This window comes from Coffea arabica, chromosome 8e (genome assembly GCF_036785885.1).
Source record: "Coffea arabica cultivar ET-39 chromosome 8e, Coffea Arabica ET-39 HiFi, whole genome shotgun sequence".
Taxonomy (NCBI): domain Eukaryota; kingdom Viridiplantae; phylum Streptophyta; class Magnoliopsida; order Gentianales; family Rubiaceae; genus Coffea; species Coffea arabica.
Window position 1 is genome coordinate 18,418,252 of NC_092324.1, and position 72,089 is coordinate 18,490,340.

Genomic DNA, 72,089 nt, shown 5'->3' on the forward strand with positions numbered 1-72,089 from the left:
TTCCACCCTTGTTCCCAAAAACAACCAAATCAGTTCCAATCTTGAACTTGACCTTAGAATTCATAGGAACTAGCAAATAGGAAGACTAATCCTTGTTTCCAAAGAATTAAGGAAGAAAAGTCAGCCTTGGGTTTCCAAAAAAAAAAAATCCCACCGCAACACAAATTCCTTTTCCATTCAGATTCCATCTTTGTAACCGTTGGGGAATTTCTAATTCTGGAAATTTTCGTGCATCATTAGGTCAGTTTTAAGTGTCTTTCTGAATCCTCTAAGTGTCCATTTACCTACCAAAACACTGACCAGAAATGTAGCAACCAGCAGCTCAAAATTCCAGTTTTGGGTAGAGTTTTGTCTAGGATTCTTAAAATTCAACTTTGAGTCATTCATTGAGTCGTAGTCAGTCCCTTCATCTTTTGTTTTTTTTTTTCGTTCAAAGTGCTACAATCTTGTGACCCTGGTTGGTAAGTCGATCCATACTAAAGGAGTTCTAACTTCTTCGAGGAGTTGACCGAGGAGCCTTGAAAACACCTTGGTAAGTTTATTAGAGTGTTTTAAACACTTGAGTGATACACGAGTGACGAGTGTAAACATGTGAGCTTGTGTGGTGAGGAAAAATATCTTTTGTTTCACTAAATTTTTGCAGGTTTCCTCATACATCATGGCGAATACGAGGCATTTAAAAGCTAGCTTACAACATCTTCTTCCTGATCCTAAGGGAGTCGAAGAAGTGGCATTACGTGGTGTAAATGAGCAGTTGGACATCGTCAAATCTCAGTTGCATTGTTGGTTTTATACTCGTTGTGGTGTCAAAGATAAAACATGCAGCTTGGCCATTGATAGGAGTTGTGAAGTCAATCTTGCAAGCGCTATCATGGTTCACAAATTAAATCTTCCAACCATTGATCATCTTCAACCGTATAAGTTGTCGAGTGCTCATGGTGATGTTTGGGTTACTAAACACACGCTTGTACCTATTCAAATTGGCAAATATGTGGATGAGGTGTTGTGTGATGTAGTCCCAATTCAAGTGACACATGTGTTGCTAGGTAAAGCGTGGATGTTGAGGCGAGAAGTTAAATATGATAGACATACTAATAAGTATTCCTTCTTATTTAATGGTCGTCGTTCTGCACTTGTACCACTTATTTATGACCAACTTTGTATTGATCTAGCATACATGAGAAGTGAACATGAGCGTTATAGTATGAAGAAAGAGCTAGATGAGGGAATTGTGACTGATGAGGTAAAATCTGAGGGAGTTGAAAAGGAGAAAGAGGCTAAGAATAATGAGAGGAAAAAGACAGCTATTGAGCATGAGAAAGAGATTGAAAAATCCAAAGTGTTGACTGAGGAAGCGAAAGAAAGAAGGGATAATGCACTGATTTTAAGTTTCAACAAAAATGAGAGTGAGGGGACTTATTGCCATTCTAACAACCTTAACATTGCTCTGTCTAGTGTTCCTTGTTTTGTGCAGGTTAAGCAAAGTGCAATCGTTTTGATCTTACAATGTTCCATCCCAAAGACGCTTGTGCAATTTGCGAGTTTCCATGGAGTTTGTCTTCTAGGAGTTAGATCAAATTGGTTCCCATTCATGGAATCAGATAATTTCAAAACTGTTCACGTCTTTGGAGGATCAAACTATGTGTACCCTCAAGACCTTAGAACCGACCATGTTCCACGAGTTTACACAAGGAGCGAGGTCTTCAATGGTCACTACAATACCTATGCTCATCTTGCACCTAGTCCACTTGAAGCTCCAACTTCACCAAGTCAGCTTCCATACTTTGCAAGCTTATTCAAGTTTGAGGAGTATGATTTCATAGGATCTACATCGCATCACTTTGAGGATCCTTACCTCATGATCACAAGCGATCAAGTTGGGCATACATTGAAACTGGTTCGTGAGATTCAAGGTTCAACAATGTTTACTTTCCAGCTTAGCAAGTGGTTTATGCATTGGATGAAAATTGTGGTAATCATAACAAAATTGACTCGACGGCATGTAACTCTTCTTATCATCATTCATGCTTCAATTTGTGGGCAAATTGCTTTCAAGAGAAGGGGAATGATACGAGTCAAGCTATGCCATCGGATAAGGTTCAAGTCCCACTAGGACTGGTTACACGAGCTCGAGCAGTTCATTCAGCTTCACCGCAGCAAAGACGTTATAAGGCACAGACACGCTTTATAAGGATACGTCTTCTGCCATTTAATCGATTCACCATAGCAAAGTCATTATAAGGTGTGGGCACGCTTTATATGCTCAAGTCGTCTGCCCATCTAGTCACATTTGCTATTTTAGTTAAGTCATTGTAATAAGGGCTTAATGGTCCATAGTCATGCTTTAATTACCTAAGCGATGACCTCATAAGGTTGTTTACCTAAGGGATGACCTCATAAGGTTGTTTACCTAAGGGATGACCTCATAAGGTTGTTTACCTAAGGGATGACCTCATAAGGTTTGGTCAAGCCTACAATTGTTAGTCTTAGTCAAGACCACAACTCTAGACTAGTTCCACATTTAGTTGTTCATCTCTATGTAAGGCTATAAATAGCCCACACTTCCAATGGTTTTAGGCATTCAATGAATAAATCAGATTTTGAGAGTTTTCTTGGTTTCTCCAAGGCTTCTTGAATACCTTAGAATTTCTCTAGGTGTTCGTGACTTATCAATCTAGAATCGCACTAGGTTGTGGCGTCTTCTACCATTATACCAAGGTTCGTTAACCACGTGATTAACGGGTTGAGGTCATCCGCTCCAAACTTGGTGTCCTCTTGTCGATCCTGAAGCTAATCTTTTACGGGTTTCGTCACAAGGTTGGCGACGTTCGTATCACACTCCGTCAACTTTCATGCAAGTAACTAATCCAGTAGAACACCACTTACGCTACTCTCCGTCCACCATTCAAACCCCCTACTGGGCCCAAAATCCTCAATAAACACGGGTGGTAATACTCGAGTATACCGATTAGTCGAGGAGATATCACTCCACTCGACAATCAAGAGACCCAGGGTTCGTTACCCAATCGACCAAGCCCTTGCCGGCTCGACTCGAGTAACTTGCCTCAGGGTTTCTGGAATTCCAGGAAGTGCGCACATCATAAACAAGTATATCAAATCAATTTCAACAATAAACAAGTATATCAAATAAGGGCAAGTGCGATAAAGTACACTCTTACCCGATCAAACCAATCATATATCATTTCATCATATTGATCAAGTATTGGAAACAAGTGTCCAGTTCAATCAGGTATTTGGAAGCACTCACCAAAATGAAGTGCCCCTAGTAATCACGTCTGGGTTATACTCCGGGTTCGGAGTCCAAATCTGCGATAAAACTTTGTTTCAGAACTTTAAAAATCGACTAAGGTTCGAGACGTAGATGTTTCGTTCAATAAGAATCAAGACATGGAAATTCACTTGGAGAATATTCGTGAAACACTCGCTCGCTTTTCAAACTATATAACTTTGTAACATTTATACTTGGAAATGCCATTTGAGTCGAAAGTACAAGGAAAACGTATTCCTAGTAGTCATGATTGTACTTCTCAAGGGTACAAGTTCGGCCGAATCTTCACTGATATACCTCGATAAAAGACGCAAATATTCTAGATGGTTCAAGTAGTAATCACTCTTAACCGTTACTCAAGTCGCAAGTATGTTTCTCTAGTCCTCGAGCGTAAATTTGGGCAGCATGCCCTTTGCATTTTCCTATTTTCCAGCCATTTACGCCTTCATTGTTTTCCTCAACCAATCCCAAAGTCATACACAATATAAATTCATCACAATAGCTGTTCAATAGGCTCAAGGTAATACAAGTACAAAATCAAGTTAGCAACATGTGCGGAAATGAGGTTTAGCAAAAGACAGATTTGACGTGTTTTTACGTAACGGACACAACTGAGGCTACGATTATTGGATTGAGGTACAACTTATACTGTTCCGAAGCTAAGACAAAGGGCTACAATTTTCATGAAGATCACTTAGTCCAAATTCCAGTGTAACCTAGTCAAATTCCCAATTCACAGGACCAAATTCCAACTAATAGACCAGTTAATCGCACTACCTTTAAATGGCCATATCTCAAGCTACCAATGTCCGATTAAGACGTTCTTGGAGGCGTTGAAAAGGTAAGAAAAAGTGATAAAACTTTTATGTTTTGACTAAAAGCTAGTTCAGTACGTATCAAGGTGAATAAATGCAACCAACTTAGTGTACTGTCAAAACTGTCCGCTGATTTTACTCCTAGGGCAGTCAGGGTATTTTCATCTTTTCATAGGTTACGTTGCTCGGATTGAGTTGAAATTTTGTAGGCAACCATAAAATGTCATTCTATACAACTTTTATGTTTTGTGGTAAGCCTAGTTCGGCCTCTAACATGATGAAATAGAACCGGACAGAACTGAAGCTACAATTTCCAGAAATCTGGAATTTTGCTATATTCAAGCTATAATTCTCATTTTTACCTTGAAACTACCACTACAAGATTATATACCATATATACACATCATACAACACCTAACCCACAAGAAACCCTAACTCAAAAGTCATCCATCTAATCAGCAAAATCACTTGGAACAAGCATCACAAGCACAATACTAACATTAATACCCAACTTAATCATGATTAATGGGGAAAGAAATGTTGATCAGCCATTATACTTCAAGACAAGAGCTTGCAAGAATGATCCTCCATCTCTCCTTGAAATTTTTGGTTCCTCAAGCTTCCCAAGCTTCCAAACTAGTGATTAATCGGTTTAGTTTTTCTTGTTTTCACTCAAATGATTCAAACTCAAGATGGATTGAAGGTGTTACTCTTGCTCTCTCTCTATCTCTCTCTCTCTCCCTTAAGCTCGGCCAAAACAGCAAAAAAATGAGGAAAGATGAACTCAAATGGAAGATAAGAAGGTGAGACAAAAGGTTGGTCAAGGAACCATAGGTGGTTGACACTTGTCATCACCAAAACCAACTAAAATTTTGTTTTCTTTTCCTTGCATTTTGGCCACATATTTCGGTTATATGGCTGAGGATGAGGGGGATATTTTGCAAAAATATCAAGGGTATGTGGTGGTAAGGAAGTGGTGGGTTCAATCGGTAGTGATCGATACCCGTCGGTTCGAGCCGTTTTTTCTTAAATCACGTATACTAGGGTTTTTAACTTCTAATCACCAAACTTATTATTATCACTTCAAATCATATAATATTTCCTCATCCAAAAGTCACTCTTACCTACCAAATTTGATCCTCACTCCGTACCAAATAATCATACTACGAAAAAAAACGTGAAAACCCTAAATCGCTCTAACTTGAAAACGAAAAGAGAAACCCTACTTTCTAGGTTCATTTGCACTTATTGTGGGGTGATTGAGTAGTAGGGCCATTATAAAGTAATAATTTCCAAATAAAAGGGCATTTTTAAGAAAAAATATAAAGAATTTTACGGGTTCTCACACTCTCTCCCTCTTAAAAGAATTTCATCCTCGAAATTCATCCATGCACTCCTAAATAACGTAGGGTATTTTCTTGTATATCCATTTCTAGCTCTCAGGTCTCACTGTAGCCAAAATTTAGCTTAACAATAGAAATCACGAATTGTACCTTCTACTATCTCCGATGGTTCAGGTAATGCCTGTTGGTCCAAGGCGTACACTCTAGCTGGCACTCTTGGCTTAGTCCCTCCTACATTTGCTTGTTCAGGGTTTAGGTGTGACCTACGGGGACAAGTTGCAAGCTGGTGCTCGGCACTACCACACCATAAACATTTTCCTGCCTTTCGCAAACAATCATTCTCCGTATGATTGGCCTTCCCACAGTACCCACAAGATACTCGAGTTTGACCTCCTTGTGAGGCACCTCTTGCTTGCTCCCTGCCACGCGAGGCTCCTCTTGGAGTAATTTCCTTAGATGTCTCTGAAATTTTCTCACCACCCTCTCTTCGACTCATCTTAGAGGGTGGCATATCTAAATCACCTTGTCCTTGCCTTTGACTTCCACCAGGCACACCTCTCCTTTTTGCATGAAAATCTCTCACTTGTGCCCTAGCAATTTCTATTCTTTAGGCCTTCTCCAAAACTTCTGTAAACGTATTAATCTGGGCCGCCGCCAAGGCCTCTTGTATCTCCACATTGAGCCCTTGCACAAACGTCCGGACTCTTCTTTGCTCCGTAGCTATCAGTTCAGGAGCAAATTTAGACAATTTCGTAAATTGGGTTTCATACTCAGCTATACTCAAAGTTCCCTGCCGGAACTTAATAAAATCGTCCTCTCTTTTCTCCTGGACGCTAGGTGGGAGGTATTTTTCGTTAAACTCTCGCACGAAATTCACCCACGTCCATGCGGTCCCCTCTCTCTCCTACTTAGCTTGAACCACATTCCACCAAGCCCTGGCCGGACCTTCAAATTAAAAAACAGCGAATTGTACTTGCCTATCCTCTGTATAGTTTAAAGCGGCAAATATGTTGATCATGGCCTCTAGCCATCTCTCGACTCCCTCCGGGTCTGGTACTCCCAAGAATTTAGGTGGAGAAAACTTCTGAAATCTCTCAAGAGCCCTATCTTGTCCCATATCGGGATCCCTAGGTTTATTTACAGGGACTTGACCCTGTTGTTCCACTTAACGGGCCAGAATATTAGTCATTTGTTGGATGGCAGTTGCCACTTGATCTCCCCCTACAGCCTGGGGTCCAGGTTGTGGCTCAATCGTTGCCTCTTCCTCTTCTCTCGGTTCTCGCACCGGTTCCTGTGCTTGTCTAGCCCCACGGCCATGACTAGGACCGCATCCTCGGTTAGTTCCCCTGGCTTGACTTCTTCTACCCTCCATGTTTTGGGTTTAACCAACTATAGACATGTAAACAAGGTAAGGTATGGCTCATGTAGCACGTTTCAAAAGAATAAACAGAGGCAATAAAATGCATAATAAGCAGGTTCTTTATATACATAGCAAACAAGTCACATAATGATACGTTCCTCGTTCAACTTGTTTCGAGGCACGTAGCACGTTTGCCCAAGGATCTAGCGAGGTTGTCCTACGCTTGGTTTGCGGGACTTTAAATCAACACGGGCGACACGAGTTGGTTTAAAGCGGTAGAACGACGACTCCGACGAAAGTGGTTACTCCAAGGGATAGGTCGGATGAACAATCATGGACAAGACGCAAGGTTGCTCAATAACCCTTGCCAAAGCAAGTTAAAGGCTCGAATTCTCTCTTGAAAGAAAACGAAGAATACGAAGAATTTTATTCATCAAACTTGTGTCTTTAACCTTACATAGCTATCCTATTTATAGGCTAAAGATAACACAAAAAAACCCTAAAGAAACCCTAAGAGGGAGTCGGCCATCTTGACTCCAAGATGGGCCGGCCCATGCCTTCTACTAAGCAACTAATCCAACTGAATAAGTAATAAGACTAAGGCCCTACTCGGTCGACGCACAAGGAGACCCACTCGATTCTTCGTGGGCTTGGATCAAGGTGTAGGTTACTTGATTGTCTCTTTCTAAGCCTTCAATATTTCTATGGCCTCCATGCTGGTCTTGGACAACTCGAACGAGGGCTTGGAGGGATTCTTTGAAAAGCTTGGCCCGTGCACGTGTGACTGGGCCCAATGGAACTCGGACTGGGTCATTGCGTGGGCCCTGATCTATGCACACATCACATAACCTATAGGACATTAACCCTAGGTATTGCTCAGACACTACACTTAATCAAAACTTGAAGCACGTGAATAATAAGGATCCCAAATCCCACGAATATCTTCAATATATTTCAAGTCCAGACTATTCGCATCTGTGGTACTCCAAACTTATCGTAATATTACGCGAGATCTCAACTTATCGTAAAGGTATCACTCTTTGGTACTCCGGGACAAGAATCCGAAAATATGATAATTCACCACTCAAGCTGGCCAGGCTCAAGAGCAAATCACCCGTATTAGAGATTCCTACCCAACATACTTATCTAAGGTCCTCAACAATAGACAATTGTTCCACACTTAACAAGTCAATCCCCACAGTCCGAGAACCCTCTCCCGGCACGAGCTCAATAGGAGCTCTGATACCATCTGTGACGGCCCCACCTCCCCCTGGGCGTACCCTAGGGTTTAGCGGACCGCTTGCCCAGCTCTCGCCAGGACTCACTCACTCGCATCAATTAAAATAAGGTGCAACCTCAATAATAAACGAAATAACGATTCCCAAGTTTGGAACATACAAATACATTCACTTCATCTCAACCATCCATACAGTCCCAAATACATCAAAAGATTAAGTTCTCAGTACATTCAACCCTAATCGAGCGACTAGTGCGAGTACAATTACAAAATTCAAAACAACTAGACTACGCTAGTCTGTACACGTCTCACGCCTCGCTCGTACCCCTGTAAGGAAAACAAATGGCGTGGAATGAGCTAAAAGTCCAGTGAGGTTCCAAATAACAAATTGACTATTATTTATAAGTACAAGTTTTCGATATAGCAAAGTAACGAGCATGAAGAGTTCATAAAAGTGAGCAATAACACGTCAAGTAGCAATCTCAAAATGAGCGAGTGTAAAGTTTTAAAAGAAATAATAACACTACAAGTAACAATCATCTCAAAGTATAAGGATACGAATGGCTCTCAGGAGCCAAATTCCCCAAGCATCACCAGGAGCTTGATCACGTAATAGTTGACACTCCGTCAACTTTCATGTAAGTAACCAATCCAGTAGAACACCACTTATGCTACTCTCCGTCCACCATTCAAACCCCCTACTGGGCCCAAAATCCTCAATAAACACGGGTGGTAATACTCGAGTATACCGATTAGTCGAGGAGATATCACTCCACTCGACAATCAAGAGACCCAGGGTTCGTTACCCAATCGACCAAGCCCTTGCCGGCTCGACTCGAGTAACTTGCCTCAGGGTTTCTGGAATTCCAGGAAGTGCGCACATCATAAACAAGTATATCAAATCAATTTCAACAATAAACAAGTATATCAAATAAGGGCAAGTGCGATAAAGTACACTTTTACCCGATCAAACCAATCATATATCATTTCATCATATTGATCAAGTATTGGAAACAAGTGTCCAGTTCAATCAGGTATTTGGAAGCACTCACCAAAATGAAGTGCCCCTAGTAATCACGTCTGGGTTATACTCCGGGTTCGGAGTCCAAATCTGCGATAAAACTTTGTTTCAGAACTTTAAAAATCGACTAAGGTTCGAGACGTAGATGTTTCGTTCAATAAGAATCAAGACATGGAAATTCACTTGGAGAATATTCGTGAAACACTCGCTCGCTTTTCAAACTATATAACTTTGTAACATTTATACTTGGAAATGCCATTTGAGTCGAAAGTACAAGGAAAACGTATTCCTAGTAGTCATGATTGTACTTCTCAAGGGTACAAGTTCGGCCGAATCTTCACTGATATACCTCGATAAAAGACGCAAATATTCTAGATGGTTCAAGTAGTAATCACTCTTAACCGTTACTCAAGTCGCAAGTATGTTTCTCTAGTCCTCGAGCGTAAATTTGGGCAGCATGCCCTTTGCATTTTCCTATTTTCCAGCCATTTACGCCTTCATTGTTTTCCTCAACCAATCCCAAAGTCATACACAATATAAATTCATCACAATAGCTGTTCAATAGGCTCAAGGTAATACAAGTACAAAATCAAGTTAGCAACATGTGCGGAAATGAGGTTTAGCAAAAGACAGATTTGACGTGTTTTTACGTAACGGACACAACTGAGGCTACGATTATTGGATTGAGGTACAACTTATACTGTTCCGAAGCTAAGACAAAGGGCTACAATTTTCATGAAGATCACTTAGTCCAAATTCCAGTGTAACCTAGTCAAATTCCCAATTCACAGGACCAAATTCCAACTAATAGACCAGTTAATCGCACTACCTTTAAATGGTCTCAAGCTACCAATGTCCGATTAAGACGTTCTTGGAGGCGTTGAAAAGGTAAGACAAAGTGATAAAACTTTTATGTTTTGACTAAAAGCTAGTTCAGTACGTATCAAGGTGAATAAATGCAACCAACTTAGTGTACTGTCAAAACTGTCCGCTGATTTTACTCCTAGGGCAGTCAGGGTATTTTCATCTTTTCATAGGTTACGTTGCTCGGATTGAGTTGAAATTTTGTAGGCAACCATAAAATGTCATTCTATACAACTTTTATGTTTTGTGGTAAGCCTAGTTCGGCCTCTAACATGATGAAATAGAACCGGACAGAACTGAAGCTACAATTTCCAGAAATCTGGAATTTTGCTATATTCAAGCTATAATTCTCATTTTTACCTTGAAACTACCACTACAAGATTATATACCATATATACACATCATACAACACCTAACCCACAAGAAACCCTAACTCAAAAGTCATCCATCTAATCAGCAAAATCACTTGGAACAAGCATCACAAGCACAATACTAACATTAATACCCAACTTAATCATGATTAATGGGGAAAGAAATGTTGATCAGCCATTATACTTCAAGACAAGAGCTTGCAAGAATGATCCTCCATCTCTCCTTGAAATTTTTGGTTCCTCAAGCTTCCCAAGCTTCCAAACTAGTGATTAATCGGTTTAGTTTTTCTTGTTTTCACTCAAATGATTCAAACTCAAGATGGATTGAAGGTGTTTCTCTTGCTCTCTCTCTATCTCTCTCTCTCTCCCTTAAGCTCGGCCAAAACAGAAAAAAAATGAGGAAAGATGAACTCAAATGGAAGATAAGAAGGTGAGACAAAAGGTTGGTCAAGGAACCATAGGTGGTTGACACTTGTCATCACCAAAACCAACTAAAATTTTGTTTTCTTTTCCTTGCATTTTGGCCACATATTTCGGTTATATGGCTGAGGATGAGGGGGATATTTTGCAAAAATATCAAGGGTATGTGGTGGTAAGGAAGTGGTGGGTTCAATCGGTAGTGATCGATACCCATCGGTTCGAGCCGTTTTTTCTTAAATCACGTATACTAGGGTTTTTAACTTCTAATCACCAAACTTATTATTATCACTTCAAATCATATAATATTTCCTCATCCAAAAGTCACTCTTACCTACCAAATTTGATCCTCACTCCGTACCAAATAATCATACTACGAAAAAAAACGTGAAAACCCTAAATCGCTCTAACTTGAAAACGAAAAGAGAAACCCTACTTTCTAGGTTCATTTGCACTTATTGTGGGGTGATTGAGTAGTAGGGCCATTATAAAGTAATAATTTCCAAATAAAAGGGCATTTTTAAGAAAAAATATAAAGAATTTTACGGGTTCTCACACTCTTTCCCTCTTAAAAGAATTTCATCCTCGAAATTCATCCATGCACTCCTAAATAACGTAGGGTATTTTCTTGTATATCCATTTCTAGCTCTCAGGTCTCACTGTAGCCAAAATTTAGCTTAACAATAGAAATCACGAATTGTACCTTCTACTATCTCCGATGGTTCAGGTAATGCCTGTTGGTCCAAGGCGTACACTCTAGCTGGCACTCTTGGCTTAGTCCCTCCTACATTTGCTTGTTCAGGGTTTAGGTGTGACCTACGGGGACAAGTTGCAAGCTGGTGCTCGGCACTACCACACCATAAACATTTTCCTGCCTTTCGCAAACAATCATTCTCCGTATGATTGGCCTTCCCACAGTACCCACAAGATACTCGAGTTTGACCTCCTTGTGAGGCACCTCTTGCTTGCTCCCTGCCACGCGAGGCTCCTCTTGGAGTAATTTCCTTAGATGTCTCTGAAATTTTCTCACCACCCTCTCTTCGACTCATCTTAGAGGGTGGCATATCTAAATCACCTTGGATCAAATTTGCTCGGACTCTCGAATGTCCCCATTGCATTCACAAACCCTATCAAATAAGAGGTCTGGCATGACCTTCTTTTAGAACCTACCCTCGTAGATAGGTTATTGCACGTTTAAAGATTTTGGTATATTGCATTCATAGATTTTGGTAATTGCATAGCATTTTAGGCCTACCCTGGCAAATAAAGGGTTCCTTAGGTCACGTTTCCATTTCAAATTGCATGTTTTATCGCTTTAATAAACTGGCATCATGCATAAACCCTAGAAGGGAATGCCATTTAGGGGATCCCGTGTTAGGGGATAAGCCACCTTGTGTCTCGGATACTTAATCCAACGAGACTTGCACGTTTACATTTTGTACCATCCAAAGGGGTAGTGCACAAGGTAAGGTAGGATCCAATCATTTTCACAGAGTGATTTTTGGAATATGAACGTCTAATAATCACTTTTTGGCCATTTTATCAAAAATTGGTAAAAATCCCTTGCGTGAAGGACATTAATTTGAAGAAATTCACAAATGATTCCTCTTGTTGAGACGATGAATAAAATTGAGGCCAAATCGTGATTTTAGAAGGCTCATAGACTAATTTTTTTGAAACCATTAATGGCCGGCCGATTCAATCGATCCATTTTGTCAATTCCTAATCAATTTTGAATAAATCAATTCATTTGACCAATTTACCCTTTTAGGGTGATTTAGTCGATTTTTGCATAAATCATCAATCTCCATTTTATTCATTGGATCAATTTACTCATTTCTTAGGTCAATTCAATCAATTTTGAATAAGTCATCCGATTTCATTTGACTAGTTTACCCTTTTTAGGGTGATCTAGTCAATTTTGAATCAATCATTCGATCCATTGGACCGATTTGCCTAGTTTTAGGGCGAGTTGGTCAAATCATCATTTCACTCAATCTGTTTGATCAATTGATTTCATTCAATTCATTTGATTAGTTTAATTCATTCTTAGGATTATCCATTCAATTTTGAATAAATGCATTTGACCATTTTACCCTTTTTGAAGGCGATTCGGTCGATTTTTGAATAAATCATCCATTTTATCCAATCCATTTTGTCAATTCATTCGTCATTTGACCAATCCATTCATTTTGACCAATTTACCCTTTTTAGGGTCATCTGGTCGATTTTGAATAAATTATCAATTCATTTGACCAATTTACCCTTTTTAGGGTCGTTTGACCAATTTACCCTTTTTAGGGTCATTCGGTCAATTTTTGAAAAATCAACCATTCATTTGACCAATTTACCCTTTTTAGGGTCATTCGGTCAATTTTTGAAAAATCAACCATTCATTTGACCAATTTACCCTTTTTAGGGCGATCCGGTCAATTTTGAATAAATTCTCGATTTCATTTGACCAAATCCCTTTTTTAGAATGATTCGGTCAATTTTGAGTAAGCTTTTAAATTTCACTCAATTCATTTGACCCGATTCCCTTTTTAGGGTAATGCGGTCGATTTTAAATAAAATTGTCAATTTCGTTCAACCCATTTGACCAAGTAGGGTTTCAATGACGAATTTCAATTTGGAAACCTAGTCGGTTTTGAGAAAACCATTCATTGCATCCAGACATTTGATCAGTTGGAATTTTGACCTGTGCTTCACTGAGAAAATTTTATCAAGGAATTCCAATCTCTTCGATAGGAAGTTCGTCAAGGTCAAACCCGTGCGTTTTTGCAAATATCGATCAAAGGTGATCAATCCCTTCGGACGAGGTCCTCTTTTCGACAAAGTGTCTTTCGTCTCTCCAATTGACCAAATTCTTCAAAATTATTTTTCACTCAATGAATTGATCAGATCCATCAGGTATTGTATAGTGCCTACTCTAGCGGATTGCATTTTCATGCTAGGCCTACCCTTGGCACAAAAAGGGTTCCCCCATAGGACATGCATACCGATTTTGCAGTTTTGCCTACTAACTCTGGGTATTTTTCTTTTGTTTTCCCCCTCCCCTGCATTCATAAAAATGTTTCAATAAGACGAAAATATTCTTCTATATCTGATGCTAATTTTAATCTCATAAAGTTTGAAGATTACAAGTATTATTTGATTTTTGGACAGATCCTACAATAAAAACATAAATGATCCATTTGGAAGCTCTACGCTAAAGCCTCTGAGAGAAGTTGTAATTATTTTCCAAAGGGAAATTCTGTTTTTTTGATTTGTTTATAAAATTTTGTTCCAAAAGAAAAGGAGACAATAAATTCTCTCCTCATTTGTATCATAATTGAACGAGAAATTTTGTTTCAAATTGTTTTTCAGCAATAAAATTTTTGGACAATTATTGTTTTGTGTATATTTATGTACATTTCATTCTTTATTCTTACTCATTGGAGATTTCATGATGAATTTTGGGAAATAAGACCAAATTGAGATATTTTTAATCTCTAGCCTGAAAATTCACAAGTGAATGCTTCCTAAGATCCTTACACTCGATTGGTGATCCGAGTTATACAATAAGAGTGCTCAGGGAAAAAGTAAGAGGTCACTCGAAAGGCCCAATGAGATACCTTTTCTCCTTCATTTAACCCCAAAATAAAATCAGTCACATTGATTGATAAATTGCAAATTGGGGCAATCCTTACTTGAAAAATGTCCATTGTGTCTAATTAGATTCAATCTACATCTCAGTGAAAGCAAAATGGTGCACTATCCTTATCTATTTTGGGAATTTGGGATGATATTTCAAGCGTTGGTTTCTCTATCCATATAGCTTTTATCATTTGATCTCCCATTTGAGCCTTTGAAAGAATAATTTCGTTTCAAATAAGAGCCTTAATGATCACTACCCTACACGGGAAAATTTTTCAAATATCAAAAAAGGGAATGAATTTTCAATGAGCAATTCGTTACTTTGGTTGTCATGAAGTGTGAGAATGATACTTTGGCCATCGTTTCTACAATCTAAACACAATTTACCCATTGTATCCTCATTTGAGCTAAAATCGGTGGTTCTTTTCAAAGCACTAATGATCGCCCCCCACATTGGGGAAGGAGATTGGAGAATTTTCCAAAAAGGAGAAAAAGCAAAAATGCTAAAATTAAAAAAGGAAAAGAGGGAATCATAAATCGGAGGAATTTGATTCTACGTGAGCTTCAATTTTGAAAAAAAAAGAAAAAGAAGAGTTTTGCCCGGCGGATCATGAACGTCTTCCTCAGTCAATTAATTCAGATACATGCAAAAAATTTCGCATTAACGAAAGTTTCCTTTCAGAGTTAATGTAAGGAACGGATTAAAAGTCAGGCTCTCTTCTTTTCCAATCGAACATTCTATCTCTAGTTGTCCCTTTTGAGCTTTCAGAATAAATTATTTCGTTTGGCGACCCCTGAGAATCGCAAACCCCACACTGGGGTAACTTTGAGATTGAAAAAGAAATAAAAGTCCCAAAGGGCGAAAAATGCTAAAGCAACAAAAGCAAAAGAAGAGAAAAGAAAAGAGAACCTCAGTTCAAAAATAAACTGGGGCAAATTTTGTGAAAAATGGCAGAATGCCGAAAAATCAAAAGAAGAAAGAAAACGGAAGAGGAAAAGCCTCAATTGAGCACAAGCTCTGGCAAATTCTGATTTAATCCTAAAAATGAGGTTGGAGCAACAATGCGATCTCAGATTTTTCAAACCGTTCTTGAAATTTGCCTTCAAGCCTTAACTTTTTTAAACACCCCACCAGACCCCATTACAAAAGCCGAAAGTCCTGACTTCTGTTCTTTGCAATGGCCTTGTCGAGAAAATTTCTAATGCTGAAAATTTTAGCTGTATTTCTGAATTACTCGGGTATGAGGAAACCCATCAGCTCGAGGAAAAAAAAAATCGACTCTGAAATCCCTGGTGAATGATGAGAAAAATGCAAGCAAAGTTTGAGATCTTTTGAGTTCAAAATAGGGGCAATTTTGGAAAAATGCGATCTTCGGTGCAATGTCCTTGAAAGTCTTATTCTTTAACTATCGTTTTCAAGCCACATTACCAGCTAACAAAGTCCATCGTTGACTTATTCCTTCATGACAATCCAAAGGGAGGATCATGCTCATAAGAAATTCATCAAATCATTTGTGATCATAAGGGTATAACCCGTTTCCACATGTTTAGCTATCACTTCTGCCCATACGTTGCATGCCTAGAAAACTTGTATGTTGACTAAGTTTTCTTGAAAATAAGGGTGACAAACTCTTTGCTTTCACTAAGATGTGGCATTGAAGGAATTACAAATTTGGGCACAAGAACCAAACAAATCTCGTCTTCTCATTTCCCCTAACCACCTCAAAAATCAGATCACTTGATTGGTCCTGACAGATGAACCAACAAGAAATGTGACCCATTACCTAAAGCATTGATGCTAAAGTGGGGAAGAAATCTTTCGTAATTTGGCATTATTTTAAGAAATTCATCATGGAATGTGTTATATCAGTTTAAGCAAGACATTCAATTTTCTTCATGTTAGGAAAAGCAATTGCTTACCCTATGCAAATAAATGGAGAAGCATCCAAACCAATTTTTGCAATCAAATGGGCCCACACTGGGGCAAAATTTTTATTTGCAAAGTTTCGCAAAACAAGCTCACACAGGGGCAAATATTTTTGTTAGTCCAATTGAGGATTTCGTCCAAGAATCAAATAATGCATCTTTCAAATCAATCACGCTGTTCTTTTCATGTAAATGTGAATGCATGTCATATTTTGGTAAGCCCCCTGTGCAGGTATTCATTGTTGAAATCGACGAAAGAGCATCTGGTGATGTGGAAGGCCGATGCCGAAAAAGAAGGGAAAAAGGCCCTACACTGGGGCAAATTATTTTTGAAAAAGATTCTTACAAAAAATCAGAAAAATTCAAAAATTTCAAAAATCAAAAATCAAGTTTAAATTCTTGTTTCTTGGAAAATCAAATTCAATTTCTTGACCGCTTTTATTTTCATTGGGCATGGGTTTTATCCCTCCAATTCTCTCGGCAGGCTCGGGTTTTATCCCACTGACCGCTTTTATTTTCATTGGGCATGGGTTTTATCCCTCCAATTCTCTCGGCAGGCTCGGGTTTTATCCCACTGACCGCTTTTATTTTCATTGGGCATGGGTTTTATCCCTCCGACCTCGGCAGGCTCGGGTTTTATCCCACTGACCGCTTTTATTTGCGTAGGGCACGGGTTTTATCCCTCCGACCTCTTAGGGCACGGGTTTTATCCCTCCGACCTCTTTGGGCATGGGTTTTATCCCTCCGACCTCGGTAGGCCTGGGTTCTATCCCGCTGACCGCTTTTATTTTCGTTAGGGCACGGGTTTTATCCCTCCGACCTCTTAGGGCATGGGTTTTATCCCTCCGACCTCGGTAGGCCTGGGTTCTATCCCGCTGACCGCTTTTATTTTCGTTAGGGCACGGGTTTTATCCCTCCGACCTCTTAGGGCACGGGTTTTTATCCCTCCGACCTCGGCAGGCCTGGGTTCTATCCCGCTGACCGCTTTTATTTGCGTAGGGCACGGGTTTTATCCCTCCGACCTCTTAGGGCACGGGTTTTTATCCCTCCGACCTCGGTAGGCCTGGGTTCTATCCCGCTGACCGCTTTTATTTGCGTTGGGCACGGGTTTTATCCCTCCGACCTCTTAGGGCACGGGTTTTTATCCCTCCGACCTCGGCAGGCCTGGGTTCTATCCCGCTGACCGCTTTTATTTTCGTTGGGCACGGGTTTTATCCCTCCGACCTCGGCAGGCTCGGGTTTTATCCCACTGACCGCTTTTATTTTCGTTGGGCACGGGTTTTATCCCTCCGACCTCGGCAGGCTCGGGTTTTATCCCACTGACCGCTTTTATTTTCGTTTGGGCACGGGTGTTATCCCTCCGACCTCGGCAGGCTCGGGTTTTATCCCACTGATCGCTACCCTCTGACCTCGGCAGGCTCGGGTTTTATCCCACTGACCGCTTTTATTTTCGTTAGGGCACGGGTTTTATCCCTCCGACCTCGGCAGGCTCGGGTTCTATCCCGCTGACCGCTTTTATTTGCGTTGGGCATGGGTTTTATCCCTCCGACCTCGGCAGGCCTGGGTTCTATCCCGCTGACCGCTTTTATTTTTGCGTTGGGCATGGGTTTTATCCCTCCAAACTCGGCAGGATCGGGTTTAATCCCACTGACCAATTCATCACAAAATCATGTTGGGCCTGGATGTTGTGCCGCCAACCTTCCAAAACTCACGTTGGGCCAGGATTTTATGCCGCCAACCTTCCAAAAATCAAGTTGGGCCTGGATTTCGTGCCGCCAGCCTCACAAAAATCACGTTGGGCCTGGACTTTGTGCCGCCAACATCCCATTGGGTCTGAAATTTGCGCCGCCAATGCAATCAAGGCAGGTTCGGGTATAATCCCGCTGATCAATTCATCATACTGGGGGCAAATTATTTTTGAAAAAGATTCTCTCGAAAAATCAAGCAAAAATCAAAAAAAGAAGCAAAAAATCAAAAAAAGAAGGAAAAAATCAAAAAAAAAAGACAAAAAAAAAGGAAAAAAGATCAAAGGAAAAAAGAAAAAATCAGTCAAAAATCAAACTCAAAATCAAATCAAGTTTCATCACGGCAGGCTTGGGTTTAATCCCACTGTCCGATTGTCAAAGCATGTTATTTTCATAGCCACTGGAACGTGGGTCAGTCCCGCCAGTGAACATTTCAGTTTCACAGCCACTGGAACGTGGCTCAGTCCCATTAACACTTCATTTCGCTTCTTTCATTTGCATCACCAATAAACATGGGTCAACCCCACCAATACTCCATCTCACTTCAATTCGTTCCATTTAAAATTCTGTCCGGGTCTATCCCATGGGTCTATCCCAATTTTAAATTTCTGTTCGGGTCAGTCCCGTTTTAAATTCTGTTCGGGTCAATCCCGTTTAAATTCTGTTCGGGTCAGTCCCGTTTAAATTCTTGTTCGGGTCAGTCCCGTTTTAATTTCAGTTCGGGTCAGTCCCGTTTAAATTCCTGTTCGGGTCAGTCCCGTTTTAAATTTCAGTTCGGGTCAGTCCCGTTTAAATTCCTGTCCGGGTCAATCCCGTTTTACATTTCTTGTCTGGGTCTATCCCATTTTGAAATTTTGTTAAAGAGGTCAGTCCTCATTTCAGAAGCGTCCATTGCAGCCGAATAACACAGGTAAGTATTTGGTGTCTACTTATTTGTCTCAAGTTTTTCCAAAACTAAGACAAAGAGGGGCAAACTGTAGACACCAAATTTTTGGTGTTTTATTATTTATTTATTTACTATTCGTTTTTTATTTGTTCTATTTTTATTTGTCACAATTAGTTTTATTTACTTTTAGTTTTAGTTATTTTAGCCATTTTAGCGTAGAATTTCTCAAAGGAAAAAGAAAAAGCATTCAAAAAAAAAAATATATATATATATGTTTTAATTTAAATTCAATGTTTTCTTGAAAAAAATGAAAAAATGAGGAAAATGAAAAATGGAAAATTGCAATTTTTGTTGTTTATCATTTTAGTTTAGTTTTTTAGCCAATGTTAATTAGTTTGTTGTTTTTTCTTCTTAATTTTATTATTATTATTATCATTTTTGTTAGATTATTTAAAAAAAAAAAAAAAAAAAAAAAGCCAAAAGCTGCGTTTTTGCCGCAGCTTGCAAATGGAAGTTGCGGGAGGTCCTGGGGGGGAATTTTCGGCTGAAGAGGCCAGGTGTCTAGGACACCTGGAGGGGGGATGAATCTAGAAGGAGGGGGGCTAGGTTTTTGAGCTAACAGAGAGAGTGCCGCAAACGAGGCTGAACGGCAAAAGAAAAAAAAAAACAAGAGGAGAAGAGAGGATAGGAACGGCTGAAAGCTAGAAAGAGAGGAGGAAGCCAAGAGAGGCGAAAGACATCCGAGGGAAGTTGGAAAAATCTAGGGGAGCAACGGCAAAAAGGAAAACAGCGCAGGGGGGATAACAACGGAGAGTCTTGGGAGATAGGGCCTTTGACTTCCACCAGGCACACCTCTCCTTTTTGCATGAAAATCTCTCACTTGTGCCCTAGCAATTTCTATTCTTTAGGCCTTCTCCAAAACTTCTGTAAACGTATTAATCTGGGCCGCCGCCAAGGCCTCTTGTATCTCCACATTGAGCCCTTGCACAAACGTCCGGACTCTTCTTTGCTCCGTAGCTATCAGTTCAGGAGCAAATTTAGACAATTTCGTAAATTGGGTTTCATACTCAGCTATACTCAAAGTTCCCTGCCGGAACTTAATAAAATCGTCCTCTCTTTTCTCCTGGACGCTAGGTGGGAGGTATTTTTCGTTAAACTCTCGCACGAAATTCACCTACGTCCATGCGGTCCCCTCTCTCTCCTACTTAGCTTGAACCACATTCCACCAAGCCCTGGCCGGACCTTCAAATTAAAAAACAGCGAATTGTACTTGCCTATCCTCTGTATAGTTTAAAGCGGCAAATATGTTGATCATGGCCTCTAGCCATCTCTCGACTCCCTCCGGGTCTGGTACTCCCAAGAATTTAGGTGGAGAAAACTTCTGAAATCTCTCAAGAGCCCTATCTTGTCCCATATCGGGATCCCTAGGTTTATTTACAGGGACTTGACCCTGTTGTTCCACTTAACGGGCCAGAATATTAGTCATTTGTTGGATGGCAGTTGCCACTTGATCTCCCCCTACAGCCTGGGGTCCAGGTTGTGGCTCAATCGTTGCCTCTTCCTCTTCTCTCGGTTCTCGCACCGGTTCCTGTGCTTGTCTAGCCCCACGGCCATGACTAGGACCGCATCCTCGGTTAGTTCCCCTGGCTTGACTTCTTCTACCCTCCATGTTTTGGGTTTAACCAACTATAGACATGTAAACAAGGTAAGGTATGGCTCATGTAGCACGTTTCAAAAGAATAAACAGAGGCAATAAAATGCATAATAAGCAGGTTCTTTATATACATAGCAAACAAGTCACATAATGATACGTTCCTCGTTCAACTTGTTTCGAGGCACGTAGCACGTTTGCCCAAGGATCTAGCGAGGTTGTCCTACGCTTGGTTTGCGGGACTTTAAATCAACACGGGCGACACGAGTTGGTTTAAAGCGGTAGAACGACGACTCCGACGAAAGTGGTTACTCCAAGGGATAGGTCGGATGAACAATCATGGACAAGACGCAAGGTTGCTCAATAACCCTTGCCAAAGCAAGTTAAAGGCTCGAATTCTCTCTTGAAAGAAAACGAAGAATACGAAGAATTTTATTCATCAAACTTGTGTCTTTAACCTTACATAGCTAGCCTATTTTATAGGCTAAAGATAACACAAAAAAACCCTAAAGAAACCCTAAGAGGGAGTCGGCCATCTTGACTCCAAGATGGGCCGGCCCATGCCTTCTACTAAGCAACTAATCCAACTGAATAAGTAATAAGACTAAGGCCCTACTCGGTCGACGCACAAGGAGACCCACTCGATTCTTCGTGGGCTTGGATCAAGGTGTAGGTTACTTGATTGTCTCTTTCTAAGCCTTCAATATTTCTATGGCCTCCATGCTGGTCTTGGACAACTCGAACGAGGGCTTGGAGGGATTCTTTGAAGAGCTTGGCTCGTGCACGTGTGACTGGGCCCAATGGAACTCGGACTGGGTCATTACGTGGGCCCTAATCTATGTACACATCTATCCCCTCCTCTTGAGAAGGATTTGCCCACAAATCTGGATCCTCCTCATCAAGAAATGGGCTCAGGTCCACGACATTGAAGGTCGCACTCACATTGTATTCCCCGGGTAACTCCAATTTGTAAGCGTTATCATTAACTCGTTGGAGCACTCGAAAGGGTCCATCACCTCTTGGAGACAACTTGCTTTGTCGCTGTTTGGGAAATCGCTCCTTTCGCAAGTGTAACCAAACCCAATCTCCAGGCTCAAAAACCATCTTGCGACGGTGCCTGTTAGGTTGTTGGAGGTATTGTTGAGTACGCCTAAAAACACAAGCTCGTTAGTACAAAAGGTGCACTTCTTGAGGTTAGCGTATAGACGCGCCTGTCGAAGTGTCTCAAGAACTAATCTCACATGCTCTAAGTGCTCATGCTCACTACGACTATAGATCAGGATGTCATCAAAGTAAACAATGACAAACTTGCCAATAAAACGTCTCAAAACATGGTTCATTAGTCGCATGAAGGTGCTAGGGGCATTAGTCAAGCCAAAAGGCATGACTAGCCACTCGTAGAGAACATGTTTGGTTTTGAAGGCTGTTTTCCACTCATCGCCTTCTTTCATCCTAATTTGATGATAGCCACTCCTTAAGTCAATTTTGGTGAAAATAATAGCACCATCGAGTTCATCAAACATATCATCAAGTCTAGGAATGGGATGACGATATTTGACAGTGATAGCGTTTACAGCCCGACAGTCAGTGCACATTTGCCAAGTACCATCCTTTTTGGGGACAAGTATCATAGGCACAGCGCAAGGACTTAGACTCTCTTTCACCCAACCCTTACCTAAGAGGCCATCAACTTGCCTTTGAAGCTCCTTGGTCTCCTCAGGGCCCATGCGGTAAGCAGGTTTGTTGGGTAGTGGTGCTCCAGGAATGAGGTCGATTTGGTGTTCAATCTCTCGAATGGGTGGTAAGCCATCAGGGACCTCGTCAGGGAAAACATCCTCAAATTCCTGCAAGAGAGCTACCATACTCGCTGGCAATGCCTTATCGAGCTCAGCAACATCTAAGAGCACGTGTTTGCAAATCATGAGAAGTACAGGCTGGTCAGAATTCACAACTTTTCTAACGTCCTTAACCTTAATAATCATGTTTTGCTTCTTAGTGGTATGTGTCGTGGGTGATTTGTCACGTGTAACCCTAGGTGTGCTTACTTGACCCTTGGTCGATGGCTCACTTGCAGAAGTGGAGCCGTTGCCAGGGTCGACCGCCTTTTGTTTCCTGACTTAGGTAGCCTAACTTATGATGATTTAACTAGAATACGGTTTATTAACCTGTTTATGCGGTTCTGGTTTGGTATATTGATCTTTTGACCTAGTTGCACTACAAACTGGACTAAGTGGCCTTCTTCAACATTGTAGCCCTATCTTTTAGCTTTGAAACGGTGTATAGTGTACATCCATCCGATACTCGTAGTGCCAGTTGTGTCCAATACGCTTAATGGCGTCAAAACTATTTTTAGGTCTTAGAGCTTAACTTGCATTTCCGGATTTTCCCTAACCTACTCTAGTACCTATACGTTTAATTGGAGCCTTATTTTGGTAGTATGTGGAAATTGGTTTATAACTTGTAATCGAGTCTTATTGTGCCTATTTGAATATTTTAGGGCGTGACGGTGATTAAAGACGCTCGTGGGGCGGAAGTTTATGAAATTTCACTTGCTTACTTGGTGAGTATACTACTCACTTGTTTGTTTACAATGTGGCTTTGTTATATTTGAACTTGATGCCTTGAAGGCTTATTTGCACCGGTGAAACTGATTAAAGTGAGGGTGTACTTGATCGCCCTCACCCCTTTTGTATTATATATGACTGTTAACTGTGGTACTTGAATAGTACATGAAATACTGGATTTGGCGTCGTATCCAACGGCCATTACTGTTACTACTGAGCTCAACCCCATTGGTAGTCGATTGGATCGAGCCGACGAGGGCTTGGTCGTGAAAATTGACGAGCCATGGGGATTGTTATATGGAATCTTGTAGTATGAGACTCTCGATTCCGTTATACTCAAGTATTACCAAATTTATACTGTTTGGAGTTCGGGCCCGGTAGGGGTATGTTGGGTGGAAGGAATGGAAGTAAAGTGGAGCCTACGGTTGGTTACTTTGTAAACATTGACGGAGGGTCAATGAAATCCGATCAAGTATACAAGCGGGGAAAGGGGCTCTTGAAAGCCGTCCGTATCCTTTTAACCATGTTGTGAATGTGTGATCTTGGTTTACTTCATTATTGAACGTTTTATGCCTATATGAACTTGGTTGCTTGAGTGATAGTATCTCACTGGGCGTAAACTCACTCTATTCCTTTTGTTTTCCTTACAGGAATATAAACACTTTTGGAATGGCTTTTGATAGTTGGTTGCCGAGTTGAGCTTGTTGTAACTATCTTTTGAATAGCTCCTTTTGGGCCGAACCCTAAGTGCATTTTAATCCAACCAAGTCGTTGAGTTGTAATTTGCAAACCGTACATGTACAAACTTGTTGGATAACTTTTGTATGCTACTTTGGATTGTAAATGCTTAATTTCAAGGTGTATATGTTTGATGGATGTTTGGTGAGATTCCGGCCGGATTCTGACGTGTCAGTTACTATTCATGTCGGCTCCGATTTTTGTTTTTTTTTTATTTTGTGATTTTGACTTGTTTAAGCGCGCTTGTATGTTCCGGAACGTTTAGACCGTATTGAATTGTCCCGTTAGTCTTGGTGAGAGTTGGGCAGGCAGTCCGCTAACCCCTTTGGTTCGCCTTAGGGAAAGGTGGGGCTGTCACACCAAATACCCTTGAGCTCCTTTGCTTAAAAATTTTCTAGCTCGAATCCCTGAGATAAGTGCAGACGAAGCCAATTTACCCCTTACATCCAACTTTAGGGTTGCCTCTCCTGGAATGCACAATTCTACAATCTTTGTTCGGCAGTTTAACTGGGCATTATAACGGGCTAGCCAATCCATTCCTAAAATCACATCATATCGCTTAATTGCTAAACTTATTAGGTTGGCCAATAATTTTCGCTCCCCAACACAGACTTCACAGTCTCTATACACCAGGTTAGCAATTAAACTTTGATCTCCAGTGGGTGTTTTAACCTCCAAATCATACGGTAACTTAATTGGCTTCAAATCTATCCCACTCATAAAATTAGGATTTACAAAAGAATGTGTTGCACCCGGATCAATTAAAACTCTAGCTAAACGATGAAAGATCGGAATTATACCTTCAACCACTTCAGTCGCTTCAGGGATTTGTTGATAATCCAGTGCATAAACCCTAGCCGATACTTTCGGTCGACTTCCTCCGGCACTGGTCTGCTTAGAGGTTGACTTTTCTGGTCTCTGAGGGTTACCTCCCAACTTTGGTGCCTTTGGACAACTTGCGAGTTGGTGATCAGTACTCCCGCAATAGAGGCATTTCCCTAACTTCCTCCAGCAGTCACTCTCAGAATGGTTAGATTTACCACAGTATCCACAAGTAACTTGAGGAGTCACAGCCGAACCAGTGGAAGGCGCCCTGTGATACCCCGACTTTTAGGATAATGTTTTTTTTTTAGTCTCAAAGAGGATATTACGGTTTCTTTATTTTATTTTTGTTTTAAAACATTGTTTTATTTTAAAGACTAGAAACCCTACTTGTACTTTAAAACCCTAGTTTACTTGTGACCAACAGGTTGTGTTTAAATCCCTCATATTTGACTCAAAACCCTAATTTTATTCTATGGAATTGTAAAATTCATCACATTTTTCTTAAAATTCCCTTTTATTTGAAATACATTACCTTATTATAGCTATACTACTTATTCACATCCTCAAGGGTTAGAATAAAGAATAGAATTAAGAGTTTTACCCTTAGTTTTATAGTTCGGGTAAATTACAGTTTTCACGTATTTTGGTAATGTGATTAAGTGTGGAGGTTTGTGTACTAAATTTAGTAATTAAGAGTGAGTTTTAGATGAGAAATAATATGAGATTAGAAGTGAGAATAATGAGTTAGTGAATTATAAGTAAAAATCCTAGTACGTGCGAGTTAAGGAAAAACGGGTAGAACCGACGTGCACCGTTTGTTACCGAGTGAGTGCACCACGTGAACACCACTTTATTACCTTAATACCTTTGCTATTAATTGAGTCAAATCAGCCCCAAAATATTTGATAAAGCAGCCGAAAAGTTGGACAAAAAAAAACAAGAGAGAGAAAAGAAAATTTTGACCACCAATCAAATTGTGACATGTGTTAAACTTTGACCAAGCCTTTTTCTTGCTTTCTTATCTTTCCTTGGGCTGCATTTCTTCTTCATTTCTGCACATTTGGCCGTGAGAGTGAGGAGAGAAAGAAACACTTCATTCCATCTTGATTTCTTGCTCAATCTTGCAAACTAACCGATAGATTCACCAAATAATCCATGGAAGTTGCTTAGGAAGGTGGATTGCCATCTTGGAGTGGAGAGTTTTGGTGGTTCAAGCTTCCTAGAGGCTGTTGTGCTTCTCCAATACTAGGTAAGGAAGGTATTAGTTCATGGTTGTACTACTTAATGGTTTACAAGTGAAAGTTATGGTTTGTTGGGTAGATCTCATGGTTTAGTAGTAGATTTGGTCAATTCTAGCTTTGTAGTGTAAAATTTCAGCTTTGGGTTTGAATGATTTTCTTCTTATACTTGCTGTATGGATCGTATATGATGCATATAAGCTTGTATATGAGGTTATAGTGCTGGTTTCAAGCTTAAAATGAGAGTTATACCTTGAATGGAGAAAATTTCCAGAATATCGGTTTCTTATGGTTCAATTCTGCCCGTTTCTGTTTGAGTATGTTAGAGATCGAACCAGCCTTAACCCAAAACATTAAAGTTGTATAGAATGATGTTTTATGGTTGCCTACAAAATTTCAGCCCAATCCGACCTCCGTAGCCTGTGAAAAGACCGAAATACCCCTGCTACCCTGTTTCTGTCCGAAACTGATAATCAGCTTCTGTAATTGGTTAGTTTGAATGGGAAAACTACTGATTTGGTTGTTGATGTCTTCTTAAGAAATATAGCCTTGTATCTTAGCTTTCAAATGGCTTTAGAATTACCTGAATCGGAGTTGTGTGTGCTGAGATATGATTGAATGAATCAGGACTGCTAGTTGAATTTCACAGTGAGCTTCGAACTGAAAAATCTGGGGTTGTTTTGGTAACTTTGACCTAATTAGGTTGAGAAATGGACTAAGTAGTCTTCATCAAAGTTATAGCCCTCTGTCTTAGTTTCGAAATGGTATAAATTTCACCCTAATCCGATAAGCGTAGCTCTCGTTGTGTCTGTTACGTAAAACAACGTCAAATCTACCTTTTGTTTCCTAACTTAAACTTCATTTCCGCACATGTTCTTAGCTTGATTTTGTACTTGTATGACCTTGAGCCTATTGGACGGCTAATGAAATGAGATTATGTTGTGTGTAACTTTGGGTTTGGTTGAGGAAAAGAATAAAGCCATAAATGGCTGGAAAATAGGTAAATACAAAGGGCGTGCTGCCCAAATTTACGCTCGAGAACTAGGTAGATATGCTTGCGACTTGAGTAAGGTTTGAGAGCGAATACCACTTGAACCATCTAGGATATTGCACCTTCTTTTATCAAGGTATATAAGTTAGAACTTGGCCGACCTTGTACTTTTCTCCATTTCATCGACCCAAATGGTATTTCAAAGTATAATTGTTTCCAAGTTTCAAAGTCTTAAGAGCGAGCATGAATTTCTTAGAATTTGATAAGTATCTTGAATACTACTCAAATGAGTTGCATTTATTTGATTTTCTTGAAGCGAAACTCCTATGTTTCGAACTCTAGAAAATTTTACATTCGTAAATGATATTTTATCGCAGATTTGGACTCCAACCAAGGAGTTGGACCTGAATGTGTTTTTGAGAGGCACTAGACTTTTGGTGAGTGCTTCCAAATATCTGGTTGAACTGGACACTTATTTTAATACTTGATCCATGAAAATACATGATACGAGATTTGTTGATCGGGCAAGGGTGTACTTTATCGCACTTGCCCTAATATGATATATACTTGTTTATTGTTGCAATTGATTTGATATATTTGTACTTGAGTTGTAAGTGCGGAGCGGCAGTATGTACCACACTCAATCCTAGTGGGAGGTGCCTCTCATTCTCGTCTTCGTACTTTTATTTTAATTCAGTCGATTGGAGTGTTACCTCATTGACTTTTGGGGACCCCAAACCCCACTGGCTAGTTAATTGAGTCGAGCCGGCAAGGGTTTGGTCGATTAGATAACGAACCATGGGTAGTTATTAATGTCGAGTGGAGTGTTATCTCCTCGACTAATCGGTATACTCGAGTATTACCACCAATATTTATTGAGGATTTTGGGCCCAATAGGGGGTGTGAATGGTGGACGGAGAGTAGTGTAAGTGGTGCTCTACTGGATTGGTTACTTACTTGAAGGTTGACGGAGTGTCAACTATTACTTGATCAAGCTCTGGTGATGCAAAGGGGAATTTGGCTCCTGAGAGCCATCCGTATCCTTATACTTTGGAGTGATTATTGTTTATTGGATTATTGTTTCTTTTGAAAAACTTTTACACTCGCTCACTTTGAGATTTGCTACTTGAAGTATTATTGCTCACTTTTATGAACTTTTCATGCTCATTACTTTGTTACATGATACTTGCACTTTTAAATAAGGGTTAACTTGCTATTTGGAACCTCACTGGGCTTTTAGCTCATTCCACATTATTTGTTTTCCTTACAGGGGTACGAGCGAGGCGTGAGACGTGTACAGACTAGCGTAGTCTAGTTGTTTTGAATTTTGTAATTGTACTTGCACGAGCCGCTCGATTAGGGTTGAATGTATTGAGAACTTAACTCTTTTGATGTATTTGGGACTGTATGGATGGTTGGGATAGAAATGAATGTATTTGTATGTTCCAAACTTGGGAACCGTTATTTCGTTTATTATTGAGGTTGCACCTTATTTTAATTGATGCGAGTGAGTGAGTCCTGGCAAGAGCGGGACAGGCGGTCCGCCGAACCCTTTGGTTCGCCTTAGGGTGAGGTGGGGCCGTCACACGCCCCTCTAGCCTGAGCCGGTCCACTGCGACCTCCTCTGGATAAAGCTCCCCTAGAAGCTCCAGTGGCCCTTATTCCTCCCATTCCTTTTCCCATCTTGGAAGGGAGTGCACTTTTACTAGCCTGCCCAGACGCAGAGCTAGAAAAATTCCTCTTTCTATTGTGAAAGTCCCTCACTTGCAGTCTTGCACTTTCAACCCTTTACGCCTTTTCTAAAGCCTCAGTAAAAGTAGAAATTTGGGCTGCGGCCAAGCCCTGCTGAATTTCCACATTAAGCCCCTATACAAACCGTCTAATCCTCTTCCGTTCATTGACTACCAGTTCAGGAGAGTACTTAGAAAGTTTAGTGAATTTCCCTTCATACTCTGCCACACTAAGGGTCCCTTGTTTTAATTTGATAAATTCATCCTCTCTCTTTTCTTGAATCAATGGTGGAAGAAACTTTTCATTAAATTCCCTCGTGAAATTCTCCCAAATCCAAGGGGTTTGAGTTCTTTCCCATTTTCCTTTTATCAGATCCCACCAAGCACGGGCTATTCCCTCAAATTGAAAGGCAGCAAAATTCACTCGCCTATCCTCAGAGTAGTCTAGAGCAGCGAATATGTTGGTCGTCCTCTCTAACCAATTCTCCACTATTTCAGGATCAGGTTTTCCAAGAAATTTAGGCGGGTTGAACTTTAAGAACCTCTCTAAGGCTTTACCTCTTTCCTGACCCCAGGTTGGTTGAACGGTCCAGGGCCTTGTCTATCAGCTAAGCGCTCTAGGATATCAATCATCCTATTAATGGCAGTAGCCACTTGATTACCCTCAATATTTTCCTGACCTTGGGTCGGTCCAGTTGCCGATCCCTAGTCATCCCTTTGAGGTTGGGCCTGTCTAGTCCCTCGCCTACGATTTCGACCACGGTCTTGACTACCTCTTAGTCCTTCCATAACCTAGGCGTGCCTAGTGCAAGAAATAAATCAATTATGTAATGCAAAGTAGAAAGCAAGAACCAATCAAGGAAACATTGAAAATAACAATAATTTACATTCATTAGCATATCAAGTTCATACAATTAGCAAGTCATAGGGTAGTCACAAAAATATAGCACACAGGTGCCACAAGAGTACTTTTAGTCACAAAAGACTAAAGTAAAAGCAAGTGCTTCAAAAATAAGCCACACAGTCATGCAAAATACAATGGCCTCAGCAGTTAGCATCACCCCTGCTAATCCTAACTGTACTAGTCAAAAGAGTCAAAAGAGTCAATCGCTAGGGACCTAGTCCACAGTATGACTATCAGGAGGAATCTCCTCCTCAGGATCCTCCTCCGGATCCTCCTTCTCCTCAGGGCTCTGGACTACCTCCATCGCCTCGTCCACTAGCCTAGTAGCATCAGTCAAGATGTCGGAAGCCCGACTACGGACCTCCTCTCTCAGCCTAGTAAGTCGAGCCCTAGTACTCTGGAGCTCCTCACGAACCACTGCAGATGTGGCCACCTCGCCCTCGAGTACCTCCTCTAGCTTAGCAATCCTCTCACCCTGAGCGCTAACCATCTGTCTAAACTCATCCACCTCAGCCTATATGTGACAGCCCCACCTCCCCCTAAGGCGAACCAAAGGGTTCGGCGGGCCGCCTGCCCAGCTCTCGCCGGGACTCAGTCGTTCACTCACACAAATCAGAAATAGAACCACAAGAAAGAGCAAAACGAGGATCCAAAACTTAAAACAAAGCTTATATACATTGCTATCTCAGAAAGAAGTACAACCGTCGAGAATACAAAAGTTCTCAAGTCACCATACAACCAGCCCGTGCCAAGCACTAGGGCGAGAACCAAAATAAAACCAAAACTAGACCCAACCAGTCGATACAGAGCTCTCGCCCTTGCTCGCCTTCCCCTGTTAAGGAAAACAAAACTAAAGGGATGAGCTAAAAGCTCAGTGAGGTTCCGAACATAGAATCAAGCCATAAATCAAACAATAAGTCAAGAACCATTTACAACATTTACAATAAACCATACATGAAAAGGATACGTTCGTTCGTTCTTTCGTTCGTTCGTTCGTTCTCCTGTCATTCCCCTTTCCATCATTCATTTGAAAATGCATTTTTCGTTTATACATAAAACCCTCGTTCGTTCGTTCGTTCGTTCATTTCATTCACCCTCTCCTGGACATTGGCCAGGCTCCACCAACCTCCACCAACCTACAAGGTAATATTCGAGTATACCAAACGTTCACCCAGGTCACCATATCGCCCGACCGAGTCCGCTTCTGGCTCGAGTCGATCGGTAACAAGGGGCAGTGGCCAGTTCAGCCAACAGGCTTACATTCATGCACAAGTAACATTTCAATCGTTCAATCATTGAAAAGTTCACAATCATTTAGGCTGAGTGCGATAAAGTACACACTCGCCTAGAAAACTCGTTTTGGCTAATCATTGAAAGCGTTTAACATGTTATCAGTCATATATACAAGCCATATAATCAAGAAACATAACAAACAAGGAACACTCACCGAATTATGCAAAATAACGTCCAAAATGTCCTATCGGATCTTACCCTCGGTCACCGAGAAAACCTATGATTCAACGAGAAAGAATATTACTATTCATCTAGCAAAACAAGTAAGTGGAATCAAGGAACTTGACTAGTTACGAGTAAAACGGATAAAAGTGACTTTAAAGTGAAAAACAACCATTTGGATCTGTGGACGGAAATAACTAGGGTGTCATAAACCAAACTCAAAGGGTTATAACAGTTCCAATGGAAAACACTTGAATCAAAGTCAAGTCGGAATCCAACTAGATAGGCTCAGAAATATTATTTTTCGGAATCGTGTATGTGGTTCAAAATCGATATACATTCAAGTAGGTATTATAGCATACATGTCTTGACTGAGAAAACCTTAGGTCATACCTCTATATTTTGGTATGAAGTAGTAACTAAACATTTGAAGGTTCAAATGGAAAAGGTATCATGTTTTAAGATGAAAAACGGACATAGTATTTGCCAAACGAAAAATAGACAAGTTGAAATAGAAACTTAGCTCTCGAACGAAAATTTGGGCAGCACGCCCTTTGTATTTTCCTATTTCCAGCCATTTATGGCTTCATTATTTTTCTCATCCAGTCCCAAAGTCCCAAAGTCACACACAAAATAAGTTCATTCAATAGCCGTTCAGTAAGCTCCAAGTAGTACAAGTACAATTCAAGCTAGGGAAAAGTCCGGAAATGAAAGTTAAGCTCTAACCATAAAAACAGTTTTTTTTGACATTATTTTGCGATTTTGGCACCATTGGCACTACGATTATCGGATGGAGGTACAAGATACACCGTTTCGAAGCTAAGAGATAGGGCTACAATGTTGAAGAAGGCTACTGAGACCAGTTTCTAGTGAAATCAGGTCAAAAATTCACTATACTAAACCAGAACCGCAAAAACAGGTTCACCAACCGCATTCTGGTTCAAACATCATAAGTCAGGCTACCTAAGTCCAAATCAAGTGATTCCAAAGCCATCCGAAAGCTAAGATACAAGAATACAATTCATCAGAAGACATTAACAACCAAATCAGAAGCATTCCCAACAAAAATAACCAATTACAGACGCAAATATCAAATTCGGGTAGAAACAGGGCAGCAGGGGTATTTCAGTCTTTTCACAAGCTACGTTGTTCCGATTGACCTGAAATTTTGTATACATATATAAATCATTATTCTCTACAACTTTCATGTTTTGAGCTAAGGTCAATTCGGCCTCTAACTAGGTGCAACAGTGCCGGGCAGAATGGTGAAAATTGGAACCCTAACTTCTTAAATTTCCGTTCAATGCGGAAATTTTCCGCAAATGGCTCCCATTGACACACCAAGGCTTCATTCTAAGCCATTCCCAACCATCATACATGGCCACACCATATGAATCATATGAAAACAGAAAAATCCCAAATAAATATAAAACTTCACCAATTTCAACCAAAAGTCACAAAATAACACCTAAAACCATCTATTTAACTCACATAAGCCATCAATTGAACATTAACAAGATTAAAGGAAAGGTTCCTTGGTCACTTACCTTGCAAACCCAAGAAAAGAAGCAACTTGGTACCTTAGCCTTCCAAACCACTTCACAACCAAGCTTAACTTCACTAAACTAAGAGGTTTTATGGAGTAATTTGAAGATGAAACGGTTTAATTGAGAGATTGGGCAAGATTGGAGGTAAGATTGTGGAGAGTTTCTTTTCTTTTCTCCTTGTGAGAAGGTCGGCCAACAAGAAAGAAAATAAGAAGAGATTTTGGGTCAATTTTTGTTATATGGTAAAGGTAAAGTTAAATGGTCAAAGTCCATGACCAATAGAAAAGTGCCACCTAGCACCCTTTTTGTTCATGGTTATCCTTTTGTCTCTCCAACAATAATCCACTTAAGGTAACCTCTAATTATCTCTTAGTACCTGCTAAATTAAATCCGGTATACACAACTTAACCTAATTGGCCGAATTTTATCCAACTTTCCGCACTAGCGGGTCCCACGTCCGATATACGCTCTTAATTTCTCAAAAACTAACCGATACTAGAAAAATAACTTAAAAACCCTATTTGCTCATAAAAATTATCTAGAAATTTTCCTAATAAAGAAAATGCAAAAAATATGCCATTAAATAGAATAAAACCCAGAAAATGAGAAAATTACGGGGTCTCACACTATAAATCCCGATTAAGATCCACTAACTGTCGACGCTCGTCGTCCAAAGCAAGCACGAGGTGGTTCGGGTAGGCAAAGGTCACCCTACACGAACATCGGGGATATCTGTCAGATGGGGAATAGCGTACTCGAGCTCCTCCAGCTAGAGCTCGGTAGAAGATAGGCCTAGGAGGCACTACATGACCATTTGCATGGCCATTCCCGTCAGCTACCGAAACTCCATTTCCGTTTTCCATCCCTACAAAATAATAGCACTTTTTGGGTTAGAAATTTAATCACTACTTAGTTCGGATGTCGTTTATGCCTAATCCATTCACTAGTATGCTCCAAATACCCCTTAAGGTATAACTTAACTATCCGGTCTCGGGTCTTAAGAGTAGAGTATCTAATATGTCTCCCATATAGATCTCTAACCTAGCGCTCTGATACCAACTGTGACGCCCCCACTTCTCCCTAAGGCGAACCAAAGGGTATCCGCGGGACGCCTGTCCAGCTCTCGCCAGGACTCAAGCAAATACCATTCAAGCTTATAGCGGTGCTAGAAATCAACAACCAGAAAAGATAAATACAATTAGTACGGAAGCGTTCAAGCTTAACGAAATATAACAATCGTCCAATCCTTACATCAGGTTTCCATAATACAGACAAAAAATATACAATATTCCAAAAGTCTAGACAAAAGAGTTGGAACCCTATTACATGAGTACACAAAAGAGAAATTTCTCCGAATCTCACTCCAAGCACAAATCCTGTTAAGGAAAACAAATCTACAGGGTGAGCAAAACGCTCGTGAGGCCAAGAACACACATACAGGCACGTAGTTCAAGTAACACCCCCAAATTAATCAATTTACAACAATAACCATTCAATAAAGAGCACTTTACTGAAAAGTAAACAGAAACAATTCAAGGATATGGGAGCTCTCAGGAGCTATTTTCCACTTGCACGATCATGAACCTCCACGCGTTGACACTCCGTCAACCGGGTAGGTTTAATCCGTAGAAACATCACTTACACTTCCCCTTCTCAACCTTACATACCACACCGGGCCCGCAATACATTTATGAGGCGATACTTCAGCGAGTATGCCAAGCAAGACCTCTCAATAGGTCGAGCTTATGAAATCTCATGGTTCACTGAGGAGCTCGACCAAGCCCCTGCTGGCTTGAGTCCAAGGCTAGCCAATAAGAGAGTTTGGGCGTCCCCACTTTTACACTTTTGTATCGAGGAGGTTCACTCCAACAACTTATGCAATCATAACATAAATAATCACTTAAGCACTTCACATATATTCACTTAACCAATTACTTAAACAAGTAAGCACTTCACTTCACTAACTCAAGTTCACTTCGTTTAAATGAGGACGAGTGCGATAAAGTACATACTCGACTCAAAGGTTTAAAAGTCCAAATTTATATACCACTTATCAATTTGCAGATATTTCACATAATTCACACACTTGACACTCACCAATATAAGCAATGAGGAAGAAATGTCCCTCGAAACTTTAGGCGTTCACTGTGGGATCCTCTTGAAGGTCCTCGTGTGCGCCTGAACAAATAATAGTGAATTATCATTCACACATCCCAATTATCAAGGAAGATCATGCACGAGTACAATCTAGGGGAAATTTCATGATAATGAACCTCAATTACTCGTAAATCGAGGTTCAAGTGGAGTTTCTTAAAGTATAAGAGCAATCGAGTCTTTTGTCTTGGAAATCAAGCATAAACGTTCAAGTACTATCGAAGGAATAAGGAGTACTTGAAAAAAACTTCATTTCCTTGAAGTGCGGAAAATTTCAGTTTTTGATATGATATTTTGAAAAAATCGTATCTCACATTTCACATGTCAAAAATTGGAAAACATGGTACCGTTGGAAACTTCTTCCAAGGTACTAAAAGTTCCTAGAATACACTTTTCTAAGATTCCAAATGGAAAATATTCAAAAATGAGCTCAAAGTCGCTGTTTTGGTTCATAAGGCAGATTTGGGTTGGTTTTTGGCCAACTTTGAAATTTCGGTAAAATTCACTTGATTGGAACTAGCCTTTGAAATTTGGAACTCTACTAGAGTTGCAATCCAAGTTTACAACAAAACAAGTGGAACGAGAAACGGAGTTTTGAGCACTAAGATACGGCAACTCAAAGTTACCAAAATTCCCTTGTGAAATAAGGATTTTCCAAACTCGAATCATGGACTTTGGTAATTTATTTGAGCCATGAAACGGCCTCAAAATAACACCATAATTAGCAATATAATACTACCATATAAGGGTTGTCCCTCTACCAAATTTCATGGAGAAATAACTTCGGAAAGGTAGTCAACCAAACAACCAAAGTTTCGAAAAATCCTAAGGCAAAACTGCCTTGAGTTTTTTGTTTTCCATTCCAAACATTTGGCCAAGGAAAATCCTTCAAACATGGTTCATTTGTGTAGGATAAGCCTAAGGAACATTCATGGTACATTTGGTAAGTGTTTTAACTCCAAGAAATTCAATTGGCAAGTCCACACCAAGTCTAGCATCAATTCTGTCCAAAATTTAGGATTTTCAAGAACAGGAAAGGTTTCGTATTTTCTTCACAAATCACTCAATTCAACTCCGAATTAAGCATGGTTGGTGGCGTTGGAAAATAAATTCATAAAACTATAATTTCACAGAAGAAATCATTTTGAAATTCAGCTCACAACTAGCTCAAATTCGGCCCTCAAGTTGTAGCTTCTGAACTTCGTTCCAAGAAAACAGAGAAACAGGACAGTCATCTTTAAACGGTTGGTACAGGGTATTCGGGTGGAATTAGGGATTGCATTTTATACCGTTGGAAAGTTGGGAATGTCTAGTTTCAAATGCCACTGACAGCACTTGATTTCGATGTCGGAGCACAGAGTTATGGCTAAAACAAGACGGCTGTCTGAGCATTACGGGAAAATTTTTCCAGGTTTGCTAGCTTCGTGAGATTAATCCATTTGACCAATCAAACCTCAATATTTTTCGATGAAACTTTATACACCATCTATACAATATATAAACATCATATACAAGCCATTAAAACCTCAAAATTCTGCAAAAAGAGGCACGATCATAACAGGGGAAGAATTGGAAATTTTTCATCCATGCACTCCTTGAAATTTATACTAGCTATGCACCATTAATCTACCAATTTGAGCACTAAATCAACATTAAATCCATCATCAAACAACATATCAGCCATCAACCCAAGAGTGGGAGTTCATAGAGCCCACATTCAAAATTTTCTATCAATTTAAAGCTGCCCATGAGAATCCAAGAGCTCATGAGTGTAATCTATCTTCCATAAATCAAGAATTAAGTGGTTGATCATTACTTATGTTTGTTGATGAGCTAAGCAGATATTTCGGTCCTTCCCTTGGCCAAGAAAACCGTGGTTTGGAGCTCTCCTTTGTAGCTTAATGTGATCCCCAAGTATTAAGCTAAGTGTAGTTCAATTTTGGTTGAATTTGGTGAAGGTTTGTGCAAGATTTGGAGATGAACATTTGAGAAACTTTGAGTTGTTTTTGCAGCTGATGCTTCGGCCAAAGTGAGAGGGAATAAGAGACATCACAGGTTCCAAGACACTCTAGCAGTTCTAATAAATCAAGTAATTTGAGCATTACACATGTATGGTTCAAGGTTGCATATTTGGCACATTAACATGAGATAGTTATCATTGTACGAGTAATTTGAGCATAACACAAGCATGGTTCAAGGTTGCACCTTGGCACATTAGCAAGGTACAGTTATCAGTATGCAAAAATAAACACACATTGAAGGATATGATGTTCCAGTGGAACCATTTCGGTCAACTTCACCTTATAACTTCGGATCCCCTCGATTTTTCTGGCCATCACCTTATCCCTCCAGTGGTAGTACTCGAGTATACCAAAACGGTGTCCCAGGGTTCCAACCTATCCGACCGAGCCCAGTCTTTGGCTTGAGTAGGTTAGTAACCAAGGGCAGGACCCAGTTCAGCTTAGAGCTTACAACATGCACAAGTAATCGAATAAATCGGTGAACGGTAAAAATTTATCATTTTAGTAGATCGAGTGAGATGAAATACACACTCGCCTTAAACGGTGGGCAATTTCATATGAACACGTAATTTACGGTAATCACATACTCAAGTAGTCAAGTAATCAAGTAAGCAGGTAATCAAGTAAATTGGTAAACAGTGAACGGTAAACGGTAAACGGTAAATAATCTCGGTTAACGGTAAAAATTTATAATTTTCGTAGGTCGAGTGAGATAAAGTACACACTCGCCTTAAAACAGTGGAACAGTTCATAGGAGCAATTATCGGTAACACTTAACAGTTAAACACATAATGACCATGGAGTAAATATGTCATAAAACTATTCAAATCACGTACTCCTATATGGAACACTTACCTATTCAAAACAAGTGAGTAAGTGCTCAACAAGTGTTTAGGCGTCCGCTTCGAGATCCTCTTGAAGGTCCTCTTGAGTGCCTGAGCAATTAACAATTACCTATCACTTAAAACCCCTAATTATCAAGGAAGATTGTACACTTGTACAATTTAAGAAAATACCGTGAAATGGAGCTTTACTCGCTTAAAATTCAAGATTCAAAAGTGGTGTTTTAACAACACAAGGAAAAACTGATTTCCTTCATGAAGACAAGTCCAAAATGGTCAATTAGTAGTGAAGGATTGGGAAGAGTCTCTAAAGCTCAATTTCTGTCAAGTTTGAAAATTTCAGATTTGAGGTGCGATCTTTGAAAAATCATATCTCACTCTCCGTAGGTCCAAAATTGGAAAACTTGATACCGTTGGAAACTACTTTCAAAGTACTAAAAGTTCCTAGGAACTTTTCCATGATTCAAAACGTAAGACACTCAAATTTTGGTTTCAAGTTGCTGATTTGAACTCCCGAGACAGATTTGGGTTGTTGGCAAATTTTGAAAATTCGGTAAAATTCACAGAATGCGAACTAACCTCTCAAATTTGAAAATCAATTAGAGTTACAATGAAAGTTTAAAAAAAAAAACAAACGGAACAAGAATCATAGTTATGAGCACCAAGATATAGTGGCTCAAAATTGGTTCAAAATGAAGATCATTAGGCAATTTTCCAGATTTGAAACATAACTTTGGGATTTCAATTTGGGCATCAAAATAGACTTATAACGACACCAAATTTGGTATGATTATGCTACCATATAATGGCTATTCCTCTGTCAAATTTCATGCAAAAATTCGTTCGGGAAGTCTGTTAACAAAATCATTAAAGTTCCACAATTTGCTAAGGCAAATCTGCCTTGCACTTTCGTTTTTCTTTTCTCAAACATTTGGCCAATGAAAATTCCTCGAACATGATTCATTTATGAAGAAAAAGTCTAGGAAACATCCAAAATACATTTGGTAGGTGATTAACACCAAGGATTTCGAATAACAAGTCTCAAATCAAGATTAGCTATAAATCAGTCCAGAATTAGGGTTTTCTTTCACGAAGACAGATCTGAAATCCGGCCACAACTCACTCAATTCAACTCAGAATTGAGAGTGGTCAGTGGCATTGAAAATTAAATTCATAACGCTACAATTTCTCAGAAGGAATCGTTTTAAAATTCTATCCACAACTAGCTCATATTTGAGCATCAAGTCACAGCTCAAAACAGGGCTTCCAGTACAGACGAGAAACAGAACAGGTAACTTTACAAGGTTTGTACGGCTCACTCAGGCGGAATCAGGGTATGAATTTTATACCGTTGGAAAACTGGAAGTGTCTAGTTTCTAATGCGGCAAACAGTACTCGATTTCGACGTCGGAGCAAAGAGTTATGGCCGAAACAAAACCACTGCCAGAGAGGCTCTGGTTACATTTCCAGTTTTGCTACATTTTTGAAATCTCAACTTTTGGCCAACCAATTTGGATGATTTTTGGTGGAAACTTTCCACACAACCCACACAACATATTTACATCAAAATCAAGTCAATTGAACCACAAAAAAGTGCACTAATGCTCACGGAAAAACAGGGGCAGAATCGTCACTTTTGCTCATCTCACTTCCTTTGAGTTTTCTTTCACAACACAACTTATTTTCACTAGATTAAGCACTAATCCAACATTAATAACATCAAATCTCATCAAATCAGTTCATCAAGCCATTGTGGGATTTACTCACAAAATTTCCAACAATATAGAGCTACCCACATGCATCTATAAGCTTACATGTGCAAATCAACTTACATAAACTAAGATTCAAGGGTTTGATATTTGATTACCTCTTTAGATGATAAAACCAGAAATTTTCGGTCCTTTGAAGCTCAAGAAAACCGTGAGAAACAAGCTCCTTTCCTAACTTAAGTTGATCTTCAAGTTATTTGCAAGGTGTAGTGTGAATTTGAGGTGATTTGGTCAAGAAATGAAGCAAGAAAATGAAGAACTTTGGGTCTTCTTCCTCCTAGGGGGTGCACGGCTGCTTTGAGCAAGGAGAGAGAGAGTTTTGCTGAAAATGAAGCTTCCTTGAGAAGCTTAAGTGTGTGGCCAAAAGGTGCTCCAAAAGCCAACCCTTTAACAGTGCGCGTTCACGCGCGTTTCGTGCCCGATTCCGCTCGGATTTGTTTCACTTGTGCACTAAACCTCCAATGCACTTTCTTAAACGTTATAATTATTCACTCTTAATAGTCTATAATAAATTCCTTAAATCTCCAATTAACCGCTCCGACTCGATATACGCGAACTTTCGATTCGCGTGCAATACAGCGAAATTTCTAAGGAATTCTTATAACGATAGTATACTAACCATCACTTGAGTACTTAAACATAAAAAAATACCTATTTTAACACTAATGTATAAGTCTTCAATCTCCAAGCTCATTGTACCCTCGAATCGATTGTTACCTCCAAACGCGAATTCATTATCCTCACTAAACGAGCTTTCCAAAATTAATTTTTGTAACAAGTCATTTAAAAAACACATGTAAGCCATAGTTCCATGTAAATAAGTTTAAAATGGTTGAAATAAATTATTCAGAGAAAACGGGTGAGTAATAACTAATTAGGCCAGTAAAATAAAATAAAATAAGAAAAAAAAATTCGGGTCCTCACAATCTTCCCTCCTTAAAAAGAATTTCGTTCTCGAAATTCATACCTTCTGTAATCTCAGATAACCCTGAACCTTGTTGTGTGATCATTTCATATGTTCTTGTAGATGCCACTGGTCGGTTTCTTCTTCCATTGACTTGTCGAGGGATAGTTCCATTTCCTTGTTGAGTAGTAGTTTCTCGTGGATACCTCTGTGGATAGTTGTGAACTTTATGGTTGGTGCTCCCGCATCCCATACACTTTCGCCCCTTTAGCCAACAGTTTTCTTCGGTATGATTCGTCCTTCCACAATATCCACAAGTCGGACGAGGCGTTGTGACTTGACTTGCTTGCGAGATTTCCTTTGATTGTATCTGTCCTACTGGAGCTCCTTGTGTCATAGTTCCTTCTGGTTCCTTTATCATGAGTGGTGAAGGAAGTGATAGTCTTACTCTATCCACTCCTTTTCTAACTTTGGGTGGTGGTCCAATTTCTCTTAGTTTACTATCGGATACATCTCTCTTCCTCGCTTGAAAGGCTCTCTGATACGTTCCTCGATCAACACGTTTCGAGACACGTAGCACGTTTGCCCAAGGATCTAGCGAGGATGTCCAACGCTTGGAATTGCGGGATCTAGAACCAAACGGACGACACGATTTGATTCAAGACGGTAGACGACACTCCGATGAAGGTGAATACTCCAGGGGAATAGGTCGGTAGAACAATCTAGGACAGGACGCAAGACTGCTCAAAACCCTTGCCAAAGCAAGTAAAGGGGTCGAATCTCTCTCTCAAGAAGAATCGAAAATATGCAAAACTTTATTGATAAAACGTCTACCTAAAACCTTACAAAGCAAGCCTATTTATAGGCTAAAGTGACTAAAACCCTAAAGGGGCTAGGTAAAGGAAAAAGTCGGCCCATGCTCTTGGAACAAGATGGGCCGGCCCATGCTCTTACTTAATCATTAACTAATTGCTAACTAATTGATGGGGCCTAAGGCCTTATTCTCTTGGTGGCCCGCTTGACTCTTCGTGGGCTTGGATCATGGTGTAAATGGCTCGATTGTCTCTCTCCAAGCCCTCAATATCTTTGTGAACTCCATGTTGGTCTTGCACAACTCTAACCGGAACTTGGAATGATTCTTTGAATAGCTTGGCCCATGCATGCGTGACTGGGCCCAATGGGACTCGAAACATGTAAGTCATTGCGTGGGCTTTGACCCGTACACACATCAGTCCCCTCCTCTTGAGAAGGATTTGTCCTCAAATCTGGATGGGAATGAATGAGACTAACAAGAGTTGCCAGTATGACACCTCAAATCTCCACATATTGGCCCTCTTAGATTGAATAACACTTGCATATGTTATGATTAAAATAATTCGGTGCACATGTCTCTTAGTCAGCTTCAAGGGCCTCTCGAACAAGGACATTCGCCAAGGTAAGAAGGAACGTGTGTAAGGCTTGTGAACGTTCCAGGTTGCAACACAAAGCTCTCCAATTTGTCTTCGAGTATGGGCATTCACGTGCACTTGATAACGATGTTCGTTGGGACTAAAAAAGCCCCAAATCTGGTTGTGCAAGATGGTACAGTTCGACCCTAGGCATTGCTGAATCGACTCAACTTTCCAAGCTGGAGGTAGGACACTGAACCACCCGTGTTGTACACCCATATAAATATGACCCAGGGAGGTAGGGGTAGCATTCGGATTGTGATTGACACACTTGTGTGCATCACCCAACATAAGCGGTAGTAATGAAGTGAGACGCACTCCATACGAATCACATGCGTTCGCGCCATATGCATCTGGAACAAGTACGAAATCAGGTTGCAACTCCTTAGTCATAGTTGGGGAATTTTGGCCAACTTTACAACCTACAAACACAAAATAACCTTCAACTTGAAACAATTCAGAAATTGGATAAAGAAATAAGGGAACATTATTAACTAAATAGTAAGAAGGTTTAGAGCAAGATTGAAATGTGAGAACTCCCTTTGACACTTCACTATTCCTTCCACCAATTGATTCAACTTGAGAGTCCAGTGCTAGTCCTTCCTCATTAAGATCTACGTAAGAGCAACAAGAGTTAGTGCTAGTAACATGCTCAAAATAAGGCAAAGGTGATGAATGAACCATAGGTAAAGGACAAGAAGTAGAATCTGGAATTTCCCTTTTAAGATGAGCTCGAATGAATCCTCCAATGGCGCGGACAGATTTGATTGGACATTGTTCCATGAATTGATACCAAAGAGATTTAGTTCCTATTCGGGATGGAACATGCCATGACCAACTCTACTTGACTTTGTTTAACCTGCACAAACGAGGATATACTAAACAAAACACATGTTATCTGGTTAGCAAACAAAGTGTTCACACGTTCAATGTTTGCAGACATGGTCAACTCTTTTTCTTGACTCTTCACTAAGGCCAAATTGTTCTTGCTTATCCCCACTCCCTTCTTCTCGGACCATTGATCCTTCATTGCACTTGAGTTTTGTTTTTCATTGGGGAGCTCTTGTTCACGGCTCGGCAGCAACTCATTCGTACGTGGCTCTTCAATCAACGAGGGACTAGACTGAATTTTTCCTTTATTACCACCGGTTGGCACATGGTTAAGTTGCTCCAAGTGTGAATCCAGCATTTGGCTAAGTCTTTCCATCATGTCATCAATCAATGCTTTAGTCCGACTTCGGAATTTTTCCTTTGATTCACGAAGCGTTGACTCAATTCGAGAATTCTCAAACTCCTCGTCTTGATTGTCAAGACGCTTCTTAGATGCACCTCGTTTGCTTGAAGTTGACCTCGATTTAGATGCTCTATGCAGACTTCTTTGCTCCTTCTCATACTCATCACAATCTTGTTTATACCTTTCATATACACACAAAGCACGGTGGCGTTGCATCTCCTCCCGGAGTGAATGATACCCACGTTGTGAACTGGATGGCATGGTACTAGAGTACTTGAGAGTAGTCTGCTTGGAGCCCCTCCTCTTGAGAGGCTCATTCTCCAAGAATTCTTGGTTGTATGAGTAAGAGGCAACTCCCCTAGGCATGATTATGTGACCTGCAAAAATGGTTAGCAAAGAAAAGGAATTTTCCTCCCACACACAAGCTCACGTTTGTACACTCGACTCTCGTGTATCACTCAGGCTGATGACACTCTAATGGTCTTACCATTACACTTACGTTGCCGGATTGAGTAACTTGAGCAATGCCGCACAAGGTCCAAGAATTGTTCACCAAGTTTCGCACAAGAGTAACCAACGAGCAAAGATACTTTGGACACACTTGAGATACTGTTTTATGACCTAAATAATGTAGGTGAGCAGCCCAAGATGATCGACACTAGATAAGACACAAAACTCAAAAGCTGAAATTTTGGAATTCCGAGGAAGAACTCTACCCGCACCAATTTCTGGAATTTGTTGGGTTGCTGTTTTCATGCCCTTTTGGTCAGGGTTTTGGGGTATTGTTGGTGTTGTGGTTGGCTGGGTTGGCAAACTGAATTGGTGATTTATGGGCGGTGGGTGCGGCCGAATGTGAAACAGAATCTGAAAGACTGAATGGGTTATTGAATTGTGGGTGGTGAAGGTCGGTCAAGGCTTGGGAAATGAGTTGGTGTTTGGCCGAATGGAAGACTGAATTGGTGATTATATGGCAGTGGAGGTCGGTTGGAGGGAAGCTTGGGTGGTATATTAAGTGGGCTGTGGGGTCTGTTAAGAGCTTTTGGGGGAATGGTTTGGGATGGCCGAATAAGTTTCTTGGGTCCTATTAATCCTACCAGAATTAGAAGTAGTTGGGTCACGGTGGGACTTGGGTTTTCCAAGTAGGAGACTAGAGCCAATATCCTTGCTTTCCTTCCTTTTTTTTTTTTTTTTTCCTCTTTCTTTTTTTTTTTCGTTCCTTTTGTTTCTATTCTGTCTTCCTCTTTTTTTTTTTTTTCTGGCTCAATCAGATTTTGCACGACTCAATTCCAGTCCCAAGAAAAGAATTCAGCACAATTCTGGTTTCAAGAACTTCCAAACCAGTCTTTGGTAGGCCAAGATTTTGAAGAAACTTGCTCAAGAAGCTCAAGAACTCACCCAAGGATGTTTTGGTATTCAAGTTTTGCAAGAAAAACAACACAAAAGTTCAAGAACAAGAGTAAACAGGCTCGGCAGCCCCAACAACTAAATTCCAGCAATGACTCCAAGGGCCACAACCAGGTATGCGGCTTTCTCTCCTTTTCTCTTTTTTTTTTTTGTGACTTTTGCTGGGTTGTTTACACGGCCCCAACAACACAACAACCAACCAGAATGGACCCACTATCTGGACACATATGAATCAGCAATTAACGAAGGGGGAATCTGGACAGATTGCTACAACACAAGATGCGACAAGGAGGGAAAGGAACCCTAGCTGCCGCAAAGGTTTTTTTTTTTTTTTTTTTTTTCCACGGACAGTTTGGGGCTGCTATGACACGCACCACTTGAACAGAAATTTGGTGCAAGAAACGACACCAGACTTGGCCAGATTCGGTGATGGCAACAACGACCCAAGAACAAGACAAATTGTGGAGGTGCAACTATGGGATGCTACGGCACAAATTGACGCAACAAGACACAAAAAGGAATTGCGGACAGATTTCTTTTTTTTTTTTTTTTCAGTTTCGGCTAGGACCAATTGCTGGGCAGAATGGTTGCAATTCGAGTACAAAATTTGGGCAGATTAGAACTAGCAACAATACATGCGACCGACCAGAAATTTGACGCGACCAAGAACAAGAACTAGCGGACAGAATTTTTTTTTTTTGTTTTTGGACAAGCGATGCAAACAGATTTTGTTTGTGTTTTTTTTTTTTGACTAACAACGGACAGATTTGACCACGGACTCAACAACAAGAACAACGACCAGAATTTCGTGACAACACAAAGAAAGGAAACGGCACAACAAGCAACAATGCTAATGAACAGATTTTTTTTGTAAAACAAGGCAGCGGAAAATAAGGAAAACTAAGACAAGACTACGGATATAACGAAAGATACCTCTACCAAAGCTCTGAAGCCAACTGATACGTTCCTCGATCAACACGTTTCGAGACACGTAGCACGTTTGCCCAAGGATCTAGCGAGGATGTCCAACGCTTGGAATTGCGGGATCTAGAACCAAACGGACGACACGATTTGATTCAAGACGGTAGACGACACTCCGATGAAGGTGAATACTCCAGGGGAATAGGTCGGTAGAACAATCTAGGACAGGACGCAAGACTGCTCAAAACCCTTGAGTTGGGATTTTGTGCTTTCTACCCTTTGCGCTTTCTCGAGAGCGTCAATAAATGTTTCAATCTGTGCTGCAGCAAGGGCATCTTGGATTTCTAAATTTAATCCTTGCATAAACCGTCTTATTCTCTTCCGTTCCGTAGCTACCAATTCCGGAGCATATGTAGATAATTTCGTGAATCGTGTTTCGTACTCAGCCACGCTCAAAGTTCCTTGACGAAGCTTTATAAAATCGTCTTCTCTCTTTTCTTGGACAAGTGGAGGAAGAAATTTCTCATTAAACTCTCATACAAAGTTTATCCAAGTCCTTAGAGTTTGATCTCTTTCCCACTTGTTTCTTATAACATTCCACCAAACTCAAGCTGCTCCCTCAAGTTGAATTATAGCAAAAGTGACTTGTCTTTCCTCTGTGTAGTCCAAGGCATCGAATATATTCCTTATATTCTCTAACCAATTCTCAGCCACTTTTGGGTCAGGTCCTCCAGAAAATTTGGGCGGGAAGAATTTTCTGAAACCGCTCTAAAGCTCGATCCTCCCCTATCTCTTGGTTTCCACGTTGGTTTCCTTGAGCTCTAATACATCCGTCATGCGAGTTAAAACTACTCCCATTTGGTCATCTCCTCTCCCAGCCCTTGGCTCGGCGTTTTGATCAATACCAGACCCATTATCTACTTTTTGATTTCGGGGTTGTTTGGGCTGACGTCCCTTTCGTTGTCCTCTAGTTTCCATGTTCACAGCTAATCTATATGCATATACATAAACCTCACACTAAGCCATAATTGAACTACACACATATACCAGTAACAACTTTTAAAGAAAAATGAAATCACTTACACAAATAACATTATCACCATACAAGTAAACACAAACTAGAGCTCATTAAATCATAACACAGGTTAGATTCAAGTAAAGTTCATACCAAGTCAAAGTCAGTAAACAAAGTAAACAGGTGATCATTAAAAGTACATTCATCTCCAAGGCACAAACTCTTAACACATTCAACTTCATTCCCAACACTAGGATCTTCTGGGCTACGATCTTCTCCACCTGCCGCTCTTAATTATTGTGCCATCTTAGCCAAACTATTCATGTGAAATATCGATTCATTCTTATTCCCCACAAATGGAGATCTCAAGTCCTTAGGATTGCCCTCAACTCTTAAGTACTCGGGTACAAGAATCCGAAACAAGGTAATTCACAACTCGAGCCAGCCGGTCCCAAGAGTAAATGACCACATTTGAGATTCCTACCCAACATACATATCTTATTTTCCTCCAAGTATCAAGATAAAGGTTTTATACCTATCACATTCATGATCCATAACTTCACTCTAGAAAAACACTTAAGTCTTTACTCATTCATATAGTAAGGACCATAACACCACTTGGCCCAAACTCACCCCGCGCAGAGACCACGCGAAACGGCTCTGATTTTCATCCCTACAAGTGGTCACTGTCGCGCCCCATTTTTTATAAGAAAAATAAATACATGGTTTGAAAAGTGAAATTTTGATTTGAAAATGAATTTTAATTTACGAAGAAAATGAAGAGAAATATGGGTCTAAATGGGACTTAAAAATGCGACGATTTGACCCAAAATATAGTTTAAAAAGGGTTTTTGAAATAAAAATCGGAGTCGCCACTTGGTATAGAGTTAAGGTGTACCAAGTCACCTAAAAATGAATTTTTTCCAGGAAACGGTAGAAAGAAACCCCTTTTAAACGACTCCTAGTCTACGTAAACCAACGAAAAAGGTTCGGGAGTCACATTTGACGAAGGGGAAGGCAAGGATAAAAATCCAAGGCACCCCTTCGACCTAGCCAAGGCTAGTTGCGCGATTTAGTCAAAGATTTTCTTATTTTAACGCAAAGATTTATCACATTTGGATGTACTATATGAATGCATACTCAAGACCTAGGAGGGTATCGGGGGGTCAAAATATCTCTTCAAAACTCAATTGGTGCCAATCACATTAATTGTGACGCTCAATGAAGACTCTTCGAAGAAGTCACGAATAATGCAAAAATGTGAGACTCTAAGAAAAGGAAAAATAAAATAATTATACAAATAAACATGGCCTAAAGGAATGCATCATGTTGGGTACGGGGGACTAATGTTCGTGACTCAATTTTCCCTTTAATAGAGGGAATACGAGCGTGCTAAGGCTAGAAAGCCAAACTCGTCCATATCCCATATCCAAGGGGTTTTCCTAATCTAGCATGCAAATGATTTAACCTAGTTTATATCTCTTAAATGAAATGCAAGTCTAATGTTATGTACCACACATAGGGGTAAGGAATATACATATAAGGGAAAATATGGGATAAGGGCTATACATATAAGGGAGCATGCAAGAGATGATAGAAGACCCTAGAAAGTGAAAAATATGCATGAAATGAAGTGGTTTTGTCACACAATCATGAACTAACGCTCGAAGGGCTTCTAAGGGTCTAGCGTTGGACTAGCCCTTATTTCTATTTCCTCGCTAGCGTTGGGCTAGTGAGAAATCGGACAAGGGAACCACAACTAGCGTTGGACTAGTGTAGTATCGAGAAGTTGACCACAACTAGCATTGGACTAGTGTGGTGACGTCACACATCGGTTACAATCAAATAAATCATGTAAGACCTAATAAAAGCATATAAACACATGAATCACATATAACACATAACACATAATCATGATATCTAGATGCAAGACCCTAAGAAAGCGGTAACACGTAGCACATAAACATGCAAAACACATAAATAAAGCAAATAAAGCCCTAACTATTACATTCGGGGGAAGCCTACTACACTCTAAGAGGGGAAACGAAATAAAATAAAATAAATAATACCCTAGCTATTACAATTTTGGCATTCAAGTGCCTTCCAAATGATCGAAATTGAAAATAACTATACAAAACTAAAACAAATAAAGTGGATAAATAAATAAATAAAATGAAAACATTCAAAAGGCATGCAATTAAGCACATAAATCACATAGACACATAGAGTCAAATAAAGTGGAAATGAGGGATAGAGTGTACCTCCCTTGCGATGGCAATCAAATGAAGGAAAAATAGCTTCAAAACAATAAACGGGTCAAGGCACCAATTAAATAGTAAAATATAAACAAAATCACCAAATCCCTCCCAATTGCAACTTAAATGGAATCAAACAATGCATAGTTTCCAAGAAAAGTAAATTATTGATCAAATTTCTAAAATAGAAAAACTACCAAGGACCCAATTGCAAATATTAACCAATTACTCAAGTCCAATTAAACACTTTGGGAACTTCAAGGGTTCAAAAGTAATAAAAGGGTCAAGTAATGGTTCCAATTACAATTATTTTAGGACTTAATTGCAAGAAATTAAAACATAATTGGGCTTGTGCAGCATCAGTAGAAGCTAAGGGGAGTGAAGTGTAATTTTCCCTTCTTGTTCATGCATGCAGCTACGTAGAAGGCTTAAACTTCTGCAAACTAAAAAAATGAAGCTTGCTGCCTTGCAGCAATTTTCCAGCCGCGACTCTATCCGTTTAATCATGCAAACAGGTTTATCAAATACCAGGATTCTACCTACCCATCATCGGATAAACATGCAACTTCATTGCAGGATTGAAGCAAAGGAAATGAAGCTGACCATTAAGGATAAAAGTAAACAGCAAAACAGCAATAGAAGAAAAAGGAAAAAGTGCCGCAAGTTTTCTGCAATTTCCTTCCTAAGCTTTGAGGCTTCGACAACCGAGGGGGAGTTGGGCGTTTTCACCAAACATCAAAGCTTTGGGCTACATAGCTACCGCAGTTCAAGCAAGCAACAACACAGAAGGAAATCATGCAAATACTAACAAAACTTCATGCAAGATGGTTCGGTAATTTCGTTGTTTATTTTTCCAGCAAGTATTTGAACATGATTCGAGTATTTCAGACCCCAAACATGCAAACCCAACACCTCTTATCCAATTCCTCTTTCCAACATAAGATCAACCAGCAAATTGGATGGCCGAAACTTTGGTGAGCAGTTGCAGGAAAGAAAACAGCAAAGAGAATGCAAAAACTTTTGTTCTGCTGCAAATTTTGCAGCTTCAACTCGCGTAGATTAAATGCCGAAAACATTGTATTAGACTCACCATTTATCCACCAAACTCACACACATCTTCAAACATCCATCAACTGAGAGAAACCAGGCCAAGAAAGCGAGGAAACACAAAGAAATGTAATAAAATCTTAACGGCTTTTCGCACAAAGAGTCTCAAGACAATATCGTGCAACCCACAGAGAGTTTTTCTTTCTTATTACTGGTTTCTAATTTCTGCAGCTTTTAAAACTGTCCGCAACTTATTCAACACACTAAACGAACATAATGCAAGCTACAAAAATAGGCTCCTATCAGACACGGCAAGTCATCAAACAGAAGTTTCATGTGCAGTTGCTATCATGCCATGAAGACAAGGAGGAGAAACTATAAGATTAATTCAAAAGAGTACCTGATGAAGCTTTTTGGATCAAAACCCGGATAGGAAACGCCGTGAAAGAGCGGCTGAAGTTGTCTCGTTGCGGCTCCGAACCAGTACCAGCGGAGGATTTGGGGACCAAATTCGGAGACCCTTTTGATGTTTTCTGTGAAATATTTCTGAACAAAACTACTTCCTTTAACTCCCTAATTTGTGCAGAACTGGAAATTTTCTTAAAAGGAGCAAAGATCAAAGAGATATTGGAGCTCAAAGATGGCTGAAAATCAGCCCTTGTTGCGCAAAATTCTGCAGCTTTTCCTTCGTTTCCTTTCTCTTCCCTTCGCAGCCTAGATTGACCCTTAACCCTCGGCTTTCTCTCAAATTTCCTAACCTCACTCAATCTGCCCGAACCCATTCTTGCTTCCTCTAGCCATCTCTTCCTTTTTCCTTGTTCGTTCTTCCCCGAAACCCCACGGCTGAAACTCTCTCTTCCTACTTGCCCAAAGCCCGTAACTTTCCTAGGTTTCCTGGCTCTTTCCGTAACCTTCCTTGCCCTTTACACAGCCGAAACCATTTCTTGCTTTTCTCCCCAAAGGCCGTAGCTTTTCTTGCTTGATCTTTCTCTGTTTTTTCATTTTTCTCCCACCGAAGCAGCCTTTCTTTTTCTTCTCTCAAGCTTGTCAACCCCTCTCTCTTCAGCCGTCACGCCCTTGGTTTCTCAACCTAGCCGTCACTCCTTATCCCTCTCTTCCTCTCTCTTGGCCGAAAGCCTTTTTTTCTATATCTCCCCTCTCTGCCGTCACCCCCAGTCTCTTTTTTGCTAGCTGCGTTTTCAAGCATTTAAAGGAACCCAAAACCTAAACCTACGATGGAAGGCTCAGATCTCAAACCCCAAAAATGGGTTTATGTGGCCTGCTCTTGCCCCTTTGATCCCGCTTGTACTTAGAATCCTTTGGAGGAACCAATGAAAATCGGAAGAAAAAGCCAGCTGCCATTTTTTTGTACTGCGCGTATCTGGTTTCTGATATGAAGCTGAGGAAGGGCTTGGATCGTGTGTAGCTCACACATGCGTGAGTTTGCTTTCTCCTCTTTTTTTTTTTTTAAAAAACAAAAAACTTTATAAATCGAATCTAAGAAAATTAAAGTATATATTTTTGTGGACAACAAATTTTAATACTAAACAATGCCTTAAAAATAGAAAATAAAAGACTAATGAATCTAAGAAAAAAATTAAAGTATATACAACTAGATAATTATCAATAAAAATGAAAAATAAAGCTAAATAAATAAAAATTTGGTGTCTACAGTTTGCCCCTTTTTGTCTGAATTTTGGAAAAATTTAAGACAAAGAAGTAGACACCAAAAATACTTACCTGTGTTATTGTTCAGACTACTCGAACGACTAAGGACTGACCCCTTTGGTCAAAAAACTTTAAATGGGACTGACCCAGATAAGAAAATTAAACGGGACTGACCCGAACAAATAAAATCATGGGACTGACCCGAACAAAATTAAATCATGGGACTGACCCGAACAAAATTTAAATCATGGGACTGATCCGAACAAGAAATTTAAAAGGGGACTGACCCCAACAGGAATTAAATCAGGACTGACCCGAAGGGGACTGACCCCAACATGAAATTAAAATTGGTCATGAAATTAAAATCGGGACTGACCCGAAGGGGACTGACCCCAACATGAAATTAAATCGGGACTGACCCGAAGGGGGACTTGACCCCAACTTGAAATTAAAATCGAGACTGACCCGAAGGGGACTGACCCCAATATGAAATGGCAGTGCAAAAGAAATGCTCACTAGTGGGACTGACCCAACGGATAGTGGCGGTGCTAATGAAATGCTCACTAGTGGGACTGACCCAACGGCTAGTGGCAGTGTAAATGAAATGCTGGTATGTATGAAGAAACTGTATAAGACCTGCTTGGAAAATTATCCTCACTAAACGCAAATTCAAACGCAAATTCATTATCCTCACTAAACGAGCTTTCCAAAAATTAATTTTTGTAACAAGTCATTTTAAAAACACATGTAAGCCATAGTTCCATGTAAATAAGTTTAAAATGGTTGAAATAAATTATTCAGAGAAAACGGGTGAGTAATAACTAATTAGGCCAGTAAAATAAAATAAAATAAGAAAAAAAAATTCGGGATCTCACATCCTTCCCTCCTTAAAAAGAATTTCGTTCTCGAAATTCATACCTTCTGTAATTTCAGATAACCCTGAACCTTGTTGTGTGATCATTTCATATGTTCTTGTAGATGCCACTGGTCGGTTTCTTCTTCCATTGACTTGTCGAGGGATAGTTCCATTTCCTTGTTGAGTAGTAGTTTATCGTGGATACCTCTTTGGACAGTCGTGAACTTTATGGTTGGTGCTCCCGCATCCCATACACTTTCGCCCCTTTAGCCAACAGTTTTCTTCGGTATGATTCGTCCTTCCACAATATCCACAAGTCGGACGAGGCGTTGTGACTTGACTTGCTTGCGAGGTTTCCTTTGATTGTATCTGTCCTACTGGAGCTCCTTGTGACATAGTTCCTTCTGGTTCCTTTATCATGAGTGGTGAAGGAAGTGATAGTCTTACTCTATCCACTCCTTTTCTAACTTTGGGTGGTGGTCCAATTTCTCTTAGTTTACTATCGGATACATCTCTCTTCCTCGCTTGAAAGGCTCTCAGTTGGGATTTTGTGCTTTCTACCCTTTGCGCTTTCTCGAGAGCGTCACTAAATGTTTCAATCTGTGCTGCAGCAAGGGCATCTTGGATTTCTAAATTTAATCCTTGGATAAACCGTCTTATTCTCTTCCGTTCCGTAGCTACCAATTCCGGAGCATATGTAGATAATTTCGTGAATCGTGTTTCGTACTCAGCCACACTCAAAGTTCCTTGACGAAGCTTTATAAAATCGTCTTCTCTCTTTTCTTGGACAAGTGGAGGAAGAAATTTCTCATTAAACTCTCATACAAAGTTTATCCAAGTCCTTGGAGTTTGATCTCTTTCCCACTTGTTTCTTATAACATTCCACCAAGCTCGAGCTGCTCCCTCAAGTTGAAATATAGCAAAAGTGACTTGTCTTTCCTCTGTGTAGTCCAAGGCATCGAATATATTCCTTATATTCTCTAACCAATTCTCAGCCACTTTTGGGTCAGGTCCTCCAGAAAATTTGGGCGGGAAGAATTTCTGAAACCGCTCTAAAGCTCGATCCTCCCCTATCTCTTGGTTTCCACGTTGGTTTCCCTGAGCTCTAATACATCCGTCATGCGAGTTAAAACTACTCCCATTTGGTCATCTCCTCTCCCAGCCCTTGGCTCGGCGTTTTGATCAATACCAGACCCATTATCTACTTTTTGATTTCGGGGTTGTTTGGGCTGACGTCCCTTTCGTTGTCCTCTAGTTTCCATGTTCACAGCTAATCTATATGCATATGCATAAACCTCACACTAAGCCATAATTGAACTACACACATATACCAGTAACAACTTTTAAAGAAAAATGAAATCACTTACACAAATAACATTATCACCATACAAGTAAACACAAACTAGAGCTCATTAAATCATAACACAGGTTAGAGTCAAGTAAAGTTCATACCAAGTCAAAGTCAGTAAACAAAGTAAACAGGTGATCATTAAAAGTACATTCATCTCCAAGGCACAAACTCTTAACACATTCAACTTCATTCCCAGCACTAGGATCTTCTGGGCTACGATCTTCTCCACCTGCCGCTCTTAATTATTGTGCCATCTTAGCCAAACGATTATTGGTTTCCTGTAACTATTCATGTGAAATATCGATTCATTCTTATTCCCCACAAATGGAGATCTCAAGTCCTTAGGATTGCCCTCAACTCTTAAGTACTCGGGTACAAGAATCCGAAACAAGGTAATTCACAACTCGAGCCAGCCGGTCCCAAGAGTAAATGACCACATTTGAGATTCCTACCCAACATACATATCTTATTTTCCTCCAAGTATCAAGATAAAGGTTTTATACCTATCACATTCATGATCCATAACTTCACTCTAGAAAAACACTTAAGTCTTTACTCATTCATATAGTAAGGACCATAACACCACTTGGTCCAAATTCACCCCGCACAGAGACCACGCGAAACGGCTCTGATTTTCATCCCTACAAGTGGTCACTTAACTTTCAAACCAATCCCACAGTCCGGAATCCTAAACTTTTAAGCCTAGGATACACTACAAAGATCTAAAGCCTAAGCTCTGATACCAACTGTGACGCCCCCACTTCTCCCTAAGGCGAACCAAAGGGTATCCGCGGGACGCCTGCCCAACTCTCGATAGGACTCACTACAATCCATAATTCAAAAGCTCGAAATATTTCAAATAACTTCAATATATAATTAAAGTACTCCAAAATATTGCATGCTTACAATTAGTTAGCTTTCAATCTTAATACAATCCAAAAGAGTATGTACTACAACCATCCGCTATAATACAACTTAAGGTCTTCAAAAGAAAACAATCTAGTACTATTAACGAGCACTCTTGGTCTCGAACCCTATTAAGGAAAATAAAAATGTGGAATGAGCTACACAGCCCAGTGAGGTTCCAAGACACTCTAGCAGTTCTAATAAATCAAGTAATTTGAACATAACACATGTATGGTTCAAGGTTGCATATTTGGCACATTAACATGAGATAGTTATCATTGTACGAGTAATTTGAGTATAACACAAGCATGGTTCAAGGTTGCACCTTGGCATATTAGCATGATACAGTTATCAGTATGCAAAAATAAACAGACATTGAAGGATATGATGTTCCAGTGGAACCATTTCGGTCAACTTCACCTTATAACTTCGGATCCCCTCGGTTTGTCTGGCCATCACCTTATCCCTCCAGTGGTAGTACTCGAGTATACCGAAACGGTGTCCCAGGGTTCTAACCTACCCGACCGATCCCAGTCCTGGCTCGAGTAGGTTAGTAAACAGGGACAGGGCCCAGTTCAGCTTAGAGCTTACAACATGCACAAGTAATCGAATAAATCGGTGAACGGTAAAAATTTATCATTTTAGTAGGTCGAGTGAGATGAAATACACACTCGCCTTAAACGGTGGGCAATTTCATATGAACACGTAATTTACGGTAATCACATACTCAAGTAGTCAAGTAATCAAGTAAACAGGTAATCAAGTAAATTGGTAAACAGTGAACGGTAAACGATAAACGGTAAATAATCTCGGTTAACGGTAAAAATTTATCATTTTCGTAGGTCGAGTGAGATAAGTACACACTCGCCTTAAAACAGTGGAACAGTTCATAGGAGCAATTATCGGTAACACTTAACAGTTAAACACATAATGACCATGGAGTAAACATGTCATAAAACTATTCAAATCACGTACTCCTATATGGAACACTTACCTATTCAAAACAAGTGAGTAAGTGCTCAACAAGTGTTTAGGCGTCCGCTTCGAGATCCTCTTGAAGGTCCTCTTGAGTGCCTGAGCAATTAACAATTACCTATCACTTAAAACCCCTAATTATCAAGGAAGATTGTACACTTGTACAATTTAAGAAAATACCGTGAAATGGAGCTTTACTCGCTTAAAATTCAAGATTCAAAAGTGGTGTTTTAACAACACAAGGAAAAACTGATTTCCTTCATGAAGACAAGTCCAAAATGGTCAATTAGTAGTGAAGGATTGGGAAGAGTCTCTAAAGCCCAATTTCCGTCAAGTTTGAAAATTTCAGATTTGAGGTGCGATCTTTGAAAAATCATATCTCACTCTCCGTAGGTCCAAAATTGGAAAACTTGATACCGTTGGAAACTACTTTCAAAATACTAAAAGTTTCCATGATTCAAAATGTAAGACACTCAAATTTTGGTTTCAAGTTGCTGATTTGAACTCCCGAGACAGATTTGGGTTGTTGGCAAATTTTGAAAATTCGGTAAAATTCACAGAATGCGAACTAACCTCTCAAATTTGAAAATCAATTAGAGTTACAATGAAAGTTAAAAAAAAAAAAACAAACGGAACAAGAATCATACCTTTGAGCACCAAGATATAGTGGCTCAAAATTGCTTCAAAATGAAGATCATTAGGCAATTTTCCAGATTTGAAACATAACTTTGGGACTTCAATTTGGGCATCAAAATAGACTTGTAACGGCACCAAATTTGGTATGATTATGCTACCATATAATGGCTATTCCTCTGTCAAATTTCATGCAAAAATTCGTTCGGGAAGTCGGTTAACAAAATCATTAAAGTTCCACAATTTGCTAAGGCAAATCTGCCTTGCACTTTCGTTTTTCTTTTCTCAAACATTTGGCCAATGAAAATTCCTCGAACATGATTCATTTATTAAGACAAAGTCTAGGAAACATCCAAAATACATTTGGTAGGTGATTAACACCAAGGATTTCGAATAACAAGTCCCAAATCAAGATTAGCTATAAATCAGTCCAGAATTAGGGTTTTCTTTCACGAAGACAGATCTGAAATCCGGCCATAACTCACTCAATTCAACTCAGAATTGAGCGTGGTCAATGGCGTTGAAAACTAAATTCATAACTCTACAATTTCTCAGAGGGAATCGTTTTAAAATTATGTCCACAACTAACTCATATTTGAGCATCAAGTCGCAGCTCAAAACAGGGCTTCCAGTAGAGAAACAGAACAGGCAACTTTACAAGGTTTGTACGGCCCACTCAGGCGGAATCAGGGTATGAATTTTATACCGTTGGAAAAATGGAAGTGTCTAGTTTCTAATGCGGCAAACAGTACTCGATTTTGACGTCGGAGCAAAGAGTTATGGCCGAAACAAAACCACTGCCAGAGAGGCTCTGGTTACATTTCCAGTTTTGCTACATTTTCGAAATCTCAACTTTTGGCCAACCAATTTGGATGATTTTTGGTGGAAACTTTCCACACAACCCACACAACATATTTACATCAAAATCAAGTCAATTGAACCACAAAAAAGTGCACTAATGCTCACGGAAAAATAGGGGCAGAATCGTCACTTTTGCTCATCTCACTTCCTTTGAGTTTTCTTTCACAACACAACTTATTTTCACTAGATTAAGCACTAATCCAACATTAATAACATCAAATTTCATCAAATCAGTTCATCAAGCCATTGTGGGATTTCATAGAGCCCATTCACAAAATTTCCAACAATATAGAGCTACTCACATGCATCTATAAGCTTACATGTGCAAATCAACTTACATAAACTAAGATTCAAGGGTTTGATATTTGATTACCTCTTTATATGATAAAACCAGAAATTTTCGGTCCTTTGAAGCTCAAGAAAACCGTGAGAAACAAGCTCCTTTCCTAGCTTAAGTTGATCTTCAAGTTATTTGCAAGGTGTAGTGTGAATTTGAGGTGATTTGGTCAAGAAATGAAGCAAGAAAATGAAGAACTTTGGGTCTTCTTCCTCCTAGGGGGTGTACGGCTGGTTTGAGCAAGGTGAGAGAGAGTTTTGCTGAAAATGAAGCTTCCTTGAGAAGCTTAAGTGTGTGGCCAAAAGGTGCTCCAAAAGTCAACCCTTTAACAGTGCGCGTTTCGTGCCCGATTCCGCTCGGATTTGTTTCACTTGTGCACTAAACCTCCAATGCACTTTCTTAAACATTATAATTATTCACTCTTAATAGTCTAGAATAAATTCCTTAAATCTCCAATTAACCGCTCCGGCTCTATATACGCGAACTTTCGATTCGCGTGCAATACAGCGAAATTTCTGAGGAATTCTTATAACGATAGTATACTAACCGTCACTTGAGTACTTAAACATAAAAAAATACCTATTTTAAGACTAATGTATAAGTCTTCAATCTCCAAGCTCATTGTACCCTCGAATCGATTGTTACCTCCAAACGCAAATTCATTAGCCTCACTAAACGTGCTTTCCAAAAATTAATTTTTGTAACAAGTCATTTTAAAAACACATGTAAGCCATAGTTCCATGTAAATAAGTTTAAAATGGTTGAAATAAATTATTCAGAGAAAACGGGTGAGTAATAACTAATTAGGCCGGTAAAATAAAATAAAATAAGAAAAAAAATTTCGGGTCCTCGCAACCTTCCCTCCTTAAAAAGAATTTCGTTCTCGAAATTCATACCTTCTGTAATTTCAGATAACCCTGAACCTTGTTGTGTGATCATTTCATATGTTCTTGTAGATGCCACTGGTCGGTTTCTTCTTCCATTGATTTGTCGAGGGATAGTTCCATTTCCTTGTTGAGTAGTAGTTTCTCGTGGATACCTCTTTGGACAGTCGTGAACTTTATGGTTGGTGCTCCCGCATCCCATACACTTTCGCCCCTTTAGCCAGCAGTTTTCTTCCGTATGATTCGTCCTTCCACAATATCCACAAGTCGGACGAGGCGTTGTGACTTGACTTGCTTGCGAGGTTTCCTTTGATTGTATCTGTCCTACTGGAGCTCCTTGTGACATAGTTCCTTCTGGTTCCTTTATCATGAGTGGTGAAGGAAGTGATAGTCTTACTCTATCCACTCCTTTTCTAACTTTGGGTGGTGGTCCAATTTCTCTTAGTTTACTATCGGATACATCTCCCTTCCTCGCTTGAAAGGCTCTCAGTTGGGATTTTGTGCTTTCTACCCTTTGCGCTTTCTCGAGAGCGTCACTAAATGTTTCAATCTGTGCTGCAGCAAGGGCATCTTGGATTTCTAAATTTAATCCTTGGATAAACCGTCTTATTCTCTTCCGTTCCGTAGCTACCAATTCCGGAGCATATGTAGATAATTTCGTGAATCGTGTTTCGTACTCAGCCACACTCAAAGTTCCTTGACGAAGCTTTATAAAATCGTCTTCTCTCTTTTCTTGGACAAGTGGAGGAAGAAATTTCTCATTAAACTCTCATACAAAGTTTATCCAAGTCCTTGGAGTTTGATCTCTTTCCCACTTGTTTCTTATAACATTCCACCAAGCTCGAGCTGCTCCCTCAAGTTGAAATATAGCAAAAGTGACTTGTCTTTCCTCTGTGTAGTCCAAGGCATCGAATATATTCCTTATATTCTCTAACCAATTCTCAGCCACTTTTGGGTCAGGTCCTCCAGAAAATTTGGGCGGGAAGAATTTCTGAAACCGCTCTAAAGCTCGATCCTCGGATCTCTTGGTTTCCACGTTGGTTTCCCTGAGCTCTAATACATCCGTCATGCGAGTTAAAACTACTCCCATTTGGTCATCTCCTCTCCCAGCCCTTGGCTCGGCGTTTTGATAAATACCAGACCCATTATCTACTTTTTGATTTCGGGGTTGTTTGGGCTGACGTCCCTTTCGTTGTCCTCTAGTTTCCATGTTCACAGCTAATCTATATGCATATGCATAAACCTCACACTAAGCCATAATTGAACTACACACATATACCAGTAACAACTTTTAAAGAAAAATGAAATCACTTACACAAATAACATTATCACCATACAAGTAAACACAAACTAGAGCTCATTAAATCATAACACAGGTTAGAGTCAAGTAAAGTTCATACCAAGTCAAAGTCAGTAAACAAAGTAAACAGGTGATCATTAAAAGTACATTCATCTCCAAGGCACAAACTCTTAACACATTCAACTTCATTCCCAGCACTAGGATCTTCTGGGCTACGATCTTCTCCACCTGCCGCTCTTAATTATTGTGCCATCTTAGCCAAACGATTATTGGTTTCCTGTAACTATTCATGTGAAATATCGATTCATTCTTATTCCCCACAAATGGAGATCTCAAGTCCTTAGGATTTCCCTCAACTCTTAAGTACTCGGGTACAAGAATCCGAAACAAGGTAATTCACAACTCGAGCCAGCCGGTCCCAAGAGTAAATGACCACATTTGAGATTCCTACCCAACATACATATCTTATTTTCCTCCAAGTATCAAGATAAAGGTTTTATACCTATCACATTCATGATCCATAACTTCACTCTAGAAAAACACTTAAGTCTTTACTCATTCATATAGTAAGGACCATAACACCACTTGGTCCAAATTCACCCCGCACAGAGACCACGCGAAACGGCTCTGATTTTCATCCCTACAAGTGGTCACTTAACTTTCAAACCAATCCCACAGTCCGGAATCCTAAACTTTTAAGCCTAGGATACACTACAAAGATCTAAAGCCTAAGCTCTGATACCAACTGTGACGCCCCCACTTCTCCCTAAGGCGAACCAAAGGGTATCCGCGGGACGCCTGCCCAACTCTCGGTAGGACTCACTACAATCCATAATTCAAAAGCTCGAAATACTTCAAATAACTTCAATATATAATTAAAGTACTCCAAAATATTGCATGCTTACAATTAGTTAGCTTTCAATCTTAATACAATCCAAAAGAGTATGTACTACAACCATCCGCTATAATACAACTTAAGGTCTTCAAAAGAAAACAATCTAGTACTATTAACGAGCACTCTTGGTCTCGAACCCTATTAAGGAAAATAAAAATGTGGAATGAGCTACACAGCCCAGTGAGGTTCCAAGACACTCTAGCAGTTCTAATAAATCAAGTAATTTGAACATAACACATGTATGGTTCAAGGTTGCATATTTGGCACATTAACATGAGATAGTTATCATTGTACGAGTAATTTGAGTATAACACAAGCATGGTTCAAGGTTGCACCTTGGCATATTAGCATGATACAGTTATCAGTATGCAAAAATAAACAGACATTGAAGGATATGATGTTCCAGTGGAACCATTTCGGTCAACTTCACCTTATAACTTCGGATCCCCTCGGTTTGTCTGGCCATCACCTTATCCCTCCAGTGGTAGTACTCGAGTATACCGAAACGGTGTCCCAGGGTTCTAACCTACCCGACCGATCCCAGTCCTGGCTCGAGTAGGTTAGTAAACAGGGACAGGGCCCAGTTCAGCTTAGAGCTTACAACATGCACAAGTAATCGAATAAATCGGTGAACGGTAAAAATTTATCATTTTAGTAGGTCGAGTGAGATGAAATACACACTCGCCTTAAACGGTGGGCAATTTCATATGAACACGTAATTTACGGTAATCACATACTCAAGTAGTCAAGTAATCAAGTAAACAGGTAATCAAGTAAATTGGTAAACAGTGAACGGTAAACGATAAACGGTAAATAATCTCGGTTAACGGTAAAAATTTATCATTTTCGTAGGTCGAGTGAGATAAGTACACACTCGCCTTAAAACAGTGGAACAGTTCATAGGAGCAATTATCGGTAACACTTAACAGTTAAACACATAATGACCATGGAGTAAACATGTCATAAAACTATTCAAATCACGTACTCCTATATGGAACACTTACCTATTCAAAACAAGTGAGTAAGTGCTCAACAAGTGTTTAGGCGTCCGCTTCGAGATCCTCTTGAAGGTCCTCTTGAGTGCCTGAGCAATTAACAATTACCTATCACTTAAAACCCCTAATTATCAAGGAAGATTGTACACTTGTACAATTTAAGAAAATACCGTGAAATGGAGCTTTACTCGCTTAAAATTCAAGATTCAAAAGTGGTGTTTTAACAACACAAGGAAAAACTGATTTCCTTCATGAAGACAAGTCCAAAATGGTCAATTAGTAGTGAAGGATTGGGAAGAGTCTCTAAAGCCCAATTTCCGTCAAGTTTGAAAATTTCAGATTTGAGGTGCGATCTTTGAAAAATCATATCTCACTCTCCGTAGGTCCAAAATTGGAAAACTTGATACCGTTGGAAACTACTTTCAAAATACTAAAAGTTTCCATGATTCAAAATGTAAGACACTCAAATTTTGGTTTCAAGTTGCTGATTTGAACTCCCGAGACAGATTTGGGTTGTTGGCAAATTTTGAAAATTCGGTAAAATTCACAGAATGCGAACTAACCTCTCAAATTTGAAAATCAATTAGAGTTACAATGAAAGTTAAAAAAAAAAAAACAAACGGAACAAGAATCATACCTTTGAGCACCAAGATATAGTGGCTCAAAATTGCTTCAAAATGAAGATCATTAGGCAATTTTCCAGATTTGAAACATAACTTTGGGACTTCAATTTGGGCATCAAAATAGACTTGTAACGGCACCAAATTTGGTATGATTATGCTACCATATAATGGCTATTCCTCTGTCAAATTTCATGCAAAAATTCGTTCGGGAAGTCGGTTAACAAAATCATTAAAGTTCCACAATTTGCTAAGGCAAATCTGCCTTGCACTTTCGTTTTTCTTTTCTCAAACATTTGGCCAATGAAAATTCCTCGAACATGATTCATTTATTAAGACAAAGTCTAGGAAACATCCAAAATACATTTGGTAGGTGATTAACACCAAGGATTTCGAATAACAAGTCCCAAATCAAGATTAGCTATAAATCAGTCCAGAATTAGGGTTTTCTTTCACGAAGACAGATCTGAAATCCGGCCATAACTCACTCAATTCAACTCAGAATTGAGCGTGGTCAATGGCGTTGAAAACTAAATTCATAACTCTACAATTTCTCAGAGGGAATCGTTTTAAAATTATGTCCACAACTAACTCATATTTGAGCATCAAGTCGCAGCTCAAAACAGGGCTTCCAGTAGAGAAACAGAACAGGCAACTTTACAAGGTTTGTACGGCCCACTCAGGCGGAATCAGGGTATGAATTTTATACCGTTGGAAAAATGGAAGTGTCTAGTTTCTAATGCGGCAAACAGTACTCGATTTTGACGTCGGAGCAAAGAGTTATGGCCGAAACAAAACCACTGCCAGAGAGGCTCTGGTTACATTTCCAGTTTTGCTACATTTTCGAAATCTCAACTTTTGGCCAACCAATTTGGATGATTTTTGGTGGAAACTTTCCACACAACCCACACAACATATTTACATCAAAATCAAGTCAATTGAACCACAAAAAAGTGCACTAATGCTCACGGAAAAATAGGGGCAGAATCGTCACTTTTGCTCATCTCACTTCCTTTGAGTTTTCTTTCACAACACAACTTATTTTCACTAGATTAAGCACTAATCCAACATTAATAACATCAAATTTCATCAAATCAGTTCATCAAGCCATTGTGGGATTTCATAGAGCCCATTCACAAAATTTCCAACAATATAGAGCTACTCACATGCATCTATAAGCTTACATGTGCAAATCAACTTACATAAACTAAGATTCAAGGGTTTGATATTTGATTACCTCTTTATATGATAAAACCAGAAATTTTCGGTCCTTTGAAGCTCAAGAAAACCGTGAGAAACAAGCTCCTTTCCTAGCTTAAGTTGATCTTCAAGTTATTTGCAAGGTGTAGTGTGAATTTGAGGTGATTTGGTCAAGAAATGAAGCAAGAAAATGAAGAACTTTGGGTCTTCTTCCTCCTAGGGGGTGTACGGCTGGTTTGAGCAAGGTGAGAGAGAGTTTTGCTGAAAATGAAGCTTCCTTGAGAAGCTTAAGTGTGTGGCCAAAAGGTGCTCCAAAAGTCAACCCTTTAACAGTGCGCGTTTCGTGCCCGATTCCGCTCGGATTTGTTTCACTTGTGCACTAAACCTCCAATGCACTTTCTTAAACATTATAATTATTCACTCTTAATAGTCTAGAATAAATTCCTTAAATCTCCAATTAACCGCTCCGGCTCTATATACGCGAACTTTCGATTCGCGTGCAATACAGCGAAATTTCTGAGGAATTCTTATAACGATAGTATACTAACCGTCACTTGAGTACTTAAACATAAAAAAATACCTATTTTAAGACTAATGTATAAGTCTTCAATCTCCAAGCTCATTGTACCCTCGAATCGATTGTTACCTCCAAACGCAAATTCATTAGCCTCACTAAACGTGCTTTCCAAAAATTAATTTTTGTAACAAGTCATTTTAAAAACACATGTAAGCCATAGTTCCATGTAAATAAGTTTAAAATGGTTGAAATAAATTATTCAGAGAAAACGGGTGAGTAATAACTAATTAGGCCGGTAAAATAAAATAAAATAAGAAAAAAAATTTCGGGTCCTCGCAACCTTCCCTCCTTAAAAAGAATTTCGTTCTCGAAATTCATACCTTCTGTAATTTCAGATAACCCTGAACCTTGTTGTGTGATCATTTCATATGTTCTTGTAGATGCCACTGGTCGGTTTCTTCTTCCATTGATTTGTCGAGGGATAGTTCCATTTCCTTGTTGAGTAGTAGTTTCTCGTGGATACCTCTTTGGACAGTCGTGAACTTTATGGTTGGTGCTCCCGCATCCCATACACTTTCGCCCCTTTAGCCAGCAGTTTTCTTCCGTATGATTCGTCCTTCCACAATATCCACAAGTCGGACGAGGCGTTGTGACTTGACTTGCTTGCGAGGTTTCCTTTGATTGTATCTGTCCTACTGGAGCTCCTTGTGACATAGTTCCTTCTGGTTCCTTTATCATGAGTGGTGAAGGAAGTGATAGTCTTACTCTATCCACTCCTTTTCTAACTTTGGGTGGTGGTCCAATTTCTCTTAGTTTACTATCGGATACATCTCCCTTCCTCGCTTGAAAGGCTCTCAGTTGGGATTTTGTGCTTTCTACCCTTTGCGCTTTCTCGAGAGCGTCACTAAATGTTTCAATCTGTGCTGCAGCAAGGGCATCTTGGATTTCTAAATTTAATCCTTGGATAAACCGTCTTATTCTCTTCCGTTCCGTAGCTACCAATTCCGGAGCATATGTAGATAATTTCGTGAATCGTGTTTCGTACTCAGCCACACTCAAAGTTCCTTGACGAAGCTTTATAAAATCGTCTTCTCTCTTTTCTTGGACAAGTGGAGGAAGAAATTTCTCATTAAACTCTCATACAAAGTTTATCCAAGTCCTTGGAGTTTGATCTCTTTCCCACTTGTTTCTTATAACATTCCACCAAGCTCGAGCTGCTCCCTCAAGTTGAAATATAGCAAAAGTGACTTGTCTTTCCTCTGTGTAGTCCAAGGCATCGAATATATTCCTTATATTCTCTAACCAATTCTCAGCCACTTTTGGGTCAGGTCCTCCAGAAAATTTGGGCGGGAAGAATTTCTGAAACCGCTCTAAAGCTCGATCCTCGGATCTCTTGGTTTCCACGTTGGTTTCCCTGAGCTCTAATACATCCGTCATGCGAGTTAAAACTACTCCCATTTGGTCATCTCCTCTCCCAGCCCTTGGCTCGGCGTTTTGATAAATACCAGACCCATTATCTACTTTTTGATTTCGGGGTTGTTTGGGCTGACGTCCCTTTCGTTGTCCTCTAGTTTCCATGTTCACAGCTAATCTATATGCATATGCATAAACCTCACACTAAGCCATAATTGAACTACACACATATACCAGTAACAACTTTTAAAGAAAAATGAAATCACTTACACAAATAACATTATCACCATACAAGTAAACACAAACTAGAGCTCATTAAATCATAACACAGGTTAGAGTCAAGTAAAGTTCATACCAAGTCAAAGTCAGTAAACAAAGTAAACAGGTGATCATTAAAAGTACATTCATCTCCAAGGCACAAACTCTTAACACATTCAACTTCATTCCCAGCACTAGGATCTTCTGGGCTACGATCTTCTCCACCTGCCGCTCTTAATTATTGTGCCATCTTAGCCAAACGATTATTGGTTTCCTGTAACTATTCATGTGAAATATCGATTCATTCTTATTCCCCACAAATGGAGATCTCAAGTCCTTAGGATTTCCCTCAACTCTTAAGTACTCGGGTACAAGAATCCGAAACAAGGTAATTCACAACTCGAGCCAGCCGGTCCCAAGAGTAAATGACCACATTTGAGATTCCTACCCAACATACATATCTTATTTTCCTCCAAGTATCAAGATAAAGGTTTTATACCTATCACATTCATGATCCATAACTTCACTCTAGAAAAACACTTAAGTCTTTACTCATTCATATAGTAAGGACCATAACACCACTTGGTCCAAATTCACCCCGCACAGAGACCACGCGAAACGGCTCTGATTTTCATCCCTACAAGTGGTCACTTAACTTTCAAACCAATCCCACAGTCCGGAATCCTAAACTTTTAAGCCTAGGATACACTACAAAGATCTAAAGCCTAAGCTCTGATACCAACTGTGACGCCCCCACTTCTCCCTAAGGCGAACCAAAGGGTATCCGCGGGACGCCTGCCCAACTCTCGGTAGGACTCACTACAATCCATAATTCAAAAGCTCGAAATACTTCAAATAACTTCAATATATAATTAAAGTACTCCAAAATATTGCATGCTTACAATTAGTTAGCTTTCAATCTTAATACAATCCAAAAGAGTATGTACTACAACCATCCGCTATAATACAACTTAAGGTCTTCAAAAGAAAACAATCTAGTACTATTAACGAGCACTCTTGGTCTCGAACCCTATTAAGGAAAATAAAAATGTGGAATGAGCTACACAGCCCAGTGAGGTTCCAAGACACTCTAGCAGTTCTAATAAATCAAGTAATTTGAACATAACACATGTATGGTTCAAGGTTGCATATTTGGCACATTAACATGAGATAGTTATCATTGTACGAGTAATTTGAGTATAACACAAGCATGGTTCAAGGTTGCACCTTGGCATATTAGCATGATACAGTTATCAGTATGCAAAAATAAACAGACATTGAAGGATATGATGTTCCAGTGGAACCATTTCGGTCAACTTCACCTTATAACTTCGGATCCCCTCGGTTTGTCTGGCCATCACCTTATCCCTCCAGTGGTAGTACTCGAGTATACCGAAACGGTGTCCCAGGGTTCTAACCTACCCGACCGATCCCAGTCCTGGCTCGAGTAGGTTAGTAAACAGGGACAGGGCCCAGTTCAGCTTAGAGCTTACAACATGCACAAGTAATCGAATAAATCGGTGAACGGTAAAAATTTATCATTTTAGTAGGTCGAGTGAGATGAAATACACACTCGCCTTAAACGGTGGGCAATTTCATATGAACACGTAATTTACGGTAATCACATACTCAAGTAGTCAAGTAATCAAGTAAACAGGTAATCAAGTAAATTGGTAAACAGTGAACGGTAAACGATAAACGGTAAATAATCTCGGTTAACGGTAAAAATTTATCATTTTCGTAGGTCGAGTGAGATAAGTACACACTCGCCTTAAAACAGTGGAACAGTTCATAGGAGCAATTATCGGTAACACTTAACAGTTAAACACATAATGACCATGGAGTAAACATGTCATAAAACTATTCAAATCACGTACTCCTATATGGAACACTTACCTATTCAAAACAAGTGAGTAAGTGCTCAACAAGTGTTTAGGCGTCCGCTTCGAGATCCTCTTGAAGGTCCTCTTGAGTGCCTGAGCAATTAACAATTACCTATCACTTAAAACCCCTAATTATCAAGGAAGATTGTACACTTGTACAATTTAAGAAAATACCGTGAAATGGAGCTTTACTCGCTTAAAATTCAAGATTCAAAAGTGGTGTTTTAACAACACAAGGAAAAACTGATTTCCTTCATGAAGACAAGTCCAAAATGGTCAATTAGTAGTGAAGGATTGGGAAGAGTCTCTAAAGCCCAATTTCCGTCAAGTTTGAAAATTTCAGATTTGAGGTGCGATCTTTGAAAAATCATATCTCACTCTCCGTAGGTCCAAAATTGGAAAACTTGATACCGTTGGAAACTACTTTCAAAATACTAAAAGTTTCCATGATTCAAAATGTAAGACACTCAAATTTTGGTTTCAAGTTGCTGATTTGAACTCCCGAGACAGATTTGGGTTGTTGGCAAATTTTGAAAATTCGGTAAAATTCACAGAATGCGAACTAACCTCTCAAATTTGAAAATCAATTAGAGTTACAATGAAAGTTAAAAAAAAAAAAACAAACGGAACAAGAATCATACCTTTGAGCACCAAGATATAGTGGCTCAAAATTGCTTCAAAATGAAGATCATTAGGCAATTTTCCAGATTTGAAACATAACTTTGGGACTTCAATTTGGGCATCAAAATAGACTTGTAACGGCACCAAATTTGGTATGATTATGCTACCATATAATGGCTATTCCTCTGTCAAATTTCATGCAAAAATTCGTTCGGGAAGTCGGTTAACAAAATCATTAAAGTTCCACAATTTGCTAAGGCAAATCTGCCTTGCACTTTCGTTTTTCTTTTCTCAAACATTTGGCCAATGAAAATTCCTCGAACATGATTCATTTATTAAGACAAAGTCTAGGAAACATCCAAAATACATTTGGTAGGTGATTAACACCAAGGATTTCGAATAACAAGTCCCAAATCAAGATTAGCTATAAATCAGTCCAGAATTAGGGTTTTCTTTCACGAAGACAGATCTGAAATCCGGCCATAACTCACTCAATTCAACTCAGAATTGAGCGTGGTCAATGGCGTTGAAAACTAAATTCATAACTCTACAATTTCTCAGAGGGAATCGTTTTAAAATTATGTCCACAACTAACTCATATTTGAGCATCAAGTCGCAGCTCAAAACAGGGCTTCCAGTAGAGAAACAGAACAGGCAACTTTACAAGGTTTGTACGGCCCACTCAGGCGGAATCAGGGTATGAATTTTATACCGTTGGAAAAATGGAAGTGTCTAGTTTCTAATGCGGCAAACAGTACTCGATTTTGACGTCGGAGCAAAGAGTTATGGCCGAAACAAAACCACTGCCAGAGAGGCTCTGGTTACATTTCCAGTTTTGCTACATTTTCGAAATCTCAACTTTTGGCCAACCAATTTGGATGATTTTTGGTGGAAACTTTCCACACAACCCACACAACATATTTACATCAAAATCAAGTCAATTGAACCACAAAAAAGTGCACTAATGCTCACGGAAAAATAGGGGCAGAATCGTCACTTTTGCTCATCTCACTTCCTTTGAGTTTTCTTTCACAACACAACTTATTTTCACTAGATTAAGCACTAATCCAACATTAATAACATCAAATTTCATCAAATCAGTTCATCAAGCCATTGTGGGATTTCATAGAGCCCATTCACAAAATTTCCAACAATATAGAGCTACTCACATGCATCTATAAGCTTACATGTGCAAATCAACTTACATAAACTAAGATTCAAGGGTTTGATATTTGATTACCTCTTTATATGATAAAACCAGAAATTTTCGGTCCTTTGAAGCTCAAGAAAACCGTGAGAAACAAGCTCCTTTCCTAGCTTAAGTTGATCTTCAAGTTATTTGCAAGGTGTAGTGTGAATTTGAGGTGATTTGGTCAAGAAATGAAGCAAGAAAATGAAGAACTTTGGGTCTTCTTCCTCCTAGGGGGTGTACGGCTGGTTTGAGCAAGGTGAGAGAGAGTTTTGCTGAAAATGAAGCTTCCTTGAGAAGCTTAAGTGTGTGGCCAAAAGGTGCTCCAAAAGTCAACCCTTTAACAGTGCGCGTTTCGTGCCCGATTCCGCTCGGATTTGTTTCACTTGTGCACTAAACCTCCAATGCACTTTCTTAAACATTATAATTATTCACTCTTAATAGTCTAGAATAAATTCCTTAAATCTCCAATTAACCGCTCCGGCTCTATATACGCGAACTTTCGATTCGCGTGCAATACAGCGAAATTTCTGAGGAATTCTTATAACGATAGTATACTAACCGTCACTTGAGTACTTAAACATAAAAAAATACCTATTTTAAGACTAATGTATAAGTCTTCAATCTCCAAGCTCATTGTACCCTCGAATCGATTGTTACCTCCAAACGCAAATTCATTAGCCTCACTAAACGTGCTTTCCAAAAATTAATTTTTGTAACAAGTCATTTTAAAAACACATGTAAGCCATAGTTCCATGTAAATAAGTTTAAAATGGTTGAAATAAATTATTCAGAGAAAACGGGTGAGTAATAACTAATTAGGCCGGTAAAATAAAATAAAATAAGAAAAAAAATTTCGGGTCCTCGCAACCTTCCCTCCTTAAAAAGAATTTCGTTCTCGAAATTCATACCTTCTGTAATTTCAGATAACCCTGAACCTTGTTGTGTGATCATTTCATATGTTCTTGTAGATGCCACTGGTCGGTTTCTTCTTCCATTGATTTGTCGAGGGATAGTTCCATTTCCTTGTTGAGTAGTAGTTTCTCGTGGATACCTCTTTGGACAGTCGTGAACTTTATGGTTGGTGCTCCCGCATCCCATACACTTTCGCCCCTTTAGCCAGCAGTTTTCTTCCGTATGATTCGTCCTTCCACAATATCCACAAGTCGGACGAGGCGTTGTGACTTGACTTGCTTGCGAGGTTTCCTTTGATTGTATCTGTCCTACTGGAGCTCCTTGTGACATAGTTCCTTCTGGTTCCTTTATCATGAGTGGTGAAGGAAGTGATAGTCTTACTCTATCCACTCCTTTTCTAACTTTGGGTGGTGGTCCAATTTCTCTTAGTTTACTATCGGATACATCTCCCTTCCTCGCTTGAAAGGCTCTCAGTTGGGATTTTGTGCTTTCTACCCTTTGCGCTTTCTCGAGAGCGTCACTAAATGTTTCAATCTGTGCTGCAGCAAGGGCATCTTGGATTTCTAAATTTAATCCTTGGATAAACCGTCTTATTCTCTTCCGTTCCGTAGCTACCAATTCCGGAGCATATGTAGATAATTTCGTGAATCGTGTTTCGTACTCAGCCACACTCAAAGTTCCTTGACGAAGCTTTATAAAATCGTCTTCTCTCTTTTCTTGGACAAGTGGAGGAAGAAATTTCTCATTAAACTCTCATACAAAGTTTATCCAAGTCCTTGGAGTTTGATCTCTTTCCCACTTGTTTCTTATAACATTCCACCAAGCTCGAGCTGCTCCCTCAAGTTGAAATATAGCAAAAGTGACTTGTCTTTCCTCTGTGTAGTCCAAGGCATCGAATATATTCCTTATATTCTCTAACCAATTCTCAGCCACTTTTGGGTCAGGTCCTCCAGAAAATTTGGGCGGGAAGAATTTCTGAAACCGCTCTAAAGCTCGATCCTCGGATCTCTTGGTTTCCACGTTGGTTTCCCTGAGCTCTAATACATCCGTCATGCGAGTTAAAACTACTCCCATTTGGTCATCTCCTCTCCCAGCCCTTGGCTCGGCGTTTTGATAAATACCAGACCCATTATCTACTTTTTGATTTCGGGGTTGTTTGGGCTGACGTCCCTTTCGTTGTCCTCTAGTTTCCATGTTCACAGCTAATCTATATGCATATGCATAAACCTCACACTAAGCCATAATTGAACTACACACATATACCAGTAACAACTTTTAAAGAAAAATGAAATCACTTACACAAATAACATTATCACCATACAAGTAAACACAAACTAGAGCTCATTAAATCATAACACAGGTTAGAGTCAAGTAAAGTTCATACCAAGTCAAAGTCAGTAAACAAAGTAAACAGGTGATCATTAAAAGTACATTCATCTCCAAGGCACAAACTCTTAACACATTCAACTTCATTCCCAGCACTAGGATCTTCTGGGCTACGATCTTCTCCACCTGCCGCTCTTAATTATTGTGCCATCTTAGCCAAACGATTATTGGTTTCCTGTAACTATTCATGTGAAATATCGATTCATTCTTATTCCCCACAAATGGAGATCTCAAGTCCTTAGGATTTCCCTCAACTCTTAAGTACTCGGGTACAAGAATCCGAAACAAGGTAATTCACAACTCGAGCCAGCCGGTCCCAAGAGTAAATGACCACATTTGAGATTCCTACCCAACATACATATCTTATTTTCCTCCAAGTATCAAGATAAAGGTTTTATACCTATCACATTCATGATCCATAACTTCACTCTAGAAAAACACTTAAGTCTTTACTCATTCATATAGTAAGGACCATAACACCACTTGGTCCAAATTCACCCCGCACAGAGACCACGCGAAACGGCTCTGATTTTCATCCCTACAAGTGGTCACTTAACTTTCAAACCAATCCCACAGTCCGGAATCCTAAACTTTTAAGCCTAGGATACACTACAAAGATCTAAAGCCTAAGCTCTGATACCAACTGTGACGCCCCCACTTCTCCCTAAGGCGAACCAAAGGGTATCCGCGGGACGCCTGCCCAACTCTCGGTAGGACTCACTACAATCCATAATTCAAAAGCTCGAAATACTTCAAATAACTTCAATATATAATTAAAGTACTCCAAAATATTGCATGCTTACAATTAGTTAGCTTTCAATCTTAATACAATCCAAAAGAGTATGTACTACAACCATCC